This window comes from Bradysia coprophila, unplaced genomic scaffold, assembly GCF_014529535.1.
Source record: "Bradysia coprophila strain Holo2 unplaced genomic scaffold, BU_Bcop_v1 contig_176, whole genome shotgun sequence".
Lineage (NCBI taxonomy): Eukaryota > Metazoa > Arthropoda > Insecta > Diptera > Sciaridae > Bradysia > Bradysia coprophila.
The window spans coordinates 82,399-154,487 of record NW_023503442.1 but is presented as its reverse complement, the minus strand read 5'-3'; the positions used below and the strand labels follow the sequence as shown (position 1 = coordinate 154,487).

General features: G+C 37.4%; 3 protein-coding genes and 2 long non-coding RNA genes across 7 annotated transcripts in view; 2 read left to right on the top strand and 3 right to left on the bottom strand.

Annotated features, from left to right (window-relative positions):
• LOC119075075 (probable cytochrome P450 6d5) overlaps nucleotides 1-323 on the bottom strand; it is a 1,793-nt gene extending 1,470 nt beyond the window's left edge. Inside the window, exons 1-2 of one of the 2 annotated variants that reach the window (XM_037181468.1) lie at nucleotides 210-323; nucleotides 1-56 (exon numbers count right to left, since the gene is read on the bottom strand). The exon at nucleotides 1-56 is cut by the window's left edge and continues 919 nt beyond it. Coding sequence is in view for 1 of the 2 variants with exons in the window: in XM_037181467.1 (XP_037037362.1) it covers nucleotides 1-198 (198 nt within the window). In the remaining variant the exon portion in view is untranslated. The other variant, XM_037181467.1, reaches the window with a different exon arrangement.
• A 6,281-nt stretch (nucleotides 324-6,604) lies between these two features.
• On the top strand, nucleotides 6,605-7,012 carry LOC119075081. The gene is made up of 2 exons (XR_005087300.1): nucleotides 6,605-6,756; nucleotides 6,826-7,012. It is a non-coding gene; the product is annotated as an uncharacterized LOC119075081 (long non-coding RNA).
• A 23,752-nt stretch (nucleotides 7,013-30,764) lies between these two features.
• On the bottom strand, nucleotides 30,765-36,047 carry LOC119075084. Its single transcript, XM_037181475.1, has one exon. The coding sequence runs from the start codon at nucleotides 36,045-36,047 to the stop codon at nucleotides 30,765-30,767; it is 5,283 nt and encodes a 1,760-aa protein (XP_037037370.1).
• Nucleotides 36,048-37,666: 1,619 nt separating this feature from the next.
• Nucleotides 37,667-38,538, bottom strand: LOC119075080 (farnesol dehydrogenase-like). The gene has a single exon (XM_037181473.1). The coding sequence runs from the start codon at nucleotides 38,471-38,473 to the stop codon at nucleotides 37,721-37,723; it is 753 nt and encodes a 250-aa protein (XP_037037368.1). The 5' UTR covers nucleotides 38,474-38,538; the 3' UTR covers nucleotides 37,667-37,720.
• A 1,029-nt stretch (nucleotides 38,539-39,567) lies between these two features.
• LOC119075082 lies at nucleotides 39,568-44,174 on the top strand. 2 transcript variants are annotated; one of them, XR_005087302.1, is made up of 6 exons: nucleotides 39,568-40,188; nucleotides 40,249-40,446; nucleotides 41,141-41,314; nucleotides 41,371-41,421; nucleotides 41,490-43,808; nucleotides 43,902-44,174. It is a non-coding gene; the product is annotated as an uncharacterized LOC119075082 (long non-coding RNA). The 2 variants fall into 2 exon arrangements; XR_005087301.1 differs by having other exon boundaries at nucleotides 40,526-41,314.
• The last annotated feature ends 27,915 nt before the right edge of the window (nucleotides 44,175-72,089 follow it).

The following is a 72,089-nucleotide window of genomic DNA, read 5'->3' as shown; positions in this document are numbered from 1 at the left end:
GCCTCGATATATTTTGTGAAGTTGCTCCGTAAGATGAATTTTTAATCGAGTGCTTTCTGCGTAGTTTCCGAACGGAAACGATGGTTTTAATTGAGGCACACCACGACGTTGCCAGTATGAAAACGCATATTTTACATAGTAATGAGCCAATGCAAATGAACAGACTAATAACGAAACTAATGTGGAATAACCGAACATCGTATTGTTACACAATTTTAACGTTTGAGATGTTTAGTACGTATACATTTTGAGCTATTTGTTAAAACGATAAGACCTACGATTTTAATATTGAACAATGTATTTAGTTCGTCGTCGTTATATTTACTCACGAATTGAAAGACGTAGAAACCAGATAATTATACCAACAAAACACGTGCGACACGGTGGGGCTGAACAACTTTCGTGAACATGGGATTTTTCAACGGAAAATCATTTTTAGGGACAAAAAAAAAGTGATAAAAAACTGAGCTACTTAGAGGCATACCGTATTAGTATTTTACATGACTAGGGATAAAAAGACTAAAAGTAGAGTTTTCGTGTGAATTTTGTAGATCCGAGGCGTAGCCAAGGTCAATAAGCACACGAAAACGAGTCTTTTCATTTTTATCCCGAGTTATGTTACGGATTTACTATGGGCGTCGAAAGTAGTGCTTGAAACATGAAAAGTATGCCTTTCGACGCATGTAGCATGTACATCAATTTTTTGCAACACTTTTGCGTCACTCTCAGGCACACTATGAAAACGTTTTTATCACTTTTCTCAAACAGATTCACGAAAAAGTTTTTGTACCAGAACAAAAAAGTTTTATTTTGGCCCAAAAAACGAGTTTCCGTTGAGAAATCGCATGTTCACGAACTTCGCAAAATAAAGTTGTTCTGCCCCACCGTGACGAGTGTTGTACAAGAACGAACAAACGAACGGACATGTGAGTGTTTGGTTCTAATATAGAAACACCGAAAAATTTCGATATTGTTGGTTCGGTTTTCCAAAAGTTCTATAACGGAAAACATAGGCAACATAGGAAAACATATGTCTCGAAAGCATAGGCGCTTTTCGTTCTTCGTTCGTTTTCGTTCTTGCACAACACTCGTACGTTTTTTTTTTCGTTGGTATGTACCAGCTTTGTGGTAGCTTGACCACATGTGACTGCATGGCTAGTGATGAAGCGGAAGGAAAGTTTACATTCATTTTGCTTATGATTCGCTAGACTTGTACTTGCAACAGGGTGTGACTAGCCACTTGTGGTAAGTTGTTTCCTTGCCACTGTCACCATGGCCTTATGAGATGTTGATAAAAATGAATTGTTTACAACTTTTGAGGAATCTTGAAATTGTATTGTACTTGTTCGAAATATTTTGACGAGTGATTACTAGGCCTGTTCATTTTTGAGAAATAGTCTCAAATTCATCTGGCATGGTGTCTATCTGGTCCGGAAGGCTAAAATATTGGACCCGTATTTTTTTTTAGAATTTTAAAAAATAGTTTAGATCTGGGGAGCGAAGCATTTGTTCAAATGTTCAACGCATTCGTACATATGAACAAATGCTTCGCTCCCCAGATCTAAACTATTTTTTAAAATTCTAAAAAAATACGGGTCCAATATTTTAGCCTTCCGGACCAGATAGACACCATGCCAGATGAATTTGAGACTATTTCTCTAAAATGAACAGGCCTAGTGATTACACTGTACAGAAATCAAACATCAAAGAACTCTATTGAAATGAATCTAGAAACCCTTGAAATAGGGTATAAATACAGTAAAACTTGGAAGAAATAATTCAGAATAAACTTGAACGCTGAACGGACAACAGCCCTAAATAAATGTTTAGGGACCGTTCATAAATGACGTCCGCAATCTGGGGTTCCCCCTTCCCTTTAAGAAAACGTGACGGCTCTAATAAAATTGGGTCAAACCTGTCCATTGTGTGACGATTGACCAAAAACCGACCAAAAGCAGTTGATAGGCTGTGGTTTCTGGCACTGCTAGTGCGGGGAGAATATCCCTTCCAGTCACCAATGCCTACTAGTAGCAGTACAGCCAACCGGCAGTCAAAAAGAGACGCTGTAAAATTCTCAACAGTACTGTAGGGAACGGGTGGGCTCAGTGGTAAAGTACTAGCTACTACCAAGAATCCAGTAGAGGGCAAATTCTGTATAGGATTTTTCTTTAAAATTTAGCATGAAAGTAACGTTCCTAAGCGTACCCAAGCTTCAAAATTTGAGCAGTTGGGGTGTTTCGTGCCCTCCAGGAGCTGTACACAGAAGAATGACATGTATGACATGGATTCACCCATACACGATGAATTATGTGTACAAGTATCTGAGTCTAATTTAAGGCGGAGATACAATTAGCACCAGATAAAAATCCTATAAGACTTGGTAACTTGTAGGCGTGGTTGGGAATTCACTTAAAGCATGTGGTCCACACTCACCAACCCGCACTTGCCCGCATTGTGTTTCATGGCTAAATACCCATTAACGGTAGGCCTACATTCAGAAATGGATAGTAAAAGGCTACAATAGTATTTTTCGTACCAAGACAGGAAATGACGATAATTAGGACGTGTGCTGAAAAAATCCATTTCCTGTCGAGGTACGAACAACGTTTTGTGCATCGGACAACTGAAATAGACAAAACACATCAATTTACTTGAAAACATACACACTTCACATTCACCATATTAAATTTAATCCCTCGTATAGTCATAGAAAAATTCATGTAATTCTTTTCCCGCACTATAAATCGTAGAAATGAAGATATTTAGTTCGGGAAAAACTGACATTTCTTAATGAAAAATCATGGCAAAATAGGTCGTATTTCAGTTGTCGGTGTCGGATGCACAAAGTCTACTTTATGTATCTGTTTTTCGCGCTAGCAGATAAAATATTTTTTGTCAGTGTAGCCGGATATGAGCTCACTCCAAGGGACCTAGCTCACGCTCCGGTCAACCAAATTTCATAAACTTTTCCCTGATTGGTACGTTCAATACCTATCTAATAAAGCAAAAGTAGTCGAAATCCGTTCAAATTTGGCCGACCTGCAAGCAAAAACTGCTTCCAGCCCTATACCTGGTTCACATCATGGGCTCTAACTCATGAGTCGGTCATCCAATTTCCATAAACTTTTTTTGTCGATCGGCATTGTTAATACCTTTCATCTGTCGTATCACGTATAAGTGTGGCGTTTAAATGTTTAAATTGGAGAACGTTTCATCAATGCGGATTGAGATACTTTGCAGTTTCAATTGAATATTCACTTCTTAACCGGAAGTGATGTCACTAGCAAGTTCGGGTCGAAATGTGCAGCAATGACTGGTGATGATGCAATAAAACATCTGTTAGGTTTCGGTCCCACACTTGAACACAATGAAAGCACCATTCAGCGGGCTGAAATTTTTTGTGTCAATCTAATCCGTAAAAAATCGAACTGTACCACAATGAACTAGCTTCGACGTTCCATTTACAAGACATCGGGTTCAACCAGAGAACACAATTTGCGCCCTCAATACATTTCGTTTTTTTTTCAATGAATTGTCTGGCGTGTAAAAACATCGAAATAAACGTGAATGCATATCTTCATATGTCTTCATCGTACCGAAAACAGGAGTTATGCTGTGTCCTCCTGAAGAAGAATTGGTCCCGGATTGCACTGACAAAAAAGTTTCGAAAAACTAACCTGTAGCAGGTACTTTTGTCTCCAGGTAATCTACATTATCTGCCGCAGCTGTATTTTTTGTATGGGGTAGCTGTGGCAGCTATTGTAGATTACCTGGAGACAAAGTTATCTGCAACAGCTGGGTTTTTCGAAACTTTTTTGTCAGTGTAGCAGTGATGGAAAATACTCATGAAAATCGTGTAAATGTGCATCAGCCGGTATAGGTTGTTGCATTTATTACAAGTGCCATAGTGGTGGTACCATCGTTATGTGCTTGAATCCGCACTTAAAACCTGGTCTAGCTCCTAAAAATTAGTGTTTCGTTATTTACAATCATAAACGAAATATACCCATGTGTTCTCGAAATAGTAACTGCTACACCTTTTTTTAGTCCGCCCTATATATAGTCCGATTTTTTTTTAAATAATAAAAAAAAAATATCTTTAAGGTTACCATTTCGGGAGGGTGCTCGCATTATCGTGACCAAATCGGATGGAGCAACTCTTTGTGAAGTACGTAACTTGAGAGCTGCTGAATTAAACCCAGACGATTGGACCCATATCGTACGTTTGGTTGATACATCAACCGTTATGTTCGTCATGAAAATGGACACGGTGTACCGGTTCGGAATGACCTTCTTCGTACTGACGAGGATTACACCAGAAATACATTACTTATCTGGATACGTGAAGTTGAATAACACCGGAGGCGAATACGTTAATCATTTTGGAAATAAATTTACAAAATTCCGTATACATTTCAGATTTTTTGTGTATTATATGGGCAATTGGCTGGATACTTTTTGAAAAGCATATTCGGTTACGTTATGAAAACTGAGAGTTTCTCATTAGAATTATTGATTTACGCGCTGGGTGCGAATAGTTTTTCGTTTGATACCTCATAGTAGACAAATCAAACAGAGCCCTTCAAAATGGTTTGTATGTTGGTGGTAGCTCACAGTGGTATAATAATACCTTGTCCCACACGTTTTCTACATTGCGTTTTATTGCAATTGTTATTGCGCTTTCAAGTTGCCATTTAGTGCAATGTGACCGAGGGGTAACCGACTCGGGAAATTGACTACACACCCTCAATAGAATTGTCGGAGTATCCGGTGAATAATTGGAGTTGATGGAATTGATCGGAATTGGCAGGAATTGATAGGAATTGACTGGAAATATGTGGAATTTTAAGGAATTGAAAGTAAATGCTGATAAGTGTGATTATCGGAAAGAAGGACCAGCGAATGCAAAACCCGAGAATGTGACAAGTTAGATTTAAAGCACTGTGGCTTTGTTCCTGGAGGGGTAGATGACGTTTATCAGAATCGGTGCGACAGGATTTCTTAATTTTATATGGGATATTGGAGAGTAATTCATACATTGTTGTGTTCATTAGAAGCTTATAATAAATTACCTTAGCAATGCGATACATAGGACCTATGTATATACCTGTCGCTCTTAAAAGTTATCCTGAACATGTTAAAAACTTCACACGACACTTTATGATCGTATATTCTACGCACCAGAGTGTTCATAAGGAACAAGAAGAATGTACTACTTTATGTAGTGGTTCAATAATCTAACTAGACATATGTTATCGACAACGACACCAAAAAATCAATGAAAGTATAAAGCAGGTATGGTCGAATGTCAAACTTTGTATGGAGTGGAGGACATAGCGATTTCATATAAACAAACTCACCTCAAAACGCAATTTTTGAGGTTAGGATGCCCATAACCCGAGAATGACCAAAAATCAAGCGTATCATCCAAACTATTCTTTATCAGATACCTATTAGCCATCGATTCCAGCAATAACATGTTGTCGACCTACACGTTCACACACGCCTTGTTCCACAGCGAGTGTACTAAATGTCAAAGAAATTATTTTCTTCAACTGAAACTCAACAGGTCTCGAAAGTCGAAAAAACATTGTTTAGCCCCGTACGAAGTACAAAGAAGCTCATAGGATTACGATGCAGAATGTAATTGATGGAATTCGAAGCAGGCGGTAAGGGCAAAGTGTTTACCTATGTTCATAGATGACGAATGTGCAATAAATATTTTGTCTCTCTGTCTGTCTGTCACGTCCATATCTTGAGTAAATCAAATCCGCTTTCAAAAATTTTCTTCCATGGAAACAAAATTTGTTGTACTGTGGATGTAGGTAGTTCCGCATAATCGTTTGCCACATTGAAGTGACAAAAATAACCATTTTTTAGGTCATGCCAATTAAATTTTCATAACATTATTTTTCCGCGAGTGTATTCACCTGCTGTAAATTTCCATTTTTTTATTATTGTTTTCAATTGTTAATTTTCGTCACATACAATGTTGATACAGATGTTTCTAGCAACAACCAATAGGATCGGAAAACAAGAACAGTCAAATGTCATTGGCTTCCGTTCACAAATCAAATTCGACTTTCGTTTGTCTAAGGCCGCTGAACTAAGTAGAGGACAATGTTTAATAAAAACAAACACCAAGTTGAAGTTGTATCCTACGAAAACAATCAACAAATATTTAGTTTCAAGTCCAGTACATTCAACGTTCCTCTGATTTTCTTACACTTAAAGAAGTTAGAAGTCATCCATTTAAATATATGGGAAGCCAGACATGTTGGAATAATGACAGCGCCACCTCTTGAGTGTAACTCTGTGGCCAAGGAACGCAACCTGGACTTTTTGACAATAGATAAATGCAGACAGCTGTGCTCCTTGCTTGAACATAAAATAATTCGGAGGCTGATGTAGTCTAACTTGTTTTCGTCGTATACAATATAAACAATCTCGCTTCACAGAAGCTTCCAAATTAGACGTTTGGCAAAATGGTGTTCGTGCTAGTAGCACAGCTTTGATGTGTACGATTCTTAATATGATAATGTAATTTATGAATCGTACCATGCAAAACAAAATGATGTTTGCGTCATTCCGCAAGGCCCACAGCTGCTATTTATACTGCAAGACGAGATACATGTCTCCATCAGTGTGAATTCATCATGCGTACGTTCAACGTTCTCGTCATATTTACTGTGCTAATCGTAGCTTTAAATTTTGCTACTGCTACTGCTGTAAGCTCGCCAGATGCTTTTTACGGAGGTAACGTTTGACAAAAGAATTTAGCAAAACAATCAAATTTTTAATCGTTTAAAATGTCCAATCCGATAGAGAGACCATGTTACATAAACGAATGTAACGTATACTGTTGTCGCACCGGATACAGATATGGACGTTGTCTAGCGCCTACCGTTTGTCGGTGTTTTTATGTGTAATGTTCAAATGATAAAGGAAATCTTGGTGTCGTATTATGTACAAAAGATTCTGAAAATAAAACTTTCAAGTGGAAAAGGTGAAATTATTGTCTTTATGTGGAGGAGTCATCCCCTACAGGTGATTCACATCGAATATCGATGTTAGATTCGGCAGCATTTTGAAATAACCATGTTTGAAGACAGTTTTTAAATTGTAGAAACTTGGTTATTACAAAATGGTGTCAAATTTTGATTTATTTTCACACTGCCAAATACTGGCTGAATACATTACAATTTCCTCACAAAAAATGACAAAATTAATAAAATTCTCAGACCTTTATTAAACATATATTAAAATTAATTCTAAATTTGTATCTGTACATGACACAAATTCCACCCATGTAGTGGCTACTATTATTAACAAAAATTACCATACTCTATTTACCCAGAACCATGGAAACTGGCCTGATTCAGGAGAATCAGAGGAAAACATTGACTATCGCTTTCTATTCTCATTCGAAAGAAGATAATAAACCTCGTCCTGGGTTGACGGCAATTGACGTTGAATGTCTATGGATAGTCTCTGCCGAAGGAAAAGCGTAGCTCTCTTCTCGTTAGTGACATTCGAGATTCTCTTGCCTAATTCGGAAACAAATTGCTTTGCCTGAGGACCCCATGGACCTAGCGTTTCAAAACCTAAAGGAACAAATTAAAGAATTATATAGTGTGACCTTTTTATCCTCTGCCGTTTTTTCCACCCAACCAACATGTCTTGAACTGTTCATCAAATACGATTTTGCAACTGTGTCTCGGCAAGTTGCGTCCCATAGCAAACATTTTCCAGCATACCATGGTATCAAGATGAGTCCATCAGGATGTTTTCCATCTTCACGTGCGACTCCAGGTGGTTCCAAAATTGCTGGAACTCCTGCAGAAACTGTACATCTTCTAAGTGTTTCGTTCAAAGAATGATGTCTCGGATGTCAGCCTGATGATTTTATACAGCTCAATCCATGATAGCCATAAGAATCAACGTCTTTGTCTCAGATGCATTTATGGTGATGACAAATTTTTGCTCCAATTCGTAAAGCATCCGAAATTCTTAAGGTGTCGTTATCGAGGCATAGACCAAGTGATGTTGAAGGTAAAGCGTTCAACCATAGACACGCATCATTTTCAAAAGAAAGAAGCAGGTTGGCAAATTTCCTTTCCATAATTTGAATAGACCAAGATTTCCGAATGCTCGATTTTTCAGATGGTATTTCAGCAGCTGATTCAATTTTCCAAAACTCAATTGCTCAATCGAAGAGTTCATCGTTCGATGGCATTATTTGAAGTCGCAACTGTTCCGTCGCATTCATCGAAGATATAAATGCTGATGAAGCTATATCCGCGTTGATATTAGTCCAAGACCACCTTTCTTGATCGGTAGTGAACATTGCATCCATGTCATCAAAACTGACATTTGTTCTAATTTCGGCTGAAAATTTAATCATATTGTCAAATAAATCCAAATTTTCTTTGAAAAGCCAACAGGCGTAGATCTTAAAAGATGCATCATTCTGAATAGCAAGACAGTTCTTTAAAAGGAATAACTCTTGGTGTGAGTTTAAGCCTTTTAGCGTAGAGAAATCTTTTTTAACTTTTCATTGATCGCTAATGGGATACCATCTAAATGTAATGGAGCAACCAATAGGGAAAAATTATCTGTCGACGCGACGGTACACTTATTCCAGGGATCACTTCATTCAGCTTTTGCATCTCTAAGTCAGTAAGCGGTTTAATGCGCAGGACTTCGCACTTTGTTGGAATCAACTTCAAACCAACACTTTCACTTAAGGAAATAATTTTCTTTAAGTCCTCAACTAACAAATCGATGTGTCCACCAATGCCTCCATCATGCAAATTCCGCTGGTTCAGCTTAGACTGTATACTCTCAATGATCGGTTGAATAACAAGGCAAAAAAGCGGACCCAATTGATCGCCCTGCTGTACTCCTTCTTCAGAGAGAATAATATCACTTCTATAACACAAATAACTCTTCGTGTTATAACATTGCCATACAAAACGATACATTGAAGGAAACTTCTCTTTTACAACCTGTATCAGAAGATACCGAAGTGAAAGCGTTAGAGTAATCCGATTTAACCAGAATTGAATTTTCCTCGCCGGGTGATGAAAGAAAATTCCTGGCTGCATGTACTATTGCCTCTGCACCTTCAGGTACAGCAAAACCCATTTGCCGAGGAATATTATATTTTGCTGCTTCATCTTTAATACGGTTGCATGACACTTTGACAACCTTCTAATCGTATTACCAACCGCGATCGGTCGGATGCCTCCATCTTTCTTTAATAACGCTGTTACATTTGCACCGAATAAAATGTTAAGTATTTTAGGAGGAACTTCACCGAAAAGGATAATGTCTGCTAGATGGCACATCGCATCAGTCAATGATGTTGCGGACGTAAGCCATCAATTCCTCCAGCTGATCCATTGTCAAAAGATCAGATTTCTTCAATAATTTCTGCTCTACTTACTGGAGTCGCTTCACACCTTGCATAATCGTCATCTCTTTCATCGTCTAAGCTATTATTATCAGAACGTTTAGGATGCTTTTTTATTAGAGCTTCTAGAGTTGCAATGCTGTACGGTGCAATCACTTCCTCAGAAGACAAAACTCTTACAAAACCTTGAAATGGGCGAAATTCTGAAATTTTGCTAAACCCCAAATGTCAGCCCTTCCAAGTGAATGCGTCACCGTCTGATAGCTTGTTCATCGCAGTCTTAATTATCTGATCCCTGGACTGACAATATTTCTTCTTTGAAAACTTACTGGTAGCAGAAAGATTCGGATGCAATATAATTATTTCTAATAGTCGTCGCCAGCGAACATTTCCTTTTCTCATCTTTAGGTGGCAAAATTAATAATAAAATTTAAAAATCCAAACGAATTCACGAGCAACAAAGTTCTTTGGCTAAAGTTCACCTTTAACTACTAAGTCAAATACTTTAGAACTAACGGTGACCTTGAACGATATAAAGCTTAGCATGTCCACATCAGGTGAAACCAACATTTTGCACGACGCATCCAGAGGCGCCTCTAGCATACTGAACGCCCTGAACCACTACAATCTAGCGCCTCGTTTTTGATTGTTTTTATTTTGTAAATATGTTTATAGGTCAAAATTTATTTGTAAGATTAGAGTAAAAAATTTAGACATGCGTCTTCGACTACAAGCAAATTTTTACCAAACATTGCCCTTGCTCATATCTGATTCAGTCTTTCAGCATTGAACAAATACCACAGGAAAATTTTTGTTAATAACTTTTCATCAGAATATTTTTAGGTACATGTCGCTGGCACCCCCAACATTTAGGGCTGTGTCGAGTTAGGGCTCATATTAAAGGGCTCGTTTAGTGCTGACGAATGGAACCGGTCCGGAGTTTAGGGCTGTCGATTTACGTTAGTTATAGCGTTCTGAATTTTTCAAGTATGTCACTTCAGTGTTTTGTCACAAACTGCATAGGTTTTTGACTTTCCACTTAATCTATGATTTGGGGCTAGTTTAGGGCTGACGATTGAAACCGGTCCCGAGTTTTTTCTCAAAAAAACATGTCATATTGGCAGTTTTGGAGGTTATTCATAGTGTTACTAGTTGAAAGTATATATTAACGTTTGGGGCTAGTTTAGGGCTGACAATTGAAGCCAATCCAGAGTTTAGGGCTGCTATCCCGCCAGAGATATTCAGCTTTTTCTAAACACTAACATGTCATATTAGCTGTTTCAACGATATTCAAAAAGCTTCTGACTGAAATTATAGTCTATCGTTTAGGGCTGATTTAGGGCTGATGATTGAAACCGGTCCTGAGTTTGGAGCCGCTCAGTGACCAAAGTTATTCAATGTTTAATCGAATCCGACATCAAGTCTAGGGATCTTGAACGAGCAAAGTTATTCGAGTTATCACCCATCAACTGTTCTATTGGAAATTTTCAAGGCATCTGATGATCAGATTTCAAGTCTATGACGTGAATCCATCGTTGTCCCTGAGTTATTTTTCAACATTATTTCAAGAGCCGCTACGGTAATAATTTTATTTGAACAGTTTCTCCTCTCGAAAACTAAGACCAAAGGCAGTGCTATTCTCTAGTCCTGAGTGCATTTTACCATTGTTAGAACAATCATACTCAATAAGAGATCAAATAACTTTATCTGATTTTTAGCGATAAACAAGCCTCTACCACGTTTAATGCAACATTTTTATGGATCTTTTAATATTTGAGTATTACTCTCAGAGTAAACTATTAACGGATTTCAGGTTCGATGAATCAAGGAAAAGATTCAAGACAATAAATTAACAGTTCTTTATTGCTCAGCCAATCTCCACAAAATGAAGAAGAAAATTATATCGAGAAAAGCGGTTGCTTTTGCTATAAACAAATTACATAATTTCATTGGATAGTAGATCTCCAACATAGACAAGAAAATCTTCAGATGCTTTTGCAGAGTTTTCACTCTGCGCCGAGTCTAAAGGTTTCATTACGACATGCAAACATTTTGAAAAAAGTTAAAAAATGTTGTAATGTTGTTTTGGTGTGGCACCAAGTTTCACCGAAGTCCATTTTTCATGAACTGAAAAAGTCACCCCCAGAATTCTGGGTAAATTTTATTCAGACTATTTTTGCGATACCTCATTTTTAGGTATTGCAATAGTGCATCCAATGAAAGAATAGTTTCGAGAGTTTAATTTAAATAATTTGAGGCTTAGCGGTCAGAAGGCCCAAGAATGGGGCATTTTTTCGAGTATGGAGAAAATTTACATTTTGAAAACAGCTGAGAAATGAAAAATTTTGACAGAAATTCAAAGATTATTCATGAATAACACAGGTAAAAGCCGAAAATAGTACAATTTACTTTTTTGAGAGAAGCCAAATATTTATATTTTTGAACAATAGAGGTGGTTTATGTTGGAGATCTACCATGCAATGAAATTATGTAATTTGTTTATAGCAAAAGCAACCGCTTTTCTCGATATAATTTTCTTCTTCATTTCGTGGAGATTGGCTGAGCAATAAAGAACTGTTAATTTATTGTCTTGAATCTTTTCCTTGATTCATCGAACCTGAAATCCGTTAATAGTTTACTCTGAGAGTAATACTCAAATATTAAAAGATCCATAAAAATGTTGCATTAAACGTGGTAGAGGCTTGTTTATCGCTAAAAATCAGATAAAGTTATTTGATCTCTTATTGAGTATGATTGTTCTAACAATGGTAAAATGCACTCAGGACTAGAGAATAGCACTGCCTTTGGTCTTAGTTTTCGAGAGGAGAAACTGTTCAAATAAAATTATTACCGTAGCGGCTCTTGAAATAATGTTGAAAAATAACTCAGGGACAACGATTGCACGGTGGGCTTCAACGATGGCTAATTAAAAATGTAATGTAACTCAAATTTTATTGTAGATAAATGTTAGTCGATGTCCACTGATCATAAATCAGGGCAAGTGGTCGGAAAGTGGACGGCAACTTTTTGAAATATTTTTGAAAAACTATTTTTTAACGGGTACAGCGTCTCTCCTGCACAACAGTGTCAACATTAAGGTCCTACCATACAGTTTAAATTAAAGGCTATTCAATTACCTTTCGAACGATACCACACTTTCTATATTTGTGTATAAAAGCGTGAAGTTTGAAGAATATTTTCATATGAGTAGGTACTTTAGTGCATTTATTCAATATTGAGAGCTAAGATGGATATAAGCCGAGACTCTTTGATGTTAATTTCGTATTCTAGGAACTATTCTTGACTAAAACTGACCAAATATCTCGAATATAATTTAGTTTGTTCGATTGATTCAATGTTTTTCAATAAATTGCTTACCGCCGCGAATACTTTTGAGCATCTAGGCAACCACATGGCGCTTAGAATGGTCTTATTTTGTATCAGTTGAATTGTCCTGGATCCCAGCTTCACGACGATACCAGATTTGCTATATGTAGTGTGCCACAGCTGTGCTGTACAACTCATTTTATAGGCGAAAGTCAGTCTACTCGAAAGTACAGAGATCGTAAGATTTCGAAGATTTTTTAATCAGTCTACATGGCAAAATTATTGAACGTTTTAGCTTATAATCGTAAATAGAAACCAAAATGAAACTAAACATTGGCAATGAAAAGAGTTTTGAGTTCAGTCCAAAATCTTACGATCTCTGTACTTTCGAGTAGACTGACTTTCGCCTATAAAATGAGTTGTACAGCACAGCTGTGGCACACTACATATAGCAAATCTGGTATCGTCGTGAAGCTGGGATCCAGGACAATTCAACTGATACAAAATAAGACCATTCTAAGCGCCATGTGGTTGCCTAGATGCTCAAAAGTATTCGCGGCGGTAAGCAATTTATTGAAAAACATTGAATCAATCGAACAAACTAAATTATATTCGAGATATTTGGTCAGTTTTAGTCAAGAATAGTTCCTAGAATACGAAATTAACATCAAAGAGTCTCGGCTTATATCCATCTTAGCTCTCAATATTGAATAAATGCACTAAAGTACCTACTCATATGAAAATATTCTTCAAACTTCACGCTTTTATACACAAATATAGAAAGTGTGGTATCGTTCGAAAGGTAATTGAATAGCCTTTAATTTAAACTGTATGGTAGGACCTTAATGTTGACACTGTTGTGCAGGAGAGACGCTGTACCCGTTAAAAAATAGTTTTTCAAAAATATTTCAAAAAGTTGCCGTCCACTTTCCGACCACTTGCCCTGATTTATGATCAGTGGACATCGACTAACATTTATCTACAATAAAATTTGAGTTACATTACATTTTTAATTAGCCATCGTTGAAGCCCACCGTGATGGATTCACGTCATAGACTTGAAATCTGATCATCAGATGCCTTGAAAATTTCCAATAGAACAGTTGATGGGTGATAACTCGAATAACTTTGCTCGTTTAAGATCCTTAGACTTGAGGTCGGATTCGATTGTCAGCCCTAAACGTTAAGCTATGCTTTAAGTAAGAAACACGTTGTATATCAACAAAACGCGCAAAATGACATGTTTTTTTTCTTAAACATTGAATAACTTTGGTCACTGAGCGGCTCCAAACTCAGGACCGGTTTCAATCATCAGCCCTAAATCAGCCCTAAAAGATAGACTATAATTTCAGTCAGAAGCTTTTTGAATATCGTTGAAACAGCTAATATGACATGTTAGTGTTTAGAAAAAGCTGAATATCTCTGGCGGGATAGCAGCCCTAAACTCAGTATTGGCTTCAATTATCAGCCCTAAACTAGCCCCAAACGTTAATATATACTTTCAACTAGTAACACTATGAATAACCTCCAAAACTGCCAATATGACATGTTTTTTTGAGAAAAAATGGAATAACTTTGGTATTTGAGCAGCCCTAAACTCGGGACCGGTTTCAATCGTCAGCCCTAAACTAGCCCCAAATCATAGATTAAGTGGAAAGTCAAAAACCTATGCAGTTTGTGACAAAACTCTGAAGTGACATACTTGAAAAATTCAGAACGCTATAACTAACGTAAATCGACAGCCCTAAACTCCGGACCGGTTCCATTCGTCAGCCCTAAACGAGCCCTTTAATATGAGCCCTAACTCGACACAGCCCTAAATGTTGGGGGTGCCAGCGACATGTACCTAATATTTTTTGAAAAGTGTACGACCGCAATAACGACCAAGAATGTGTTAGCTTTAAATAAAACTTAGTTTTGGTTGTATTCGTTTGACCACCTCTGAGAAAAGTCAGCAGTTAAATTTAACGATATTTTCATAAACTGTTCAGTTTTCTCAGAGCTGGTCAAACTGCTACAACCAAATGTATTTTGTGTTGAAAGCTAACACACTCGTGATCGTTATTGCGGTTCTACATTTTTGAAAAAGGATTCTGGTGGAAAGATACCAGAAAATAAAATCCAGTGTTTAAAAACGCCCAAATGGATGCTTCGTGTCCTGCCGCAAGACATGTAGGACATTTACATGAAAAAAAGCAGGAATTCCAATTAAGGTTCAAAAACTAATTTTTTTATAGGGACGATTTCTGGTTTTCCAAATCGTCGATTTTCGTCTTTGTTTCACTTATTCGCTGAATTGCAGCTATTAGAACTTAGAACTGCCTGTCCCTTTTAGTCGACTCAGTTAAGTTTAATCTCGAAAATAAAAAAAATCGGTTAAATGGATCCAGAGACGAAGGAAAAAACCACTGGCCAAAAAGGTGGCAAATCAATTTCTAATTCCTTTCTAAAATTACCTGATTAATTCCGTTTGGCGGATTTGCACTTTAATTCCTATTATTTCCTATAATTCCTATTAGTTTCTAATAATTTCACGATATTTTTTGTTACTATCCAATTCATTGTCTACTTTTTAGAAACAATTTTCTAAAATTTTTCTTTACTTTTCTGTATTTCAATAATTTTCTAATATTTCCTTCAAATTTAAAGAAAACGAACGAAAGCCTCGAAATGACTGCAGTTTCATAGCTGCCGAAGTATCAGGTAATTAATAAGGAAATACGAGAAATTGAAGGAATTGCAAGGAATTGAAGGAATTAATACGACGCGATGACGATAAAGAAAAGACTCGAGCTGTCTGCGTAATTTCCTCATATATAGTCGAGGGGTGGATAAACGTAAATTTTGTTCGAACCTTGTTTTTTTTTAACCAATGTTTTCTTGTTTTTTATGTTTTTTCTTGTTTTTTTTTCTGTTGTTAAACAAAAATTAAACAAAAAAAACATTCATTTTCTTTGGTTTTATTTCGGGTTTTTTGTTTATTTTTTAGTTTTATTGTTTTCTTAATTTTTTTTTTGGTTTTAAACCAAAACGAGCCGTCAGAACTGTCGGAGCGTTTGCTGCGACTGAGCCCCGTACGAACCCGTACATCTATTGCGCACGTGACCCTAGTTCGTCCATCGCCCTACTCTTAACGTAAGTCTACTGCGCCCGTAAACGTCGGTAAAGTAAAATTCTTATGAAATTTGCACGTCTTAAAAATTGCGCATAGCGCAATTACGAAGCCCCGTACGATGTTCCTTCCAAACGTAACACAAATTTAAAATTGACCTAAAATTTCCTCAGTCCTATATTAACCTATATTTACCTATAAATAAACAATTTACTGATAAATATGCTAGTATATAGCTCAAAATAACTATCTATACCGTTATATAGCTCAATATAGCTGTCGAATATTTTCCTAATCTTTTCCTTCTAGGGAAATACTTCTAGTCTAAGTTTAAATGAATACTCGTAGACTGTTCGTTATTGAATGATTTATTTTTCCCAAATGCTCTGGTATTTAACAGACTGGCTAAGGGTTCTGAGACCCTTTTCAATTCAATAGCCTTCTTAACTTAATGATTTTAATAAGAATTTTACAAGTGTTTTTCCTGGCGAGTGAGTGATTTTCTCATTCATACAATTTTTCACACACTCCCACCTTGACCTAATGAATAATGATGAAGATCAACACTCAAAAATTCAACCGTTGTGGTATCTTAATCAGTCGACCACTTCTAGTATATTTCTTTACTTCTGCTTCTGTCTGCTTCTTCTTTGTTACCACGTCCGGGACCATTCTTGAAACCTTCGGTAATTCCTCTGCAGTGGCTTCCATTACCTTCGGCAATTCTTCTGCAGTGGCTTCCATCGGATAAAGTCGTTGTACAGGTCGGATCAGTTCTCCGACGCTTGTCTTCAGTCGAACACTACGGCTGACACCATCTGCACTAGGTAGTATCTCTATGATCTTTCCCATTGGCCAATATAATCTCTTCGTGTTAGCTCCCTCAATAAAAACTATGTCTCCGACTTTCACATTTGTTTCATCAATTTTTCGGATATTTCGGTGAACTAAATTTGACAAATATTCACTTCGAAATCTAGTTCTGAGGTCTTCCCGTATTTGTTGTCTGTATTTGAATCTTTTTCGCAACCCTTCCGCTTCAATGAGATCCAAATCGGCAACACCATGACTTCGTAGATCGTTTAAGAACATCATGGGTGTCAATGCCAATAAGTCGTTCGTATCCTCAGTTAGATAAGTTAGTGGTCGGGAATTGATGACTTGTTCGCAATCACAAAGTATGGTATTCAACTCTTCGTAATTCAAAACCGATCGTCCCAATATACGTCGAACCAACTGCTTAACCATCGCAACCAAACGTTCCCACCATCCTCCCCACCATGGAGCTGCCGGAGGATTGAATATCCATTTGATACGGGGTGTGGAATTCGCAATCTTGTTCCAATCGAGCTTTTTCATTAAATTGTGCGTTCCCACAAAATTTAAACCATTGTCTGCATACACAATTGACGGCCTACCTCTTCGAGCTATGAATCGTCTAAGAGCTTGGATAAATGCTTCCGTGGATAATGAAGTCAACAATTCCAAATGCATCGGTCGGTAGACTGCACAAGTGAATAGAGCGAACCAAGCCTTGGTGTTGTCATCCAAAATCAGTGGACCACCCAAATCCACTCCAGAAATTTCAAATGTCGCCGCATCTCGAACTCGGTTTGATGGTAAGGCTGCTTCAACCACTTGTATCGGTTTTGCCATGAAACGTTCACAGCGAGAACATGTACGCACAATTTTTCTGACTGCGATTCTGTTATGTATGATCCAGTAATTTTCTCGCAATGAGCCCATCATGACCTGGACGCCAGTATGTTTCAACCGTCCATGTTCTTGACGTATTAATCGTTCCACCATCATGTTGTCTTTCGGTAGAAGAATCGGTGTGAGGAATTCTTGGGAGTCTTCTCGATTTATGATTCTTGTTTTAACCTTCCACAGTCCAGACTCATCTCTCCATGCTTTCAACTGTTTTATTATTTTGTCGGCCGGATGAAAATTCTCTACTTGAATTATCCGCCACAAACATTTTTCCGCCTCTTCTTCTTCTTCTTTAGAGAGTTCGACGGCTCTCTTTTGTCCACGTTTGTAACTTTTCCATCGTCTTATCCAAGCTATCATTCTAACCTGCTTCCGGAATTGGCTGAAGTATCGGAATAATCGAGACGTCTCTGCTTCTTGTACAACTTGGGATACGACCACTCGCTTGGCTTCTGTCATAATGGTGTCCTCATTATAATTTACAACCGATTTTGGCCACTTGTCTTCTGTGTGTTTTAGCCAACTTGGTCCTTCCCACCATCTGCTTTCACACAATTGTTTCGGAGTACATCCTCTGGATGGAAGATCTGCGGGATTGTCATGTCCAGGGATATGTCGCCATTGATTGGGTTCGGTAAACGTTCTGAATTTTTGTACCCGGTTATACACAAAAACTAACCAATTCTCGTTTCTTTGTATCCATGCAAGTGCATCACTTGAGTCGGTCCATAAATGTATCTCAACTTCGGTAAGATCCATCGTTTTCTTTATAATGTTCAACATGTTTGCTCCACATTCACAACCGATGAGCTCTAGCTTTGGTATAGTAATGGGTCTGACCGTTGTAACTCGTGATTTCGCCAAGACCAATTGCACAGTGACTCCATCCTCATTTTCACTTCGAAGAAAGGCCACAGCAGCATAAGCAAGTAAGGACGCGTCCGTGAAAATGTGTAACGACTTGTTATAGGCATTTGAACTGGAAACACAGCGTGGAATACTTAAGGATGACATCTCTTCAACACTATTCAACCAATGTTTGAATTTTTTCGCTATATCAACTGTAACCGGGTCATCCCAATTTAATTTCTTTCGAAATGCTTCCTTCATCATAATCTTCGGTACGATAGTGACTGGAGCTGCAAAGCCAATGGGGTCGAAAATACCATGAGTAGCTGCCAAAATCTTTCTCTTTGTCGTAACATCGCAATTTTTGTTGATTAACTTTTGTAAATCGAATGATAGTGTATCGTCCTCTGGATTCCACAATAAGCCCAAAACTTGAACTCGATTAGATTTGTTTGATAATACAGTGTTGCCTGTGCCCAATCCGCATTCCGGTGAACCGACTCTGGCCACATCCCCAGCAACTGTATCACTACTCCAAATCCAACCTCTTAGTTCAAATTTGGCTGTTTTACAAATTTGAGTGGCTTCTGTAATGAACTTTTCCACCTCGAGTTTACTGTCGACTGATGCTACACAATTATCCACGTACATTGTGTCTTTCACTAAATTTGCCGTTGTCTGAAAGTCCTTGTCGACCTTTTCCAAATGATGGTTTAACACTGCCGCCAACAAGAAAGGACTTGAAGACACACCGAATACCACTCTGCAATGACGATATTCCACCAATTCCCCATTTTCGTACCATAGAAATCTGAGGAAATCTCTGTCGTTAATGCTGACGCCAATCTGCAAGAATGCTTTTGTGATATCTGCAATGATTCCAAATTTCTTTAAACGAAAGCGCAGTAATATGCTCACGATCAATTCCAACAAATTTGGCCCCGTTTCAAGACAATCGTTTAACGAGGGAAATCCTTTTTGTTTTGCAGACGCATCAAAGACTGGACGAATCGGTGTTGTTTTACTCTTCGGGTTAAACACTGGAAAGTGCGGTAAATAACTTACCTGTTCCCTTTTTAAATCTGACATTGGAACTCTTTCAATGATACCCAAATTCAACCATTCATTCAGTATCATTTGGTAATCATTCACTTTGTTCAAATCCCTTAATTTCCTCATAGCCGATCTCAAACGATTTTCCGATAAATGCCGATTATTTGGAACCTTAAGATGACCTTGTATCCATGGTAATGAAACCTCATATCGACCATCTTCGTCTCGGGAAACCGTTTTCTTGAAGTGCTGCATCGCTGACTCACTTAATTCGTTCTTGCTTTTTGTATCGGCGGAATCATGAATTCCGATGACATCTAATCTCCACAATTCTTGAATCGTTAAATCGCTCACAACCAACGAATGTACCAATGGCTCCTCTGATAACCGTTCTGAATTTACTAAATCGTCACATGATAATAACGATGTTACCATGACGGTATTCGTTCCATCAGATGTTTCTTGATTAGTTTGACCCATTAATGACCAACCGAAAATAGTTTCAAATGCAACCGGACCTGTTTGTGTACGGTATATACGACCAGTATATATTTTGCTAGCAACGTCGGCCCCAATGAGTATATGTATCTCCTTCATCTCTTGAGTATTGTCTGATAATTCGATGTTGACCTTTTTTAACTCTTCCAACCACATACCATCTGGAACTGTTGGTATGTCCCCACAAATTTTTTCAGTGTCTAATGCCACGAACTTGTAGGTTGCATGATTATTCGTATTTTTAACTTCCAAAAGAAATTGACCGTGATGTTTTTGCTTTGTTATCAAACCCCCGAACAATGAATGGGCGATAGATACATGCCCTGACCGCGTAAAACCAAAGTCCTTGACCGCTTGTTTGGTGATATAAGATCGCTGTGAACCCGAATCAATCAATACCCGAATGGTACGTTCCATCTTGCTTCCGATTAAATTGACGATTAGCGTCTGCAATACCACATTACGAAAACCTTGATTGGTATATACGAAAGCGTTCGACTTGTTTACAGACCCAACAGAACACATAATAGGATAATGTTTGCCTCCACAAGAATTACATTGAATCTTGGCCTTACAGTCGCTCTGATAGTGACCCTTATCCAAGCATACCCAACAACGTTCTTTGTTTCGAACCATTCGATATTTTTCCACTTTGGATAGCTTCTTGGCCACATAACATTTTTGACTTGCATGTGATTTTCCACAGAATAAACAATTTTGAACAGAAGAAGCCGGTTCTCCACCATTGAACAATTCCGAAGCCGTAGCTACCTCAAATGTCTTCTTCGCTGGTTTAAGCGATGCATCAGTGAGTCCTGCCTTCGCTAGTTTCAGGCGCATTTCACTATCAACTTCTGTTCGTAGAAACTTCATTAATGGCTCCAAGTAGTTTGCTCCAATGTCAGGCTCCAACAGATTGTCTGCTTGATTGCGAATTCTTTCCCAAGTCTTAAGAATCTCTTCAGGCAAGGCGGATTCTACAAGCGGATATAACATGGAGGCATACTTATCACTTGTGACTCCCAAAGTTTCCAACCCACGTAGCTGTGTTTCTAAACTATCATAAAGAGCCGATAAAGTTAAACGTTGATAGTCTCCAGTATTTTTCAGGACCAACTTTAGCAGATCTCTCACATAGACTTCTACTAAAACTTTGTCTTGCCCAAATCGTGACGTGAGATGTTTAATCGCTAATGGGTAATTGGCTGCTGTCGGCGGGAAACTCATGACAATCGATTCGGCTGCAGATTTCTTCTCCACCGATTGTATCAGATACTGGAATTTATCTTCGACTGATAGTATCCGGTCCTCGTGAATCCCCTTGAACTGGCACCAGAAGTCTAACCATTTTCTCGGATCTCCACCAAATTTTCGTAATTCCAACTTCGGCAACTTGTATCTGGATTTGATGTTATCCCCATGGCTGTTTGAGGAAGTAATCGATCCGTCATGTCGACCATGATTTTCAATACACGTCGCATGTGATGCTGTGTCGAAGTCTTGAACCTTGTATCTGTTTTGAACCAGTAAAAATATGTCGCTGAATTTATCTCTGTAGTCCATGACTACATCAAATTCAGCATCCATTTCTCCTTGCGTCGCATCGTTCTGAATCATCTCTTGACTTATTTCCTCGTCGGCTTTACACAGCAAATCATAACGATTTTCAAGACGTTTTCCCAACGATTTGATCGCAATATCACTGGCTTCTTCTACTTTCTCAAGTTCCTGTTTCAACTCGTTGTATGTTTTTGTAAAAGAAGTTCTTATCGACCCTCTCGCAATTTTTGACGACATAATTACGAGGAACTCGTGTACGGCACGAAATTTATCGGTTTCTTCTTTACCACTCGTACCACCTGTCTAAATTCTTTCGCCTCTTGTTTAACCAACCGGTGAAAGTTTTGCATACAATATTTTAACGGTCTAGAAGCGTACTGAGATTCTACTTCGAAGTTCAGCCGTTCTCTACCAATTTTACTGAGAGGTTTAGACTTTACAACTGCAGGATTAACGTGAATTGGAATAACTTGTGTCTTCGCTACAGCGGTTTCGGAGACACACTGTTCGGGTACACCCTGTTCTGGTATGGGTATATTTCTCGTGGTATAGTGCGAAATCCTAATCTTTGGTTTAGCCATCAACAACTAAATTCGTATGACGAGCGTAAAACCAAGCAAATAGGTGTGTGTATATGCCAACCGAACAGATATATGACCAACCAACGTGTATGACCAACCAACGTGTAGGACCAACCAACGTGTATGACCAACCAACGTGTATTACCAACCAATGTGTATGACCAACCAACGTGTATGACCAACCAACGTATATGACCAAACGAAATGTATGACCAACCAATTGTACGCCAAACCAAACGAAATGTATGACCAACCAATTGTACGCCAAACCAAACGAAATGTATGACCAAACGAAATGCCCAAAAGGATTTCTAAAAAAATCCTACCAACTGCGCCACTTGTCGAATATTTTCCTAATCTTTTCCTTCTAGGGAAATACTTCTAGTCTAAGTTTAAATGAATACTGAATACTAAATGAAGACTGTTCGTTATTGAATGATTTATTTTTCCCAAATGCTCTGGTATTTAACAGACTGGCTAAGGGTTCTGAGACCCTTTTCAATTCAATAGCCTTCTTAACTTAATGATTTTAATAAGAATTTTACAAGTGTTTTTCCTGGCGAGTGAGTGATTTTCTCATTCATACAATTTTTCACAATAGCTATATATATTTATATATAGATATCCATATTTGGGATCCTTGAAACACCACACACACATAACCAATCACTTCCCACTGATCAGTAACTTTGTAAGTATCATTTTCACCGATTTATATTGTTTTTACAAAAATCCAAAATGGCGGTCGACGGCCATTTTATTAGGAGACCTGAAATACAGTGAGTAAATCTCTAAAATGTTTGATTTCAGTATATTTAGCTAATCCTTCTGTCACATCTTTTGACAGCTTATAACGTTTTAGTACGTTTTCTCTCCCAGTAGCAAAAACCCAATCCCAGCAAAAAAAGAAACTATATCGAATGCCGCAAATGCATTTAAAAACGAACATTCGGTGAAATAACGTTTTTATCACACCAAATGTTTATCATTTTATACAAATATGTTCATCTTTATAATAACATCGGTGAAAAAAAAAACCTAATTTTGTCATGCAAAAATGTAGATAAAAATTGACAAAATTGCCGACCACAAAAATATGTCGTCGATTCTCATGCATAGCAAAAGAAGACAGGATCAAGCAACGTAATATTTTGTCTCACATAAAAGTTCAACTTTCTTGTAAGACAAATATTACGTTGCTTGTTCCTGTCTTCTTTTGCTATGCATAAAAAATGCATATAAATCGACAACATATTTTTGAGGTTGATAAATTTGTCAATTTTACTTTTGTTTTCGAGATCTCAAAATTGTTTCTTCCCCCGAAGTAATCCATGAATCGTCTGTATTCAATTCTGTTTGCATTCAATGCAACTTTTTCTAAATGCAAAAAGAATTGAATACAGACGATTCATGGATTACTTCGGGGAAGAAACAATTTTGAGATCTCGAAAACAAAAGTAAAATTGACAAATTTATCAACCTCAAAAATATGTTGTCGATTTATATGCATTTTTTATGCATAGAAAAAGAAGACAGGAACAAGCAACGTAATATTTGTCTTACAAGAAAGTTGAATTTTTATGTGAGACAAAATATTACGTTGCTTGATCCTGTCTTCTTTTGCTATGCATAAAAAATGCATGAGAATCGACGACATATTTTTGTGGTCGGCAATTTTGTCAATTTTTATCTATATTTTTGCATGACAAAATTAGGTTTTTTTTTCACCGATGTTATTATAAAGATAAACATATTTGTATAAAATGATAAACATTTGGTGTGATAAAAAAGTATTTCACCGAATGTTCGTTTTTAAATGCATTTGCGGCATTCGATATAGTTTCTTTTTTTGCTGGGATAGGGTTTTTGCTGCTGGGAGAGAAAACGTACTAAAACGTAAAAAGCTGTCAAAAGATGTGACAGAAGGATTAGCTAAATATACTGAAATCAAACATTTTAGAGATTTACTCACTGTAGTACTGACGATTCACATTTATTAATACCTTTCAAACAAAAAAAATTCATGAAATTCGGTCAAATTTTACTCGAGATATTAACAAAAAACACCACCTTCACTGTACGGCCGAGTAGCCTCATATAAGATCACTCCAAGAGACCTAGCTCACGCTCCGGTGAACCAAATTTCACCTATCTATTGAAGCAAAATCCATCTAAATACGTTCAAATTTGGCCAACCTACAAGCAAAAAACGGCTTGCCGCCCTGCACCTAGTTCACACCAAGGGGTCTAACAAACGAGTCGGTCATCCAATTTCCATAAACTTTTTTTTTGTCGATAGGTATTGTAAATACCTTTCATTTGATGTATCACTTACCAGTGTAGCCTTTAAATGGCCAGAGAAATCTTTGGAAAACGTTAAAGCACTTATGGGGCCCCAACTCGGGAGGGGTCGACCCAAAATCGCCCATCTTCGAACTTAGCCTCACAATTTCAACTACCTTTCAGGGAAAAAAAAATTTAGTACACGAAAGATGTCAGTGTTATTATAGGAAGGCCGCACAGCAATTTTTTTTTTGTTTTGAAGCAACATCCCATGAATTTTCATTCAAAGTATGAAATTTCTGTTCGCATATTCCAGCGCCCCATCTTCCCAGCGCCCTGGACCATTGTCCAATTGGCCTCTATGAAGAAGCGCCACTGGACGCATCTTCAGTCGACTTTATTACGCAGTAAGTGATTTATGACATCTTCTTCAATAACGGATACATAAACAGCCCTTAGTGTAGCGGACGGCGACGAAATATTACGTTGTGACCGAATTGAACTATTTCCCGGTTGAATCGTTGAGTTTTTGGATATTGTTTCAGAAACGGAACTAAACTTAGCGGCCGGAGTTTTTATCTCCGACGATGCCTTTAGAGTTTCTTTATAATCTGTGCAATTGTATTGCGGCCTGGATTCAGTGACATCAGGCTGAGTGATTTCTGTGGTGGTCAGCGGATTCGATCCATTTGCACCAGGAGGTTTGACAAAACCATTGGACGTAAGATGGCGATGAGGCTGGAATAACCACGGTCGAATTGAATGTGTTCAAAAGCGGAGATGAAACGTGTTTGAATGATGCAGCCATCACCATCATGAATGACGTTGAATTGAGATGATTTCGACGACAATGCGATTCAAGCAGCACACCTAGACCCAATTTATAGAGGAGTAATTAAATGTATGTTTTTCAATGATTTCAGACAGCAAATGATTCGAAAGCGATAACGTTCCATTGTAAACACTTTAATCGAAATTTAAAAGCGATAAAATCTTCCATATACGATCGCAAAACAGTCGACACAAAACAAAACTTGAGCGCAACGAAAACGTGTGTCAACGACAGGTCGCCATCTTCTCCGCGACGTTGTCCAGCGCCTACCGTTTGTCGGTGTTTTTACATGTAATGTTCACATGATAAAAGAAATCTTGGTTAGGTGTCGTAATATGTAAAAAAGATTCTAAAAATAAAACTTTCAAGTGGAAAAGGTGAGATTATTGTCTTTTTGTGGAGGAGGAGTCCCTATCGGCATTGCGCATCGACGGCAATCAGTTCACGAAAATCGATGCTTCGGATATAAAAAATATTTTACCCAATCTGACCACCATTGACCTTAGAAAGAAATTTGAGAATTAAAAGAAACCTTTGAACAAAGGGGAAATCTATCGGCAAGCCTCGATGTTCCCCTTAAATGGAAGTTATATATAATAACTTCCTAGTGGGACAAGACGCTAGTGTAGATATAATGAAGAGAAATAAATTACACAAATATAAACTTAAGCAATTCTACTGTATTCTCCGGTGTCAAAAAATAAAATAATTTCAAAAATCAAAATGGAATACCTCCGTCGAATTAAAAAGTATTTCCTATAAAGCCGAAGTCAATTTTAAAGCTAAACGACGACTGTAGACGAGGTTTTCTGCCATTTGAATCGATCTGAGTTATCGAAAATCTGTTCAATACGAAACTTTCGTATCTACGATGTCGGACGGAGGGTTTATGTTCGGAAAAATGGAAAGGCTCTTCAAGTAACCAATGAAAACGAGAAGAAAATCTCTTGGTCGCTAAGACTCTCACAAGAAGAAGAAATGCAGGCACTTCAACATGTGAAGCAATTCTTGTCAACTTTACCGGAGCGGTATCCGGAATTGAGTTCCCTGAAATTCGAGTATGAACTGAACTACCCAAATGCATTCTGTTCGTACTTCCGGTGTTACCGAAACTGACAAAACTAGAAGTGGCTGGAAAAGTCCAACTCAGCGATTGTTTACGAACATGGAATGTGTAAGTTTATCGAAACGAATTCAGTTTTCGATTTATCAAAGCACTCTTTTAAGTGTTAAAGTGTTAAATGTGTTTGTCAAACTGCCATTTTCAGATAACAATCTGAAAACGTGAAATTGGCTGTTTTCGTTTCTTGTGTTTTTCTTTACTAATTGGCTAAATGTCGATTCATTTAGAAATAAGAGAAAACGCCAGTTGAGTAACAAGCGGTCGAGGGTAAAAATTACTTGATCCTTCTGACTACAGATTCAAATGTTAATTTCAATAGATCGTACATTTTTGCTTGTCTTTCTTTCTTTCTCTCTTTCTTTATTACAGTCATTAATTTACAAAATCAATGTAATACAGCATCAGCATAGCTCCAGTACCAGTGGTCCCACTAAAATTTTAGTGTCCTACCGCAGGACATGTAGGACATTTTTTTGAGATTTATTAAAGCAAATAACAGACATTCCAACTATGATTCAAAGTATTTATTTATGCCACTACAAACTTTAGATGCCTCTGGGGCATAAAATGTTATATTTGACTCAATGCAAAGTACTTTATTATGCTCACGATGTGTATTATGACAAACGGCCTATTTTAAATTCTAAAATATCAACTAGATAGGCCCTTTAATAAAGTCATCATCATTTATTATTAACAATATTGTAATGTACAGAATATAATAATATAATTTATAATAATTTAAGAGTTGAACCTATCGTGGTTTTACAGCTTTGTTTCTTGTTTGTGTTGTAATGTCATTTATATAATTCAAATTATGTTTAAACGTGGTTGTAAGGAAAATTCTTTTGAAACAAAAACCTTATCTAGTCTTTTTTCTCTTATAAAACTCTTCGAGTAACTATCAGGCTAAACACTAGAATTTAGAAGATTTCCGAAATTGTTGATTCTTTTCTTTGTTCGTTTGACTTTAGCATCGGTTGCTTTTTATTTATATTTGCTCTAATCGTCTTTGATTGAGATTTTTGGCTTTTCATTTTTTACTAAATTGCTAATGTTTTATTAGCGCATTTCAATCGTCTTGATTGATTTACCTTTGTTCCTTCAATTTCTTTTCTTTCTTTTTTTTTCTTTTTTTGATTGTCTTAATCAAGTAAACTTGTTATAAGAGGGTTGTCGGATTGATTGCATTAAGTTAAAAATGTTTTTTGCTGTTTGAAGAAACTTCATATTGAGTTTCGAATGTAATTTAGTGGTTTTGTAATAGTATGGTTTGTTTAAGATTAACTTCAAAATTTTATTTTGTGTGGTTTGAAGTTTTTGTATATGTGTTTTTGCACAAGTGCCCCAAACTGGTGAAGCATACAACATGACAGGGTGAAAAACATTTTTGTAAAGTAAAAGCTTGTTTTTGAAACTCAGTTTTGATTTCCTATTGATAAAAGGATACAGAATTTTAATATATTTAAGAGCTTTTAATCTGGTATTATTAACATGCTCTGAAAAAGTGAGCGTTTTATCGAGTTCCATTCCTAAATATTTGACGGATTTGGACCATGTAACTATGTGGTTATTAATCTGAAGTTGACGATGGGGTAGGAAGCGTTTAGCGCGTCTTCTGGTAAAAAGTATAGCTTTTGATTTACTCTCATTGATCTTGATTTTCCACTTGAAGTAATATTGACATATCTTGTCAAAGGAATTTTCCAAAATATTAATAATCGGCGTAGCGCGTGTGTGTGAAACCATTATGTTAGTGTCGTCAGCGAACTGAGCGAGAGTCGTGTTTTTTGGTGTTTTCAAATCTGATGTGAAAAAGTTATAGAGACTAGGGCTCATTGTGCTTCCTTGTGGAAGTCCAGCCGGTATTAAGAATTTTTCTGAACTTTCACCAAAAATTTGGACAAAATAGTAGCGGTCTGAAAGAAACGATTTGACAATTTTGATTATCGGAAGTGGAAATCGGGATTTCAACATTTTGTGTATTAGTCCATCATGCCACGTAGTGTCATACGCTTTTTCTATATCGATGGTAATCATTCCAGTCGACTTTAGCCTTCGAAAATCGTTTCTGATTAGTTTTGTCACTCTATAGAGTTGATGTGTCGTAGAATGACATCGTCTAAATCCAAATTGGTAATCCGGGATAAGCTTATGGTTGTCAATATGCATGTTGATCCTTTTTAACAATACTCTCTCAAGCAGTTTACCAAGAAAACTTAGTAAACTTATAGGTCTGTAACTAGTTGGATTTATTGGATCTTTTCCTTGTTTTTGAATTGCAATAATTTTTGCGATTTTCCAATCAGTAGGAAAATAGGACCGCAGAAGGCAAGCATTTATTATCCTTACAACCACCACTATAGCTCTGTGCGGGAGTCGTTTAAGAACAAAATTCTGAACACGATCCTCACCAGGTGCTTTTCTGTTTTTAAGTTTCTTGATCAACGTTCTCACTTCTGAAGGAGTGGTAAGGAGCGGTGTTACACTTTCAATAGTAGGGCTAGCACTGTTAACTCTCGCGTTAGATCGATTCACTCGAGTCGTTGTGGGCTGATGATTGAACTGTTGCGTTAATATGTGAGATTTGTAAATCGTCCGGGCAATCAGTTGAGCTTTTTCACTGTTCGTGTAAATGAGCTCGTTCGAACCGGATTTAAGGGGAGGAAGGTTCGTTTTCTTGTTTTTTATTAACTTGGTGAATTTCCAAAATTGTTTGGAAGCGAAATCAAAATATTGCAATTTTGAATTGAACGCTCTGTTTCTAAGAAGTTTTACTTGAAAGTTCACTTGTCTCGTTAACGCCCTGTGGTTGGAAAGTGCGTTCGCATTTCGAGTACGCTGGTACTGTCTTCTGACATCACTTTTACGTTTAATCAAAGCTTTTGTCAGCGGGGTAAGCTTGAGGTACTGGCTTTTATAAGTCCGCTTACTTTGCACCTCGATTGCATAAAAAATAACTATTTTTCTTTGATTTTCGTCTTCGTTCGCTGGATTGCAGCTGTAAGGAATTTACACACGGCAGAGTAAAGTAAAGTAGGCAGGAGCGCTTGATTTGACTAGGGACCCGAATAATCTAGTAGTTTTATGTCAGTGTTCATTTGAGTTCATTTTTAAGCGTGTATTAGGTCCCTTATTTGCTTGCTTATTTGACGTTTTAAAAATGAACCTCGATCAACAATTTTTCTGACACATTTAACGTTGCCAATTCCTGACCAATCGATCTATCGATTTTCCTTATATTGTCTTCCTTCGCTTTTTAGACCCGTACGAAGTACTTGTATATGATAACAAGGCAAAGAGTGGATAATGTAAGTGATTTTAAAGGACGAATAGCTTTTCAGTAGAGAAGAGTATGAAGTAAGAGAAATAAAGAGTTTCACACTAAAGGCTTTTGATACGAATAGGTATTTCGTACGGGTCGGCGTTAGCTATGTTTTGTCCTTATGTTCACGATCAGGTCTTTTCAGCTTAGAATTTTTGAAGATCTAAATAAACCTGATAGTTTGATACAAAGTGACAGCAGACGACCAGTTATGGGAATATTTATAACACCCTTATATCAGTACCATCCTTGACTGGCTGTTGTTCCTTGTATCGACTCTTTATTTTGCAGAAGGTTTGTGCTGAATTCAGCATTTGTGTTATAACTGTAGATTTAAGTTGAAACCGTACAATTTCTTACTGGTGGCCTCTCCTTCAGGTTACGATTTTCTACTATGAGTAATGACTATGCTGAGCCAAGTACTCCTACTTCCCAATCGTGTCTTTTGATTTTGTTGAATCAAGAAGACTAAATAATACTCTAGAGATGTTGCTCAGTCGAGTGATATTTTATTATGAAAGACCCTTCAAGAAAACAATCTTATTTATACCCTAAACGAAAGAAAATCTAGGGCTACTTAACAATAATAAATTCAATTGAAAAAATCAAAGTTTCTTAGATCAGAACAAAAGTAAAAGTGAAATTCACAGTGATTATTACATTCTCCCACCATTTCAGTTTTTCTTCTTCTTGTTTCGTTTCATTGGTACAATATCTTCCTCCAACTGCCGTACCATTCCATTTGTTCGTATAGGTGAGATGCACTTTACTGGCTTCATATAAGAAAGGATTGATTCCACAACTGGTGAAAGTGACATAACCGTTTCGACTTGTTTCTCGTTTTCCATTAATTTTGTTGCAAAACGACACGGTGGATCACATTTCCTTTGCGCAGCAGCACCGTATTTCGTATGGTAGTAACATTTTTCCTCTTGTCCTTGATGGTTAATCAATTGATCGATTTTCCTTTCCAAACGTTTCGCCCAAGGTGGGGTTTTTGCGTCCGCCATCGTAAAGTGTTATTTTGAAACTGACAAAAAATTTTGATTATTCATTCCAAAAGATCTTATGGCTACTTAGACGAAGTCCAAAATTTAATTGAAACGAAACCGTAGAGGTACTTTGACCTTTCTGCCTGATTTCGTGATAATTTCCTTTTCATCCCTGATGATAGCCGATTTTTTGAATTTTATTGGCCTCGACGTGTCCTGTTTCTGCAGTTTAGCTCTTTTTATAGCCTCTGGCTTATCGAAAAATTGGGTCTCGCTTGATTTTACTTCTAATGGTACCAATCGTTGAAATGACCGTGTAAGTTCTCCGTTAGCTGTTTGTATACGTGCCACTCGTGAGTTTTGGTCCTTTCCAGGAAATACTTCAAGTATTTTAGCCAGGCTCCACTCTAATCTCTTCCTTTTATCATCTACCACGAAAACCATGTCACCGACATCCAATTGAATGTTATCCACTGGTTTCGATCTTTGAACCAGTTGTCCTAAATATTCCGAACGAAAACGTGATCGTAACTCCTCCTTTAGTGTAACCAGGTCCTTGTACTTTTGTCGGAACTCATGATCTTTTAACACCTTGAATTCCGGAAACTCAGTCTGACTGATATCTTGGATGAACGCAGCTGGTGTGAGTGGTGTCAAGTCATCTTGGTCTTCACTCACATATGTTAAGGGTCGGTTGTTCAGTAGCGATTCTACAAATGCCAAGGTTGTATCGAGTTGTACTTTGTTAAGTTTGCTTTGACCCAGAATTTTTCGTAAATATTCCTTCAGCGATCGAATTAACCTTTCCCAGAATCCTCCCCACCAAGGAGACGCTGGAGGAATAAATATCCATTGTATTCGATGAACATGAAATGTGGCTTGAATTTTGTTCCAGTCCAGTTTGCCAAATAATCTTGCTGCTTTTACGAAATTTGTGCCGTTGTCTGTATAAATGACAGCCACTCGTCCTCTTCTGGATATAAATCGAGACACTGCCAATATGAATTCCTCGGTATTGATGCTGTCGACAGTCTCCATGTGAGCTGCTCTGTAGACTCCACATGTGAAAATTACGATCCATACTTTAGATCCGTTTTTTAAGAACAACGGCCCCGCCAAATCGATACCAGATACTTCAAATGCTTTTGCGTCTTTCACACGATTCTCCGGTAATGGAGATATTGGCACTGTAGCAGGTTGCTGATTAAATCGTTTGCAGACGACGCACTTACTAGTAATTCGTTTTACAGCCAACCTGGTTTTAACTATCCAGAATTTTTCTCTCAATTTTGCTACCAAGAACTGAACCCCAGCGTGTCCATACCGTTTGTGTTCTTCTTCGATAATTTTGTCTACTACTGGATGTGAGTGTGGCAACAACAATGGTTGTTTGAAACGTCCAGTATCTTGTCGGTTCATTATCTTCGTCAAAACGAAGTATAAGTTGTTCTCCTTATTCTTATCAACACGCAGCCCATCAATGAAGTTTGAATCCTTAGGAAAAGTCTCTCGTTGAATCAGACCAATCATTAACAATTCGCTGTTGAACACTTCTTTCATTGATAAAGTACCAGATCGACGTGGTTTATTTTTCTTCTTAGCCAGACAATTTTCTTTGAAACGCTGGATCCAAGCCAATATTCGTAAATTTTGAATATACGATTGTCGTTTTGCATACCACGGATCGCCAGTGATCTGAATACTCATGCTTGAAACGGGATTTTTAACAGAACTCTTTTTCTTCTCTGCATTTACCTTTTCTTCGTCTACTGTGAACTCGACATTCGGCCATTGCTGTTGATGAAGACGCAACCAATCTGGTCCCTCCCACCATCGGGATTTTAACAATTCTTTCGGCGAACAACCTCGAGATGGTAGATCCGCAGGATTGTCTTTACCAGGTACATGAAACCAATTGCATACTTCAGTTTCATTGATGATTTCTTTGACTCTGTTTCCAACAAAAGTTCCCCATTCATCATTACGTTTTATCCAAGCTAATGCTGTGGTTGAATCTGACCAATAAAATCGTGTTACTGTCGTTTCAAATGATTCTAAGATTGGTTTTGCCAGACGAACGCCAATCAAACATCCCATTAACTCTAGTCTCGTCATTGTCATCTTTTGAATGGGAGTTATCCTTGCCTTAGCCTGAACCAATTGTACGTTGACTTCGTCATTTGTCTGAATTCTAACGAAAATTGCAGTTGCGTAGGCTAGTTGACTAGCATCGTTAAAAATGTGTAGTTGAACCTCTGACGTCTGCTTACAGTACTGTGCCCCATACATGTGTCGCGGAATTTTTATTTCTTGAAGATAATTGAGTTCCTTGCACCACTTTTGATATTGTATGAACATTTCCTTCGGAAGTTCTTCGTCCCAATCGATTCCTTTATCCCAAGTTGATTGTAAAACCAATTTAGGTGATACCATTGCAGGTGATAGAAAACCCAATGGATCGAAGACTTTGTTAATTGCTGCAAGAAGTGTTCGTTTCGTTAATTTGTCTGGGATTGATGGTAATGAAGAGCATGACAAAGTATCTTCTTTTCTGTTCCACTTTAAACCAAGTACTGACGAGCATAGTTCGGTATCACCATTATCGATTTCAGTGTGTTCCCACTGGCGTAATTCCATTTTCGCATCAGCCAAAATCCGAGTGCAATCAGCCTTGAACTTTTCGTATTCTTTCCATGAGTTTACAGACGTTACACTGTTGTCAACGTAAAGCGATTTTTTCAGTTTCTGAGCCATTTGCTTATCCGTTGTGTTCACGTTGTCCAGATGATGATTTAAAACGGCAGCCAAAATAAATGGACTGCAGTTGATTCCAAAAACCACTCGTTTATGTACAAATGCCTTTAAATTGGTGCATGACTCATCCTCCCACCACAAGAACATCAAATACTTCTGATCAGTTTCTTGTATTTCAATCATTAAAAATGCCTTCCTTATATCCGAGATTACTCCAATTTTCCCTTGTCGAAAATTGAACACTGCCTTAGGAATCATTTCGATCAAGTTTGGGCCTTTCATGAGACATTCGTTTAATGATGGGAATCGATTTGTTTTGCATGATGCGTCAAATACTGGACGAACCGGAGTTGTCTTGCTTTCTGGTTTGAAAACGGCATGATGTGGTATGAAATGTCCAACTGCTGACGCGAGCTCTCCTGAAATTTTTACTTCTTCAATGATTCCTTCATCTTGCCATTGCTTAAAGATTTTATCGTAGTCCTCGAACTTGCTGTCTTTGTTCAGTTTTCTTGTGCTATTGATCAGTCGTTTTCGTGCTATTTCGAAATTGTTAGGAATCTGTTGATGGCCATCTACCCAAGGAAGAGCGATTATATATCTGCCGTCCTTATTACGATGTAAAGTTTCGTTGAAAAACATTTGGACTTCTGCATTCTTTTCTTCTTGAGTTTTTAACATAGCCGGATCGCGAATCCCCATAAGCTCCAAATCCCATAAGCCTTGGATACTCATTTCATTAATCTGATTCGAAACTAAAGTAAGCGAATGTGAGATGACCAAACTTGTTTGTGCTTGTATTGGTCCCATTATAGTCCAGCCAAATACCGTTTTGACGGCTCTTAAGCCACATTGAAGAGTTATGCTTTCATCAAGAATCAAATGTGTAGCTAAATCTGCTCCAATTAACACGTCGATATCTTCTCCAGATGATTCCATATCGTTGATGAAAATGCCTTTTAACTTCAATTCATCCATCCATGGACCAGGAGGTAATTTTGGTATTTCCCCAGTTATTTTCTGTTTGTCTGGAATTTCCATTGTATGCTTGACATTACCGCTTAGTGATTCCATTTTTACTTGGTAAATCCTTCTTTCTTCAATGCCAGTTTTGATACCACCAAACAAAGTATTTCTTTCGAAATAACTTCCTTTCTCCGCACAATTTGCAATGATGGCAATTGAAGTCTTGATGTAGCTCTGCTGACTACCATCATCGAATAATAACCGAAGCTTGAGGTAACCATTCTTTGATTTTATCCTTACCATAATTGTTTTGAGCAGAACTTGTTTGTCCTTGGAGAATTTTGAACTTTCCACAACAGCATTGCAGTTGTTCGATGTTGACGGAGTTTGTTCGTTACTCCTGTTTTTTGGTGAATCAGGACACAGCAAGTGAAAATGTGGTTTGAAACAGCCTGAACACTTAACAAACGTCTTACAACCAAAACCGCGATGAATCTTCAGGCATTTGTAACAAGCCTTCTTCTGTCCAAGAAGCTCTTTCTTTTCCTTTAACGACATTGCCATTGCCTTCATACATTCCTGCGAGAGATGGGGTTTATCACAGAAAATGCACTTCACTGCATTTTCACCAATAAACAAATTTGCTGCCGTTGCCACTTTGGATTGAACTTTCTTGACCGATCGGTTATCTTCTTGTTTTTGGTATATTGGTGAAAATCCTGTTCGGGCAAGACTTCTTTGCTCTTCGCTTTCGACTTCTTGTTGGAGAAATTGCATCAGGAAATCCAATTCTGATTTTGGTGGATCCAAAGTACTTCTGCCGAAATTTGGACTTCTTTGCCATGCAATGAGAATGTCTTCTGGTAATATCGATTCGACCATAGGAAATAAGAATTCTGAAGTTTGTTCACCAGTAACTCCTAACGATTCCAATGCTCGAAGATGTGACTCTAAACTGTCGAATAATTTTGACAATCCCACTCTATCCTTGTTACGGATGTTGTTGGCAATCATCTTAATGAGTTCTCGTACATACACCTGTTTAAGGATTTTTGGTTTTCCAAAACGGTCTGTTAAAGCTGCTATTACCTTTGGATAATTGTCAGACGTCTGAGGATAGCTGTCGACTAATTCTTTTGCTCGTGAACCTTCAACCATCGCCTGTGCTAAGTATTGGAATTTGTCTGAATCGTGTAGATCTTTGTCTTGATGGATTTTTTCAAATTGAGACCAAAAACTCAGCCACTCCAATATTTCACCGTTGAACTTCTTTATTTCAATTTTTGGTAGTTTGTACGTTCGTTTTGGTTTTTCTGCACTTTCACGAACGGTGGTATATACTGAACGATGTTCTGAATGATCATCGGTCATTGCCTTTGTGTATTCTCCAACCATGACTAAAATGAAAGTAACACGACTGCGGTAAGCTTCACACTCCTCTGCTTCTCTGTCTTGTTCCTCTTCGGTCGCATTACTGTTAAACAGGCTGTCTAATATTTTTTGATCTTGAGCTGCAATTGTATCTACAAATCTGATTAAGTCTTCTCGTAAAGCCAAAATTTGAAATCGGTTTGGTTCATCTTTCTTTAATTCAGTTTCAATTTTGTTACAAGTTTTTGTGATATTTGATCTTGATACTCTTCTAGCCTTCGTTACTTGCTCCATAGTGATTTTCGTTCCTTAATTTGTGTCGATGTATTTCGAAATTCTTCGGCACCTTTCCTTATAGCGAATTCAACCAATTTCGATTCTTCACGTTTCGGAATTGCAGCGTAACTGGCTTCTGCTTTCAATGGCACCAATTGCTTAGGTGTGCGGCTTATGGTCTCGCTTTGTTTACGAGTTTTTTCCACCTTACCACACGGACCCTTCGTTTTCTTTTGGACTACCACTGGCTTCGTTCGTAATGCTTCCACCTTTCTCTTTAAGTTGTGAAGCACCTGAGTGTTGATTTCCGTACAGCGTGATATTCGAGTCTTACTCATTCCACACTTACTGTTTGATATGTTTAATCTCACAAATTAAATTAAATTTGCTGCCACCACCCAATCCGCACTTTCGGTAAAGCCGACTCCGGGTGATTCCCCAGCTTAATTTAATTGCTCAAAAAAACTACCAACACACGATTACACTGTCCCCAGAAGTTCACACAAACCAAACGTTACTAGTCACCCAGGTTGTTTTATTAAACGTTAACACCACCCAGGCCGTTTGTTAAATTTTTCTCGTCACCCAAAATCGATTCGTCCACCCGGGGGCGCCAAATGTTATAACTGTAGATTTAAGTTGAAACCGTACAATTTCTTACTGGTGGCCTCTCCTTCAGGTTACGATTTTCTACTATGAGTAATGACTATGCTGAGCCAAGTACTCCTACTTCCCAATCGTGTCTTTTGATTTTGTTGAATCAAGAAGACTAAATAATACTCTAGAGATGTTGCTCAGTCGAGTGATATTTTATTATGAAAGACCCTTCAAGAAAACAATCTTATTTATACCCTAAACGAAAGAAAATCTAGGGCTACTTAACAATAATAAATTCAATTGAAAAAATCAAAGTTTCTTAGATCAGAACAAAAGTAAAAGTGAAATTCACAGTGATTATTACAATTTGCGTGGCTCAAACAAAAACACGCTTTTGCCAGTCACGAAATAACTGGATATTAAAAATGTCCAAGAATATCTTTCATCTCTGATAATCTAAGCCAATAATCATATGGAGTTAGGTCGAAAATTATTTTAATTTACTTTTAGAGTAATCACGTTGTTTAAAAAAATCAATTTTTCGCACCAAAAAAGCAACAAAACCAAATTGTTGTTCACCGCTAGGGTTGTAAGGCTTGATTTCAACGTAATAAAAAAATACGCCGTTGTTTTCTTGACAGCTCGCTCTCTCGAGGCTTTCACACGGAGCACATTTTGCTGTTAAAGACGACCATAGTCATTCGTTGGATAATTATGTTAACGCAGCTCGAGATCATAATGTTCGAAAACTGCGAACCTCAGATCGCTCTGTTGCATAAAACGTTGTACGAATCTCGGTGCGAAGTACCTGATTGGGCTCACGATGTGTATTATAACACACGGTCTGCGGCTTAGTGACCAATAGAATGTTTTGAAAGTACAAAATTTCACTTGCTTCGCTCGCGATCGTTCACTTCCTATTTTGTGTCAACAGCACAGGACGCTGGAAGTGTTAAACCGTCCCTTCCTTAGATTTCATGCATGTACCCCAAGAGAGTTGTAATAGAGAAGTGATATTTACATTGTTGCATTTTTGCATTTGCTGTGATATTTAATCATTTATTTAAATCCATTCAATATTCACAAATTTTCTATCAGAATCTCTCACCAACCGGTTTTATTGTAATTTGAGAAATATTAACGTTGTAGGGCGTGCTCAATAAGTACAAGACAGCATTAGATACTTCTTCTGGTTGCAAATAAGGCATCAATTCGTAACGTCCATCTGGATTTTTATGACCTCCAGCACGTCCAATGTTCGTTTTTATTAAGCCAGGGCTCAAATTCGAAACTCTTATCTTATCATTGCCATTTAAAACCAATTCTTGTCTGATAATTTCCGAAAATGCACGAACGGCATGCTTAGCTGCTGGATAAATGCTTGATGGATTAGGAAATGGTACGATTGAATCCAATATTGAAGCGACATTGACAATAATGCCGTAATCTTTCATATACTTGAACGCTTCACGTGTACAATGAACCAAACCAGTAAAATTGGTGTCAATAACATTGTTAATTCGCCTAGTCATTTCATCACTTGGATCAAGAATATTTTCATACGTTGACACACCGGCATTATTGATTAAAATGTGAATCTCGGAGAATTGTTCGCCAATCCAGTTGAAAGTTTCCTTTAATGAATTCATATCGGAAATATCACACTGTCTTGCGTATACCTTTCCATCGGCATTTTTCAAATTTTCAGAAATTTCTTCAACCATTTCATGTCTTCTAGCCAATCCTATCACATTCACACCCATATTTGCGAGGTCTTTAACAACCGCCGCACCAATACCTGATGATGCTCCAGTAACGACAGCTACTTTACCCTTCCACTTATCCATTAAAGTATCGTCTAAGGTGCAAACAACGGAAATAACAAGTTCGAACTGAATTGTTATAAGACTGAAGCCACTGGAAATTCAAGAGACTTCTCATTATCAGTCAGAGATAAGAACAGTATTGCTGGTTTTATTTTTACACTTTATGGCAAAATATCTAATCAACATTTTCTGTATAATCAATAATCGAACATCCAAAAAAAATGCCAAAGTGTGTTGTTGGTGCAAATAGTATTTTTAATTACATATGAGACGAGAGCTGCTAGAAACATGACAAATTCTGCAAATACTTTCGTGGACCATAATGAAGTTAGTGAGTCAGTCAGTTATTAGTATTTATTACCAAATATTTCGACTACGGTTCGTAGTCATTATCAATGGCAATCGCCTGGAATCAACAAAAAATACTCAGTTTACAAATGTTATCCCAAATTACATTGTCATAGTCATTTATCGTATGTACTATCTCATTAATCCTCTCATACATGTGTCCAATTTTCATTCTTTAATATTATGGCGTAAAGTTAAATCTGTTTAGAGGGATTCTTTTGAAAAACGACCTGCCGAAATCGGACGCATTTTCCAGCGGACTTTTTTATATGTGCCCAGATAGGTATTGGTCCCTAGAAGCATTTTAATGCAAGTCCCCTCCGGAAAACTAACATTACATGTATGCCCCCATCGGAAATCGTTTATTTCCTATGGACATATTTTGTGTCCGATCGAGAAAATTTTTAAAAGAGCTGACTGTTGACTGTTTGCCGACGATCTTAAGGTTTACCACGTCGTCAATGGTCTATCCGACGCTGTTGACCTTCAGAGTGACATTGATGCTTTTGCGAATTGGTGCCTTAGCAATCTTAGAACTATTAATGTTTCCAAGTGTAAGGTTATGTCATTTTATCGGATTGCGAACCCAGTGGCTTTTGACTACTCAGTTGGTAATGTTGTTCTGACGATATTCGATATTTTTCGTTTACTTTTGTGAATTCAGCTGCAAATTGTTTACATCTGACTCGGGAATTTGTGTAACATCAGTGGATTGTCGAGTTCAGTCAATTTGTAGTTTATTATTCGTGCAATTCCGATCTGATTAATTGTTTGTTTAGGTTTTGTGACAACGTAATTAATTACGCGAGTGTAACGTTCCGTAGTGTGCACGGTAGTGACACTGCATACGAAAATGAATGGTTGCGTATCAGCGCCAGAGGTTTCTTGTTTTGAATGTCCGTACTATATTTGTTCTGACATATCACAAGCTGATTTCTGCCATATTTTTTGTTTTGTTTAGTTTTGTTTTTTTTTTTTAAATAAATATCTTTAAATGTTTAAAATCGGTGTAATGACAATAGCTACAGCAGTTACTACAAGTATAGAATTGTTTTGGCCACCAATCAGCAAGAACAAGTGTATTACTCACACACACGGCATATCTAATGTCTTCTACGTTTTACAAGAGCTCCAAATTATTACTCAGCAGAGATCACCTTCTTCTCCCAAAAAAATATCTTGATGAATTGTCCGTTTTACAAAGTTCCCGCTATTCCCAGCTGGTTATCTTAAAGTTCATTTAGTTCATTTAAGATGGGTAAAATTGACAACAAGTTTCACTAGTTATCACAAAGCGGAACAGCTGATACAAGGCATTTTTAGTTGATAACATTTTGCGGTTCGTTGTCCAAATAATTATTACTGATCGTGAAGTGAATATTATAAGAGTAAGTTCAACACGAAATATCTGGCTAGGGCATTCATAAATTCATTTCATTGAGTAACAGCTGTTCGTTCCGATCGATTAACAATGGATCAGACTGATATGCAGTGTATGGAAGAAGATGATTTTTTTTCCCAAATTATTGAATATGATGATCATGACGACGGTTCGGACGGACAAAGCGAAAAGGAAAATGTTCCAATTAAGCTCAAGAAACGAAGGCCAACCAAAGAGCAGTTTAAAAAAATAAAAGATTTCTTCGGTAAGGTTAACATTAAAACAAGCAAAATTTATAGATTGTCGTTCATGTTGTTCTCTGTAATTGATTTTGTATTCTCAAGGACATGATAACCGTACCGTAAATGTTCCCGAATTGATTTCGATGATGAAAGATGATGAAGAAGGCTTCGGGAGAGAAGAAGTCTTTAGATTACTTGCTTCAGAAGGTTTCCATATCAATACAGAGACGCAATGCGGCTTGTATATTAGGAACTTTTGAAAAGAGAGTTGATGATTTTTATTTGCTCTAGCTATAATTTCTTTTTGTTTTGTCTGGAAATATACTAATCATTTTGTTTTCTTTTTCATGTTTTTCGGTAATTAACTCGAGCACAAGATATTAAATTCAATGAAGAACTTTTATTCAATCAATACTCGTTACTTTTACTTAGTTTTTTTTTTCTAGATTTATTTTAATTATTTAAATGAAATGTTTTGTAATGAAACTTAATTGTAATATTTAATTATATTTTTTTCGGAGTTTTAGTGCGGGAGAGGACGCTTTCTCCGACAATAAAAAAAAAAGTTTAAATAAGAAAAAAAAAATTTCGCTATAACAAATTCGTCCACACCGTTCAGCATTTGATTGTTTTGCACTTGTAACAGAATTGTGTGTTTTTAAATTGATCGGTATCCTCAGAACATTAACATTATCTTCAATAATCGGTGCTTTTCAGACCAAGGAGATTACACCGACGTTGGTTATGAGGCCATGACCGAAATATGGACACAATTGGCAGTGAAACTAAACGAAATTGGTCCTCCGGTACATACACAATCAGAATGGCGAAGAAAGTAGTCCTTGCATAAATATAGAACGAAGAAAATGTCCGATCAGAAGAAGTGCCAAAGTATTTTCCTAAATTCTGTTCATACCAGTTTTGAACTAATCACAACAATTTGTTAGGTGCAGCTGCACAATCAAAGGACACTGCTGACGAGCGAATCGGCGATTCAAGTATGTACAATCTACAGCTAAATCGTATCAATTTCATGAATTTTCTTCTAACTGTACGAATTGGTTAGGCGTACCGGCACCTGAAGACACTGGTTTTTTTCACCGAAGCGTTCTGATCAAGCTAGACCAAATGATAACAAACCAAGACGTGATGATTGCAAATCAGGGGAAAATTTTGGATGGACTGGAATCGTCGAACTGTCGGATCTGTCAACCCGTTCAGTGCAATCGTTACGATCAGGAACAACGGAGAGAAATGGTATTCAAATCGGTGACTGAAGGTTTTCAACAACGGGAAATTGATCAAATAAAACCAGATCAGCCAGAAGGAATGTTACCAACAGCTCCAGCTTCACGTACGCCAATCATCATCATTCCGGGAACAGATTCTAGTCTCATCACAATGTTCTGGAAAATATGAGATTTGTGACAACGGAAGAGAAGAAGGCGCAAGGCTGTCCCAGAGAAAATGAAGTGCTGCTGCATCGTACTGACGAAGAAAACTGCCCTGTCGAATACAGAGTAATGGATAATCCAGCCAAATTGACGTCGCAAGAATGGAGCCGTGTTGTGGCAGTTTTCGTTTCGGGATCAGTTTCACAATTCAAAGGATGGCCATGGTATGGCAATCCGATCGAAATATGTTGGAAAAGTAAATATTCAGATTGTCGGAATAGCTCAATCAAAAGACAAATTTTTTAGTTTTTGCCAATATATTTCGTCCTCAATTCGAGAACATCATCAGGGCTGTAACAAAAACATTCCATTGATAACAACACAAATCATAGCTGTATAAAGAGACACAGCGTACCTATGTTATAACTACATTCATACAAAATAGCAAAAACTGCCCATAACAAAAGTTCTGTGTATGTTCCGTCTGTATAAATTATAAAAACAAATTGTAAGAAAATGCTACTGGCACTACATTAGCAAAATCAACTTACAGAAACAAACACTTCGTCAAAAACATTAACAAAACCAGAAAAAAACACTTTCTACAACAACCGGCAAAATGACATCAGTAATTTGAAAGCATAAAGAACCACTTCCTAGAAAAGCTTTGCCATCCGTCTCACAAAAGTACGACTAACAAAATTTTTAATGGCATTCTCATTCGGCGCGACAATTCATATGATGTTATTGTATGCAGTCGATAGAAAAACTGATTCTTTCTGCTTGTTGATGCAATTTGCGTTCTTCCTTATGTGGATCATTTCCAAAACACAACGTTTCTTCTTGTTGTATTCAAATTCGAGGATTTCTACATCATCCCACTTCGGTTCATGATTTAATGTAACAGCATGTTCGGTGATGGCACTATGATCAATGTTCTTGATCTTGGCGTTGTATTTATGCAGGTACATTCTTCTTTTCAATTTCTGTTTCGTTTGTCCAATGTAAATGGCATCACAAGAGCATGTGACTTTGTAAACAACATTAGATTGTTCCAACTTGACTGTCTTATCTTTCAGCCTACTGAAACAATATTTTTTAACATTGTTGTCACCTCTACCAACTGTGGTAAAATGTTCTTTGCAAATTGATTTTAGACTTTCAAACAAGCCTCTGAGCTGGTAGTTGATCGTGGATTGAAGGGCTGTCTTTTCCTGCAATCTTCAACTTCGTTTTACTAATGATGTCTTCCGTCAATTTGCTAGGATATCCATTAGTCTGCAACGTGGTTCTTAGTAATTGGAAATTTTGTTCGTGAAAATCTGGATCGAAGTGGGATGATGTAGAAATCCTCGAATTTGAATACAACAAGAAGAAACGTTGTGTTTTGGAAATGATCCACATAAGGAAGAACGCAAATTGCATCAACAAGCAGAAAGAATCAGTTTTTCTATCGACTGCATACAATAACATCATATGAATTGTCGCGCCGAATGAGAATGCCATTAAAAATTTTGTTAGTCGTACTTTTGTGAGACGGATGGCAAAGCTTTTCTAGGAAGTGGTTCTTTATGCTTTCAAATTACTGATGTCATTTTGCCGGTTGTTGTAGAAAGTGTTTTTTTCTGGTTTTGTTAATGTTTTTGACGAAGTGTTTGTTTCTGTAAGTTGATTTTGCTAATGTAGTGCCAGTATCATTTTCTTACAATTTGTTTTTATAATTTATACAGACGGAACATACACAGAACTTTTGTTATGGGCAGTTTTTGCTATTTTGTATGAATGTAGTTATAACATAGGTACGCTGTGTCTCTTTATACAGCTATGATTTGTGTTGTTATCAATGGAATGTTTTTGTTACAGCCCTGATGATGTTCTCGAATTGAGGACGAAATATATTGGCAAAAACTAAAAAATTTGTCTTTTGATTGAGCTATTCCGACAATCTGAATATTCATTGATCAGCTCATAAACAATTTGAAGTTGGAAAAGTAAGTACGCACAATGGAACATAACGTCCATGACGATGGAACAAGTACCGAAGGCTTTGTGATTGAAAATTTTCATTTTCTTTGCTTCTCCAGTTGGTGCATTTCACTTGCGATACAGTGAAATGAAATTGGATTCGAACGTTGCACATTGGCCGGTAACCGTATTGAGTTTGTCCCTGAATGAACGACATTTAGATCGGGCAGTGTTAATGACGTTTTGGGAAAGCCTGGACAAACACATTGCGAGAAACAAACCCAAACTTCGACTCTGATTCTATCAAAACATTGAATTTACATTATGCGTTCGGTTCGAGATCGTTTGTTTTGTATTATTTCAGTGAAAGAAAATACAATTAGAGCATTGTAACTGCACCAACAGTGTTTCTAATTACGAATTGCTCAGGGCCTATTTTTCAAAAACGTGTAAAATTTCTAGGATTTCTTAAAGTTTCTTGAAAAAAGTTTTCTAGAAACTTTAAGTTTCAGAAATTTTTTAGAAACACGTTTTTGAAAAATAGGCCCTGGAATTGCTACTGCCTGGACATCAGTTCATAGCTTTTAGTCTCACGATTTTTCAACTAGGAGTAGAATTCGACCGCAGTTGATAATTGCTAGATCTGAATATTCCCATAAGTCCCATGGTTCATGTTTTTCGACCAGCAATTTTGTCTTGTAAACGTTTATTAATATGTCCCTTTGACCGACCTCACAACAAAATTCTATTTCGGTTGTAGAAAATAGTGCTTAACTTTACACAGAGGAGACAGAATGAGGATCACTTGTAGCACTAGGATCACATGCCAAAGGAAATACTAAAAATAGTTACGGTAGTAAATCACGAACAAACAACACCAATTTTCGACTTTTGGTGGAAGTTCACTAACCAACAAAAGAATATTAAAATTAAACGACTGCGGTTTTAGACTGTTGGGGCCAAGGACTATCTGGGCATGTAAACAAAGCGGCGCTGAAAAATAGCTCCGACCGACGGAGCCTGGCCCACTTATAAAAAAAATCCCTCTGTGCAACACAGCCCCGAAATTTACACCAAATTATTACTAACCAGAATGTTGGAATTTTCTCTATTGGAAGTGTTTTTGAGAAAATTCTAGAACTCAAGAAAACCTTTTAGGTTATAAATTCGTATCAAATAGTTTTCGCAGACTTGTAATACTTGACCAAAAACCCGATAATTTTTCGACAAAAAGAACAAAAAATGTGAAAGTAAATTACTACAAAAATTTTACCTGAATTTGTGTGCTCCGTCAAGAAATTTTGTCTTGTAAACTATTATAAATACTTCCGTAGACCGACCGGACCGACCTCAGAAGAAAATTTTATTTCGGTAGAGGCCATTGAATTGAAGAAAACATTACTTAACTTTACACAAACCTATTTTTTATCAAGGTTGATCGAGTTTGATCCACACTTTACTCTTAGTTGTAGCAAATATTAGTTTACTTTTGAGTGTAAAGCATTTGAATCTTTTTTAACAGATCTGATCATGGGCTATCGTCTTTCATTGATGAGACAGATGAGCCGTCTAGTACATCTACGATGTGACCACACTACAGTGTGGATCAAACTCGATCAACCTTGATAAAAAATAGGTTTGTGTAAAGTTAAGTAATGTTTTCTTCAATTCAATGGCCTCTACCGAAATAAAATTTTCTTCTGAGGTCGGTCCGGTCGGTCTACGGAAGTATTTATAATAGTTTACAAGACAAAATTTCTTGACACACAAATTCAGGTAAAATTTTTGTAGTAATTTACTTTCACATTTTTTGTTCTTTTTGTCGAAAAATTATCGGGTTTTTGGTCAAGTATTACAAGTCTGCGAAAACTATTTGATACGAATTTATAACCTAAAAGGTTTTCTTGAGTTCTAGAATTTTCTCAAAAACACTTCCAATAGAGAAAATTCCAACATTCTGGTTAGTAATAATTTGGTGTAAATTTCGGGGCTGTGTTGCACAGAGGGTTTTTTTTATAAGTGGACCAGGCTCCGTCGGTCGGAGCTATTTTTTAGCGACGCTTTGTTTACATGCCCAGATAGTCCTTGGCCCAATAGTCTAAAACCGCAGTCGTTTAATTTTAATATTCTTTTGTGAACTTCCACCAAAAGTCGAAAATTGGTGTTGTTTGTCCGTGATTTACTACCGTAACTATTTTTAATAATTAATATTAACAATTGATCCTCATTCTGTCTCCTCTGTGTAAAGTTGCGTATTATTGTCTACAACCTAAAGTGAATTTGCTTTATTTATTTATATTGATGCGACAAAAAAGACTGCTCACAATAGTGGCGCAGCCAGTAAAAAATCGATCTTTTCATATAAAAAAAAATTACAATAAATAAAAATCATCAATTTTCTTCTTCCCTAATGTTCCCAAAATGCAAGCGGCATTTCCACGTTGTATCGCGATTGATAATCTTTGTAAAAGATAATCTTTCGATTTAGCTTCACCAGTTGCTTTTTTCATTAAAGAACCCAATTTGTCTATGAATTTCTTTGTTTCTGGGCCCATACAACCTAGCGTCTCGAAAGCGAGTGGTGTTAGTAAATAATTTTGTTTTAGAGAAATATAATGGTTATGCTTATGTCTCTCAGCTTTGTCTGCTATTGTGCGAGCTTTCTTTGAAGAATCATTAATATAAGAAGCAGCCATAGTATCCCTCACAGTCACATCCCACAAGAGTGATTTACCATGACTCCACGGTATCAACGTCATGCCGTCTGGTCTTTTACCATCATCTCTTGACACACCTGGGGGCTGTATAATATTTGGGACACCTGCACTAGAGAAAGCATGAGCGAAGATGTTATTCATAGTATCATGTCTTGCAAATTTTCCTTCTGCGCATTTAGCGCAAGATAGACCATGTAAACCATCTCTTTCTACCATTTTACCGCAAATACATTTGTGTTCCTCACATAATTTTGAACCTACTCTAAGTCCAACAGCAATTCTGGCAGAGTTGTTATCCAATAACAATCCCAATTGACTCGATGGGATCACTTGCAGCCACTTTGAAGATTCTTTAGTTGATGACGCAAGTAATCGTGCACGAGTCCTAAGATCACCATTTTCAAACAACTCATCGAATTGATGTTTGATCTTCGGAAGATCCCAATTCCTTTGTTCTTTTTTAAGCGTATCGGTTTCTGGAACAAAATTGTGTGGAATTTCATCGATTAATTGTAAAATCTGATCATTAATTATTTTTAAGTTAAACTTTTGGAGTATGACATCACACAATTCTGACGATGAATAAACAGATGATAAATAGGCCGGTATTGCCAAATCCTCAACTCTCCTAATACCTATACCACCATAAGACAAAGGAAGAGATGCCTGATCCCATGACAAACCTTCTAATCTCACATTCGTAATAGCCTCCAATGTCGACCGAAACATCTCATCAACAGATCTAAGATGATCGGGTAACAAGTAGGCTCTAGAAGTACGCATCAAGTAATTAAATCTACAACCACTCAACGACTTCCTGAAAACACACAAAGCAGGATGGACATCCATCAGTTTAAGTCGGTCACACATCAACTTAACTGATTCGGTCTTAGAAGAAAACATCCTCTTTAAACCTGTCTCAAAGATTGGCGTACCTAACAACTCTAAAGAAGATTCATCAACCTTCTTAATACCTCCTGGTAACAAAGCTGATATTTCAGCGTACATATGCGCTTCTTCATCAGGGGTCGCATTTATAAAGAAAACCTCACATTTCTTCGTATTCAGGCGTAGTCCTGAAACGTCATAAAACGATAATACTTTCTGAATATCAACTAAAACAGTTGATAATTCATCACCTATAGTACCATCGTCCAAATACCAGCCATTAAATCGCGACAAAAGGGAATGCGTCATTCGCATTATACCTATACAGAAACCTGTAGAACCTAATGGGTCTCCCTGCTGATAGCCTCTTTGAGACAACAAAGGATTATCGGCGAAATACAGATTTGAAACAAGTCTATATGCTTGCTGTAGCAAGAGAAACAACTCTGGGCAAACATCTTTTACCTCTCCTAACATAAACTTCCTAAAAAGCATATTAAATGCATTCTCAAAGTCAAACTTAACAAGAGCCATCGGCTTATCATGCCTAGTCTTACAAAATTCACGCACAGCGTGAACTAAAGCTTCAGCTCCCCCTTTAATTCCGAATCCAAACTGAAAAGGTTTCAGTTTCCTCACCAACTGTTCCCTAATCTTATAATTTGAAATCTTCCCTGCAACACGTCTCCAAACTAAACCTACAGCAATTGGTCTTACATCGTTCTCTACTTTATTAAGAGCAGTTAACGATGCACCAAAGAAAACCTTCAAAACATCCTTTTGCACTAGACCTGATCTAATAATATCTATCAAGGAAGACACAGCTTTAAGCAATTCATTAGCTGAATCACCACAAGTGAAAGATGTCAAATCTTTCAAGTGTCTCGGTCTTAAACCCCCTATCCCTCCTGACGAACTTAAAGGGAAGCTCCTAATAGCCTTAACTACATCTCCTACCTCAGTCGGTGATATCTCGAAGTCTAATTTCACCTCTTCGAAAGTACCCCCTTCATCTACTGGGTGTTTAGTCTGAAGCTTAGCAGCAGTCTCAACAGTGAATTTTGTTTTGAGGCCGGTCAAATGGAAATATTAATAAACGTTTACAAGAAAAAATTGCTGGTCAAAAAACATAAACTCAGCTCAATCAGGTAAAAAAAATTTATTCGTCGGGTTTTGAGCGTTTTGAGACAGATTTTGAGCAGTCGATAAGAAAGTATCGTTTTTGACCTTTAATCACATATTTTCTCTACTTGCGCGTAAGTAGATCATTTTCAACGATCTCAGAAAACAATTAAAATTTTTATTACTGAAACAATGAAAAATTAAAATTACGTTTACTAAGCTTTTGTATGGCTTTGTTCCGACCATACAAAGCCATACAAAAGTAATTTAATATTACGAGACCAGCAATACAACAATTTTAGATTAATTACGATGCTTGGTTATAATTCCGAACACCCTTTCGTCGTGCATTGGAAGCTTTGTCATAAATATCACTGTGATTCTCGATATGAGTTACAAAAACGTACGTAAATTACACAATCGCTTATCAGGTATTTCATTTCCATATTTTTAACATAATTGTTCCCTCAAATGTGGAATGACTAGAATTCGAAGACCAATAAAATGTGGATTACGACTTTCACTTATCATTTCAGTTGTTGTAAAACGTGTATAAAATGTGTAAAACGGAGAGAAATTTGGTTTGTAGTTCCTTAGAGCCTTTGGAAGTAGTTGCATTGCAAGTAGCTGCCCCATTTTTTACGATTTCGAAAGTTTTCTCTAAAATGTTTTTGAAGCAAAGATGAGAGTGTAAAAACGTAGTTTTTCGTGGATCTAAACTTTATTTATACTCAATTGCTATTGTTTCACTCATTTCGGTTTTTTCTTCACCCTCTTTTTCTTCACCGTCTTTTTCTTTACCCTCTTTCTCTTTGCCCTCCTCTGTGTCACCTTCTTCGTCTTCTTCGTCCGCATCTTCTTCCCATTCGCATGAACGATCGAGGCCATTATCCCACGCTTCGGAGTCCGAGTCGCTGATGTATATAGCTCCAACGATTAGGGTCCCATCATCTCGCTGAAACGACAAAAGAAACATAGTATGGAATTTCTTTAAGTACACCAGCTGTATCTTTAGCTAACTTCTCGCTATATAGCACTAACCATGTTTAAATGCAAAAAAATTGGTTTTTGCATATAACATCCGATATATAGCTAGAGCTTAGCATGTTACAGCTTATATTCGAATACGGTCTAATATAGCTCAATGTAGTTGTATATAGCTTTATGGGAAATTCCAACGTTAGTTGCATTACATGCTTTAGATGGTAAGCGCTTGAGACCCTCGTATACTTCATAAAGTTACTAATGTAGCAGTAGTCATTGTCTTAGCTTATCTGCTGAATTATGAATAAATCCTGGGGATCCATTTTATTATTACCTTGTATACAAACGATCGATTTGATTACACAGATTACAAATCGTTTAAAAAATTGAAATGACAAAACTAGCTTCATTGACTATCTAATCGCTAAGAACAATTTATTCTAAAATTGAGAGTATGTAGATAGGGTAGATAGAGAATATACATCGCATAGAATAAATTTTCCATGATATGACTTTATGAACGGAGTTAGAGTTATACCATCAGATCCTTTAAAAACGGTGGTTATAATAATATATATTTGGCAATACGACGAAGTAAAATTCTGACCTCATACATTCTTCTACAGCTTGCTCGTCCATCCATTTAACATAATTCGTCCATAGACTAGTTCTAGTAAAACTTAGAGTTGACTGGTTTTTTGGGGAGGTACGCATGAAATGAAAGTGACTCTCTTAGCGGCAGGAAACAATGCACTGATTTTAACGGCGGTAGGAGTGACCTAACCGATGTTACTGTTGGTGCTCCACAGGGAGGAGAGCTATTTTCTTTGTTATTCATTATTTAACGATTTCTTTAGCCTGTCGATAAAGTCCTCCCCATTTAGCTGATGTCATCTGAGATCTTTCTGACGATCTTAAAATGGTCTTATAATGATTTGTCTACATTCATGGAACGACTATCTAAATTATCTTCTCGGGTACGATTTTTTTCTAAATCAGTGTGCCTAGAAAATTTAAACTTCGTAAATCTATTTCGAACGATCAAAACGATAGGAACGTTGAGTTATACTAAAATGGAATCTGCATCAAAAACCCACTCCATAAAGGGATGCTCGATTTGCCTGCGACCGGCACAACGGCTGGAATTAACGGACTGCGGCCACATTGTTTTGTCAACCGTGTTTGTGGCCGAACATTCTCAAGAGGGGCAAGTGTTTTTGTGGACGACCGCAAACAATTGGAAGGCTGCAATGGGTGTACATATACGGTGATTGCCCCATTACACCTTGATAAAAAAATAGCTTTGTGTAAAGTTACGTAATGTTTGCTTCAATTCAATCATTTTACCTGATAGATTGTGTAAGTTTTAGTAACAGATAAGGTCGGTCGGATGGAAGCATTAATTAAAAAAAACTTACAAGAAAGAACGGGGGAAGACATCAACTTAGCTGAATCAGGTAAAATTGTTGTGAAGTGATATCTGTTTTGTAATTTCTGATTTCAAAATTTTTAGCCCCGTACGAAGTACAAAGGGGCTTATAGGATTACGATGCCGTGTGTAATTGATGGAATTCGAAGCAGACGGTAAGGGCAAAGTGTTTGCCTATGTTCATAGATGACGAATCCGCAATAAAAATTTTGTCTGTCCGTCTGTCCGTCTGTCTGTCCGTCACGTCGATATCTTGAGTAAATCAAATCCGATTTCAAAAATTTTTTTTCCCTGAAAGATAGTTGAAATAGTGAGGCTAAGTACGACGATGGGCATATTCGGGTCGGCCCTTCGTGAGTTAGGGCCACCTAAGTGATTTAAGGTCTTTTGGTGATATTTATGGCAAAATAAACGATGGAAATGTAACTGACACGGCAAATGATATGTATCCAATCCAGGAAAAAAAAGTTTTTTAAAATCGGGTGAGTGGACCGTGAGTTAGGGCCTTAGAAGTGAAAAGCTACTAGGGCCCTATGTGTATTTTACATAGAACTCGAGTAAATATCATTCTTTTTTCGTAATTTTTGTGTCATTTGGAAGGTAATCAAAGGCCGAATACAATGTTGTTGAAAAAAAAAAATTTGGGTCCTTGGACTAAGGCCACTACTAGGGCCCTATGTGTATTTTACATAGAATTCGAGTAAATTTCATCCGTTTTTCGTAATTTTTGTTTCATTTGAAAGATAATCGAACACCGAATAGAATGTTGTTGAAAAAAAATTAAATTTGGGTCCTTGGACTAAGGTCGCTACTAGGGCCCTATGTGTATTTTACATATAACTCGAGCAAATTTCATCCGTTTTTCGTAATTTTTGTTCCATTTGGAAGGTAATCAAAGGCCGAATAGAATGTAGTTGAAAAAGAAAAAAAATTGGATCCTCGGACTGAGGCCGGTACTAGGCCCTATGTGTATTTATACTCAATAAATTAAAATTTTAGGGCTATTTGCAATTTTTGTTTTATTTGAAAGGAACGTCGTACGGGGCTTCGTAATTGCGCTATGCGCAATTTCTAAGATGTACACATTACATAATAATTTTACTTTAACTACATTAACCGGCGCAATAGACTTACGGTCAAAGTAGGGTGACAGACGCACTAGGGTCACGTACGCAATAGATATACGGGTTTGTACGGGGCTCAGTCGCAGCAAACGCTCCGACTGTTCTGATGGCTCGTTTTTTAATCATATTAAAATATAAATTGGGAAAAAATGGCGAATTTCTCGAAAATTTTCTCTAAAGCAAATTTTTCAACATTCTCAGAAAATTATTTTGGAAATAGTCCGTCATTGATTTGTTTAAATTTCACCGTATCTCATTTTCAAATCCGATTTTTAAAGAACGACAATACAAAATAGTCACTGGTTTTCTTCCCGGTAACCAAGTCAACCAACTTCCCGGTGGCGTCAATATGATTTCTCTGGCCTTTTCGTAATTTCGATTATAATTTTGAATTCGCATCCTTTTTGAAAAAAGTTGCCTCAAAATTTGTCAATAAGTTCTTCCCGAATGCGAATGTTGCACACTGGCCTGTAACCGTATTGAGTTTGTCACGGACTAAACGACATTTGGATCAAGCAGTGTTAGTTACATTTTGGCAAAGCCTGGACATTGCAAACAATAAAGCCGGACTTCGGTTCTGATTTTATCAATACATTACATAAATTCAATCGTCCTATTTTAGATAGCTTAGCTTGTTTAGATAGTTGAAGTGATTATAATTAGAGAACTATATTTGTACAGTCTTTTTCATTAAGAATTACTACTACTAGGTCATCGGTTAAAATCATAGTTTTCAATCTCTAGGTTTTCCAATTAGGAGTAAAAATGTAATTTAGCCATTACAGCTGTTCCGTATTAGGTCAAGTGGTCTTACTTTGGTTCTGGTTATTCATTCGATATGAATACCTCTTCTATGAGTGAATTCAGCGATTGAAGTGGAGATATAATAACGATAACGAAATAATTCAGAGGACGAGTAAGTGTACAGGAACGAAAGCCAAAATTTACATGACTGCACTGCGTCCATACATATTTATATTCAACACGAAATGGAATTGCCATTGCGGCATCATCACTTACAGCTACTAAAGACAGTCCGCTAATGGATTGTCGTGAATACTGATCTTAGTATGGACTAGGACAAGCGTATGAGATTCTGAAAATACGTTACTAGAGTTTTGTTACTACAAAATGGCACAACAGTTTCGACAGTACGACAGTCCAATGAAACACCGCTACAAATTTATAAACTACCGCTTGATACATTTAAATTACCATTGGACTTCCAAAGTTATCACTGAACAATTATAATCTACGGCTCGTTTTAAAAAATTTGAGTTTTTCCGATCTCGATTTTTAGACCCGTACGAAGTACGAGGGTCTTATGCGTTTACTATCAAGTTTGTAATTCGTCGAATCGGAGTCCCTGAGTAAGGCAAAACCTTCAGTGGTTGCCTAGAGATGACGAATCAACAATAAAACTCATTGACGTCCGTCTGTCCGCCGGCACTCTAACTCGAGTAAAACGCAACCAAATTCAAAAATTCTTTTTTTCCCGTTTTGTATTGGCAATAGGAAGGTTAAGTTCGACAATGGGCGATTTTGGGTCGACCCATCCCGAGCTGGGGCTCAACAAGTGCTTAAGGGTTTTTTAACGATATTTCCGGACAATTAAACGTTACAGTTGTAAATGATACGTCAAATGATAGGTATTTACAATACCGATCGACAAAAAAAAAGTTTATGGAAATCGGATAACCGACTCGTGAGTTAGACCCCTTGGTGTGAAACAGGCACAGGGCGGCAAGCAGTTTTTGCTTGTAGGTCGGCCAAATTTGAACATATTTCGTCCGTTTTAGCTTTATTAGATAGGTATTGACCGTACCAATTAGGAAAAAAAAATTCATGAAATTATGTTCTCCGGAGCGTGAGCTAGGTCTCTTGGAGTGAGCTCTTATCTGGCTACTCGGAAGTACAGTGAACGTGGTGTATTTTGACAATATCTCGAGTAAATTTTGACCGAATTTCATGAATTTTTTTTTGTTTGAAAGGTATTAACGAATGTAAAGCGTCAGTACTATTTCCGGTCTCCTAACAAAATGGCTGCCGGCGGCCATATTGGATTTTATTAAAAGTGATATATCTTGGGAAAAATGGTACAGAGAGTTTCTGTTAACATGGAAATAATTTGTTATGTGTGTGGGGTTTCAGGTATTCCATATATGGACATTTATATATACATATATACAGCTATATTGAGCTATATACAGGCATATAGAGCTATATAATTGCATATTTATCTGTGAAATGTTTATTTATAGTGAAATATAGTTAAATATAGCGGTATATAGCTGTTTAAATAGGAATTTTTGAAATTTGACTTCGTACGGGGCTGTCTATATTGCCTCCGGCAATTTAGTTGTATATGATAACAAGGCAAAGAGTGGATAATGTAAGTGATTTTAAAGGGAGAATAGTTTTTCAGCAGAGAAGAAAATGAAGTAAGAGAAATGATGAATTCACATTAAAATCTTTTGATACGAATAGGTGTTTCGTACGGGTGGTGTTGGTATGTTTTTTTGTGCAGATGCTTTATTGAGATTTTCTCCCGCCTCTACATTCTTAAGAAGAAGTTCCTTCTCGACTTTTAGTTGTTCGAGAAAAGTAAGGTACTTTTGGCGTGCATTGGAGCACATCTGGAACATCTGATTTCACTAAATCTATGTTCAGGATTTTACAAATAACAGAAACTCTGCGGCGCAGAGTCTGCGTAGCCGCACACCAATAAAATGACGACTCGCGCTACTTTCTCTGCTTATGAACTTTAGGACAGATAGGGTCTTATTGGCAGGCGATACCCCTCCCGACTGGCAATCGGTGAGCGCGGTAATCAAACAAGAAGCAACCGACACCTTAGGTTATCAGAGGCCTAACGATTTCAAGACCTGGTTTGATGCGGAATGTGCTGATGCGACGGAACAAAAAAATGCTGCACGCATAGAGAAGGAAACTGCGAGAACAAGAGAGCAAAAAGCGGCGGCGGGTGAGCGCTACAAGGAACTTAGGAGGATTGAAAAACGTCTGCACCGGCGTAAGAAAAAGGAGCTTGAAGAAAGGACGCTTCTTCACCTCGAACAACTTCGTAGCGCGAACGAGTCCCGAAAGTTCTACAAACAGATCAACCACCAGCGTAAGGGCTTCAATTCCCGAATGACCATTTGCAGATCAGCGACCGGCACGTTGCTGACAGCCAAACATGATGTCCTGGAGCGATTCAAGGATCATTTCAATGTGCTATATAACGGGGATGTAGAAGACGACACTACCATGGATGATTCTTTTCTCAACGACGACGGTCGTAGCGTGGATGCACCAACGTTGGAGGAAGTAACAGCAGCAATATCCTCACTCAAGAACAACAAAGCTTCCGGTCCGGACAATATACCAGCGGAACTGCTGAAAATGGGTGGTGAGGAATTGTGTAACGTGATATACGATTTAGTCTTGCGAATATGGAACAACGAATCGCTGCCTGACCAGTGGCTAGAGGGTGCCATTATACCTCTGCACAAGAAAGGAGACAAAACGATTTGCGAAAACTACCGTGGAATTGCTTTGCTTAACACGGCGTACAAGGTTTTTGCACGAGTGCTACTCGGTAGATTAAATCCACGAGCTGAGAATGTCATAGGAGAGTACCAGGGCGGATTCAGACGAGATCGTTCAACAACCGACCAAATTTTCAACCTTCGTCTGATTCTGCAAAAAGGCAGAGAATTTCGAGTCCGGACGTACCATCTTTTCATCGACTTCAAGCAAGCCTACGATAGGACCAAGCGTAGAGAGCTGTATATGGCGATGAAAGAGCTGGGCTTCGAAACAAAATTGATTCGACTTGTGAAAGCGACATTGGAAGGCACCAGATGTCGTGTCAAGGTGCAAAATGACTTGTCCGATGTTTTTGCTGTTATGGAAGGGCTAAAGCAGGGCGACGCACTGTCATGCCTGCTCTTCAATTTGGCTTTGGAAATTGCCATGAGGCGTGCTGGTATCCAAACCAACAAAACACTGGCGAATGGAACAGTCCAAATCCTGGGCTTTGCAGATGACTTGGACATCGCCAGCCGCACACATGCAGCAGCAGTGGACACTTTCACAAATCTGAAAATCCAAGCGGAGAGAATGGGTTTGATGATAAACGAATCAAAAACAAAGTACATGAAGGCCGAGCCCGATTCGGTAGCCAATCAACAAGGAGACGTGATGAGCATTGATGAGTTGAACCTCGAGGTAGTCGACGAATTCGTCTATCTTGGTGCGCTGATTCGATCTGATGGCGACAACACGCCGGAGATACAAAGGCGAATCATGGCGGCAAGCAGGTGCTATTACGGGCTAATGAAACATTTACGATCAAAGTTGCTATCAAAGAAAACGAAGTGCCAAGTTTACAAAACGCTTATTCGCCCGGTTCTAATCAACGGATGCGAGTCTTGGACGGTGAAGAAAAGCGATGAACAGTTGCTTCTAACGTTCGAGCGTAAAGTCCTCCGTACCATTTTTGGAGCAATGCGCGAAGGTGAAAGGTGGCGGCGACGGTACAACTTTGAACTGAAACGTGATTTTGGTGAACCGGATATTGTGGCAGTGGTGAAAGTCCAACGGTTGAGGTGGGCAGGGCATCTAGCACGCATGGATATGAACAGAGCCCCCTCGATGTTATTCCGAAACGATCCAGAAGGGCGACGAGGAAAAGGTCGTCCAAAGATGAGATGGATAGATGGCGTCGAATCAGATCTACGGACGCTGGGAATAAGAAGTTGGCGGAGTGTAGCAGGGGACAGGGTACGCTGGAACCGGATTCTCGATCAGGCCAAGGCACATAAGTGGCTGTAGCGCCGGAGAAGAAGAAGAAGAAGGGTCTTATTGGCTTTAAAATTCATCCGCACTTCTAATGGTTCTCCTACATCTGAAATGCATCAAAAACGTTTCCATCGTAGCTTGCTTGGAAATTCAAATGTTAAAATACGTTACATAAGATTTAACAATAACACCCGTGATCATTATTATCCACGAATGGAGCCAAATAAAGATTTATCTTGCAGTGGAACTAGCAAGTGTTCGTTTGTCAATTGTTTAACGCTGGATGTAGAACGTTTGGAACTAACGCTGTGCGGGCATATTTTTTGTCAACAATGCATATGGCCGTACATTTTGCACCATCGGAAGTGCCTCTGTGGTCGCGCACACTCGATTTGCCAACTGAACTGGATGTACGGGACGAATTGCTGTCCAATTTGCTTAGAAAGCTGTGACGATCCAGTGTCGACTTTGTGCGGTCATGTGTTTTGCCGTCTATGCCTGTTGTCTTGCCTAAGAGGAACAAGCATGTGCCCGGTGTGCAGACAAGCACTTGATAACCGACATTGTATGTCAATACAGACAATTTAATAAATTGTTTTTTAAGAGTTTCACTCTACTCGGTATTGTGTTTTTCTTTGTTATTTACAAAACAACCTCTACCTTCACGTTTTGCACTCTCAAGAGAATAAGTTCGGTGAGATGGTGTCCACGTGTGGAAATTATGTTTTCTTCCTGGTAGCCGAGCCAAAGTTTCCCGGTAACCAAAAACGTAAAAGTGACTTCCCGGTACATACATTTCCCGATGGGTTTGTTAGGCAGTGCTTCGATTTCCCGGTATCCGAATTTTTTTACAAAAAATTTCCCGGTATCTGGGATACCGCGGATACCCATAATTTCCATACGCGATGGTGTCACAGTGTCGCCTTGTTTTACACATGGTCCGTAGTCTTCGAATTTCAAGACTATTACAATCTGCTATAAGCTGAATTTCTCAATCAAAGTTCTTATCACTAGTAAGTGGCGGTTTGTTCTGAATTGAAGTGCAACCTGATGAAGTGGTTGCTTTACTAGAAGTCCACATTTTTCGTTTCGTGTTCCTTTTTGCGATGTTTCTAATGAATAGCTTGTAGATTATTGATAAAACGCTTATAGGGCAATAATATTCCACCTTTGTTATATTTCCATCGTTGTGTAGTCATCATTGAGGTTCCCATCACTAAGCTTCCGTTAACCCTTAATGATTCGACCGGTATACAATTTCCACACACCGGGAGACTTTTGCTTTATAATTCAACTATAGAAGCCTCTGTTGTATCTTATATTTGTTATTACTGTTCTGTCCTGATGGATTTTTCTGGTTGTCGTCTAGCCTCTTTTAGTGGTAATGCTCAGAAAAATCTTCGTAAAACTCTTTAGTGATATTCTGTCAGATTGAACCGTTCCAGTTTTATCTTGTAATCTGGACATTCCTTTCTTTCCATATTGGCACTTACAGCAAATTTATTTTTAGTAAGCTGGGTTTTTGTAGTTCTAGTATTGTCTGAATTGGTGTGTGAGATCTATATGATTAGTTCAATTAACTTTATTAGCTGCATAACTAGACGAATTCCATAGTCTTTATTCAGCGTATTTTGCCTCCTTAAGTTCCATGAATTTGTACCTGAGGTAAACAAAATATATGCAAAGTTTAGTTCTCTGAAATTGAAAATGATTTTTTTATTTATCCGGTTTTACTGTGATAGATGGTTCTAAGATGCTATATGTCCGGATGCACGAATAAAGGAAAATTCAAATTTCATAAATTCCCAAGAAGTTTGGAAATTTGCAAAAAATGGCAATATATATCGAGAACACGAAATGTTGATTCGAAACAAATTCCCAATTCTCATTATCGGCTATGTTCTAAACACTTCAAGAAGGAAGATTATATAACTACCTTCGGTCTTATTCCACGGTTAAAGAGAGATGTTTTACCAAGCCTCTATATACCTAAAGAAAATCCTGTGCTAGAAGAGCACAGTGACAGTAAACTCAATATTTCTCAAGAGGTAGTAGAGCACTTACGTTCAACGTTCTTATAATATTCACGGAAATGGTTGATTAGTTTAAGGAACAAGAAAATCAATCTAGAAACTGTGAAAAGGTACCGGATAATTTGATGCCATCTGATTCCGACTATTCAACAAACGTCGATAGTGAACAAGGATTGTCATCTAAGGTCAAACAAAATGAGGTACTAATTCTCTTTATGATACCGTGGGGTGTGTGCACATATCCCTCCTTCTAGAAAACTTATGTTACACTTGCTACGAATAGAATTTGTTATAGTTGCCACGAGTTTTATATCTACGTACGCTTTAGAATATCTACACACTTTCCTTCCATCTGTTACATCCTCATGATCCATATCCAATATGTACTTTTTCTTATAGGACGGCAACATCAGACGTAAGCTTCGTTACAACCATACCAGAATTCAGTTTCTTCAGAAGAAACTGAAAGACTCAAAAAATCTTACCAATGATAAAGTTATTCGTTATTTATCGACGAAATTCACCAAAGAACAAATGACTTTTTTTACAATGCAACTCCGGAACTCTGGTCGTAAGAATCATGGTCAGAGTTACACAAAGGAAGAAAAATGTATGCTGTTGCTTGTTGTTATATAAACATGGTGCGAGATGTTACAGGTTTTTGTCTCGTTTGTTCGCCCTACCCAGCAAAAGAACACTGAATCGACATTCAGCGCTTCTGCAATTTAAAGCTGGTATAGATCCTAAACTGTTCCAATTTCTAAAATCCAAATCTGAACAAATGGACAATTTGGACAAATATTGCACCATAAGTTGGGACGAAATGGCATTAACCACACATTTAAATTTTTGCGAAGCAAATGATGCATTTGACGGCTTTGAAGATTTTGGAGATGTAACAGTTCCAGAATTCGCTACACACGCTCTGGTTTTTATGATAAGAGGAGTCAACAAGGCGTATAAACAGCCGGTAGCATATTTCTTTACGAACGACCTGGACTCCTATCAATTAACTGCATTGATAAAACTGGTTATTACAGAAGTTTTGAACTCTGGTAAATTTTAACTCGCAAGCACTTACAATATGATTTTTAATGTGACACAAAACGGTTTTAGGAATGACAATAATTGGTTCTGTGTGTGATCAGACACAAACGAATGCTGGAGCTGTTAATTTTCTCGTCAATCCAAATTTAGAGCGAGGTATTTTAACAATTCTCGTTGAAAATACGTTAGAAACTCTCTCTCATTTAATAAAATCCACAATCCCAATGTAAAGAGCTATAGTTAGAGGGGTGCACCCGCCGATTTTACGCCGGCGCGCCGCCGATTTTTAGCTCAATTTATAAAATTGGTAAACGCCGCCGCCGCCGATTCCATTTTCGTCACGCCAATTTCTTTACATTTAAATCAATTTTTTCCAAAATTCAACCATTTTGACATTGTGTTACCAGACATAAAATTCCTCTTGCAACCTTAGATGTTATAGGTGGCATGAGATATCAACCTAGAGATATTAAACTTTTGAAATTATTTGTTCAATGAACAGTGTTCATATAATAGTTTAATTTTTCGCTTTTCGATGTCGAAATGTTGAACCTTCCTGGTTAAAAAACACATCCAGAAAGCATATTAAAAATGTTCAAGTTTCTATTCAAAAAAATGCAACTGAATCTAAGACAATTGCTGCAAAAAAAAATAGATGATTAAATTTTTAAAGCTAGACTTTATCGATCAGCAAGCAATCAAGCAGAACAATCTCTCACTGGACAGAAAATCTTTTTCCTCATTGATTCAATAAAACCGTCGCACACCTCTAGCTATAGTCACATTATGTCAGACAATGCTAAGGAGACAGTATAAAGATAAGAAGTTTCTAACGTTTTTTCTGTATATATAAAACAATTTTCGAGATTAATTAATTAAAATATACAATAGGAATACCGGTGAAGCAAGAAGGACAGCTTTTCGAATATGAAGTGCAAGGAAATCATATAATTCATTGTTTCGACCCGCCTCACATCATAAAAGTTATTCGTAATAACTTATACACAAAAAATTTAAAACACTCGGTATCGAATGTGTGAGACTATTACTCCATTAACAACAATCAAGCCGAAAGTAAGGTTCAAACTGCCAGCTGGGATGACGTCAGAGATTTCTACCAATTTAACATTGGCAGCGCAACACGTCTTATTCGAAAAATAAAACCAGAAAATGAAAGTGCAGCTCAAATTTTCAGTAACACAGTTGGAAATACTATGCTCTTTTGCTCTGAACACAAGCAACTAAAAAGAGATTTCTCTGGAACCGGAAATATTCTTCTATTTTTTAACAACGTTTTCGATAGCTTGAATGGAGGAGACATACGAACGAAAATCCATCCGTTGCGCAGTCCGATTATTTCAAAAAATAAAGATAAGATTTTTGGGTATTGGGAATACGCGATCTCAATGCTTGAAAAAATGAATTTCGTTGACAAGACAACAGGTAAAATGAACAACAACAGTTCTGTTTTGAAAAAGACGATTTCCACGATTAAAGGATTCTTGAAACTAACAAAACTATGCTTATCACTAGGTAAAGTCACTTAGATTAAATCAGATTCATATTCAAAGAACTACAATGCAATTGCAATATTCTTATCAGGAATTCAGTCAGTGTCGTTGAGACGAATGAACCAAGATGGATTGGAAAACTTCTTTGGAAACATAAGATCCAACTGTCAAATTAAGAAACAGCCAATGCCTTTTCAGTTTCGATCTGCCTATACCAATCTCATTGTAAGCAATCTCACGGCCAAGCACTCAATCGGATCAAATTGCCAAGATGATAAAGGTTTTGCGCTTTTACAAGATGTTGTCGATATCTACGATTTTGATTCGGAGAGAAGCACAGACGAAATTGACGATGATGAGGACATAATACAGCTCGATATCACAGATACAGATGATACAGATGATATATCGCAAAATTTAAACGACGAAGTTTCTGTCCTTGATTCGGCAAGTGTGTGCGCCAAGGTTCTACTAGCGACTAAATGTAGTGATTGCAGAAACACCTTGGAGGCATACTGTCCCTTGGCTCAACACGGTATTTTAAAAAAATGCGAGACTACTTCAAACGATCAGAATCGAATGTTTACTTATCCGACCATATTATTCACAACTAACTTCAAAATTTTGTTCAAAAAAGTAAAAATTTTATTACCATTTATATGCCATGAACGGTTCCTCACAAAAAAACTGATCTCATCTCTTGATAGCATAGTACTTGATGGGCTTGGTTGTTGTGATCATGCTTCAGACATTTCCAAAAAAATTAAAGCTTCCATTGTTACTCTCAACGTTGATATGTTTAGAAAAGATGTTAACAATATTTTACAGAAACAAATTCTCAACAGTTTTGAGGGTCAGCATGATATTTATGCTAAGGCTTTCAAAGCACAACGAAAAGATGTTCGGAAATATGGTGGAATACCATGACAACATGAAATAAGTTTAATTTTATGGTAGAATAATTGTTTCCGTTATCATTAATAAAAACTGTATATATACATGCAGATATTACTTTTTTTAAGTTAATAAATACGGTGGAATTTACGAAAGGTGTCATTTTTCATACATCCTAATTTTTTAAAGAAAATTTCAGAAAATTCGAGAAAAACGGCAAAAAAAAAATTTTTTCGCTGAAACGTAGTAAAGTGTTATGAATTTAGGCATTTCAGACAATATCTTCCGAACCAATGGTATCACGATGAGTAAAAGTACCTCGGGCTGACGCACTCGGATTCTTTTACTCATCTGGATACGAGGTAATCAAATTCCTTCACTGGTATAGTAATGTACTACTGTTCTTAAATTCAATCATTCTAAAATTCATATAAAACCAAGCAATCTTTTTGCAACAATTTGCAAAAAATCGCCTTTTCACTTTTCGTATCCGAACACCGCTACACCGCTACAGCAATGGACAACGAAAACAAACCATTCATTTTGAAAATAGTAAGTACAACTTAGCATTTAGAATAAACATAGCTAACGCCGACCCGTACGAAACACCTATTCGTATCAAAAGCCTTTAATGTGAAACTCTTCATTTCTCTTACTTCATTTTCTTCTCTGCTGAAAAGCTATTCGCCCTTTAATATCATTCACCTTATCCCCTCTTTGCCTTGTTATCATCATCAAATAAATTACCGGAGGCAATATACACAGCCCCGTACGAAGACAAATTTCATAAATTCCTATTTAAACAGCTATATACCGCTATATTTAACTATAAATAAACATTTCACAGATGAATATGCTATTATATAGCTCTATATGCCTGTATATAGCTCAATATGGGTGAATATAGATATATATAGATGTCCATATATGGAATGCCTGAAACACCCCACACACATAACAAATTGTTTTCATGTTAACAGAAACTCTCTAAGTACCATTTTTCCCAAGATATATCACTTCTAATAAAATCCAATATGGCCGCCGGCAGCCATTTTGTTAAGAGACCGGAAATAGTACAGACGCTTTACATTCGTTAATACCTTTCAAACAAAAAAAAATTCATGAAATTCGGTCAAAATTTACTCGAGATATTGTCAAAATACACCACGTTCACTGTACTTCCGAGTAACCAGATAAGAGCTCACTTCAAGAGACCTCACGCTCCGGAGAACATAATTTCATGAACTGATTGGTACGGTCAATACCAATCTAATAAAGCTAAAACGGCCGAAATATGTTCAAATTTGGCCGACCTACAAGCAAAAACTGATTGCCGCCCTGTGCCTGTTTCACACCAAGGGGTCTAACTCACGAGTTGGTTATCCGATTTCCATAAACTTTTTTTTTGTCGATCGGAAATACCTTTTATTTGACGTATGACTGACAAGTGTAGTGCTTAAATGTCTGGAGATATCTTCGAAAAACCGTAAAGCACTTATTGGGCCACAGCTTGGGAGGGGTCGATCCAAAATCACTCATCTTCGAGCTTAGCCTGTCTTTTGACATTACCAAACGGGAAAAAAAAAAGAATTTTCAAAATCGGATGCGTTTTACTCAAGTTATCATGCAGACAGACAGACGGACAGACGGATTCACTGATTTGGCATCTCTAGACAACCACTATTGGTTTCCCCTTACTCAGGGAGTCCAATTCGACGTGTTACAAACGTATGCGTAAACCTATAAGACCCCAGTACTTCGTACGGGTCGTACGGGTCTAAAAATTGAATTTGTTAACGTCAGGTTAACGATCGATAGAGTAACTCTAGTATCGTTAGCAGCGGAAATTTTGGAAGTGTAATACGAACGTCTCTTACTTTTTGGTGGTAGGCCACAGAAAAAGGTCTACACCCAGCTACTTTTGAATTAATTAACTCAATCAGACATTGCTCACAAATCCTACTTCTGACCCCAAATTATACCAAAAATTCCTTATTTTCTTCTCATTTATTGCTAAATTCTTTATCTAAATTCTGCGAGATCTGGTTAACGTTTTTAAGATAACTGAAGTCCCAATATTTGACAATTTTTTCAACCAGCAGGATCTTTTTTTAATTGAATAATGTTTTACTATTACAGAACAATGATGGCTCCTTGGTATGGTGCATGGGAATGCTAGTAAGTTATGGATATTTTCATTTCATTTCGTTACATTGAAACGTACATATTTCAGAATGATTCCGACGATTCGGATTCGATTTCGAGGACTTTTTAACCCAAAATGACCAGGAGCAAGAGGAGGAGGAGGATGAAGTAGAAGAGGTTGATGAAGAAGATAATGAAGAGGAAGAGGAAGAAGATGAGGATGAAGAAGAGGAGGAGCACCAAGTGACAAACAGAAGATGCGGCTGAAGTTGACTCATTTTTGTAAAGTAAATGTTTCCAACCATAAAAAGGAAAATATATCATATCAATACCAAACTCGTATTGTTTCAATTAACCCAGCTTATTTGTCCTCCGAATAAGTTATTGTTATTACATCTCCACTTCAATCGCTGAATTCACTCATAGAAGAGGTATTAATTCATATCGAATGAATAACCAGAACCAAAGTAAGACAATTTGACCTAATACGGAAAAGCTGTAATGGCGAAATTACATTTTTTACTCCTAATAGGTGGTAGTAGTAATTCTTAATGAAAAAGACTGTACAAATATAGTTCCCCAATTATATTCACTTCATCTATCTGAACAAGCTATCTAAAATTGGACAATTGAATTTATACAATGTATTGATAAAATCAGAACCGAAGTTCGGGTTTATTGTTTGCAATATTCAGGCTTTGCCAAAATGTAATTAACACTGCTCGATCCAAATGTCGTTTAGTCCGTGACAAACTCAATACGGTTAAGAATGTATGTATAAAAGCTTAATACAAATTACGCTCAGAAGTAAGAAACGCGTAAATTGTGGTTGGTGCCAGTAATTTTATTGGGCTCTTGTATTTTTCAATTTAGAACTACAAAAGCTTCACTCGATTTTTTTACTATCTCATTTCAATAATGAGTATAGTTCGGCTTAGACATTTTTTAAAAGGAACTTGTGATTTGAACTTAAAGTAATCTCGACACACCCGCATTAAGTTTCAAAATTGTCAAGCCAACTTTTTGAATTGCTGATTCAACATTTCGAGTACAACGCTCAAAAAGTTGAATTAGCGAGTCAAAATGTAGGTGTCCCTTTTATTTTCAGTGTGGAGCAATTTCGTGCAAAACCGATACACAAATGACTATTACATAAGGTAGCTATTAAGTCTTACTGTACACCTGCCTAACATCTGTACCACTATAATAAAATTGTTCGGTGAAAAATTTGCGTTTTGCCACCAAGAAATGTGTTTTTGTTACCAGGAAACTTTGCCTCATTTTAGCGGAGACCGGGAAATATCGGGAAAACAAATTTGGATGCCGCCAAGAAAACATAATTTGCATCTACGAGTAGGACCTCATTCGTATTTGATATAATCCGACATTACCGACATTTTTTATCTAATATTGAATAAATCAATTTCCGAATGGATCAAATAGTTGACCCATCATTTATCTTCTAACTGATCAATGTTAAGTAGAGCCTGTCTATTTTTACAAATGTGAAATGAAATAAATTTTTATGGAATGGAATTTATAAATTGTGAAATCAAATAAAAATAAAATCGGCCGTTGAAAAAACCTCTCTACAAAAAATAGTGAAGAAAAACGAAATCTAAATGAAACCAAACGATTGCAATTGGTAAATTCAATTTCTTACCTTTTATCCATTGACAGATTTTCAATTTCGGTCCATCACTTATTACAAAATTACTTTATAACGTATTGCTCACATTAGAGACTAAAAAATAAAATGGCTTGTTACGTAGTTATGCTTCTACAGAAAAGTTCAACATAAATAATTTTGATAAAAATATGAAACTTTTTTCATATTTTTATCAAAATTTATGAAATTTTTTTCATATTTTTATCACAAATTATTTATGTCAAACTTTTTTGTAGAAGCATATTTTTACGTATTTTATTTTTTAGTTTTATCTTTGAGATACATAACTCAATACGTTATAGTGAATTTTGTTATAAGTGATGGGACCGAAATTGAAAATCTTTTAATGGAAAAGGGTAAGAAACTGAATTTCCCAATTACAATCGTTTGGTTTCATTTAGATTTAGATTTTTGCTACCATTTTCTCGTGGAAAGGTTTTTTTTCGTCGATATAAAATATCGATTTCGTTGAATCAATTTCACTGTACTGATTGATACGAACAAGACTCTCAATTTTGTTTTTCTTAAGAATGTGTTGCTTAAGCTTTTGGAATATTTTAACACACTAACCTAAATTCGTCCATTATCCTTTAGGAATAAAATATTTTACTAGAAACCAAATCGTTTAATTGCTTATACTAAAACAAAATAACACGTACATTTAACCGGTAAAATTCTTACGCACATCATTTTATTCCACTTTGGAACTCTGAATTTGAATCCCTTCGTTCAGTCTGTTCAATATTTGGTCCAGTTTTCTCAGAACCTCTTTTTCAAATCCACTGCTGTCACCACTTAACGATTCATTTGCTTCAATGGAATGATTTGAATGCGATGGTCCATAAGCTAGCAGTGTGAAGAATTATAAATTGTGATGCATTTATGTAACTGGATTCACTGAGATGTGTTTACCTGAGATTGTCGTGGAACTGGACTTTTTCAAACGTTGCTTATGGTAGTATTTTCGCAACGCCCACTTTCTTTTCCACTCTTGTACAGACTGTACGGACGGGCCCATATCGTTCAAGCTTGACGCTAAATTGTCCCAAAGCTGATAAGAAATAGCCCCTTCAACTAAGGCTTCACTATGTTCTGCAATTTTTGGAATTTATTGCAACGACTCGTACAATATAATCAAAAACGAAAACGAGTTTTACCCTTATGAAATTGGTCCATTTTCGCGTATTGTTCTTTCGAGACTCTATGCTTGGACATGTCCACCACGTCTTCATTGTTCGCATGATTTTCTTTGTTTGCATCACGTTCGTCGAAATACTCATTATCGTCATACTCGATATAGTCATCAAAAAGTTCATCTCCGATACTATCGGAATCCATGGCTGAAAACGATTTTGTTTAATTCAGTGTATCAGTCATAGAGAGGTTTTTCTTTTGTAGATGATTGAATACGATTCCTAACTATTCCTTTTTGTATCTTACTGAACTACAGTAAGAACCTCAAAAACAGAAAAGTAAGTCTGCTTATTTAAAAATTCAGCTTTACAAAGTTGACGGGATATGAACGCTTTTTAGGTAACTCATTAACACAAAAATCTGGTCAAAGGTGCTGTGGTAATTGAGCGATCAATTTTATTTTTGTACAAAATTGTTTTGTTCAACGGTTCTAACTCATCGAACTAACGATATTTCCACTGACTTCAATTGTCTACACACGATATACACTGCCCGATATGTTGTATAATTTGCTTTATACATTGCATCCATATGTCACCTTGAATCATCTGAGAAGTGATTTGTAAAAATGCTTCGTAACTTAGGTGTTTTTTGTCTTTATCTATTCATATCATCAATTGTTCACTTTATATTTGTATGGTCATGGAAAGGGTTTACAAAATATTTTGCTGTTTTCTGCATTAAAATTTTAAGCTTACCAATTCGACCGGCCTTTCGGATATTTATTCAACCGCGACCGTGGTAGTAGTTGTGCAAGAGTTTGCAGCAGAATGGCTTTAAGCAGAGACTTTTCAAACAAGGGAAATGACATGATTATTTCGAGTACCTTGAAGTTATCGAGAGAAGTAATTAGTTTTTGGTTCAACGAGTAGATAGGGAAAGATACTGCATGGTGTTGAGATATGATAGAGATGCACTACAAATCAGTTAAATTTAATTTTCGTTATTATCTCTTGGTGTTGTTTGATCCCACCCTTTCAGTTTCACTAAAATGTTCCTTTTTTTAAATTTAGGTAAAATAGGAATGTAGGACACAATATGTTTCAAGAATTGTATATGAATTTCGGAATTTTACTTGTAATAGGCCCTAAACATGAAAAGTTGTATACGCATCTGTTGTGGACGGTTTTTTTTAATTCACTTTCACCCTCATTCAGGCTACAACTCGTGAAATTGTCTAAGATATACCGTCAAAAATAGATACGTAAATAACTATAGCGCCTGAGACAGCCTTGTGCCTTCTTCTCTTCCGTTGTCACAAATGCCATGTTTTGCAGATAGTCCTTTGCATTGACAATGTGTTGAGACTAGAACCGGTTCCCAGAATGATGATGATTGGCGTTTCTGAGGCTTGAGCTTTTGCCAACAGTTCTATCGGCCGACCTGGTGGCATCTGAGGAATTTGATGTTGTTGAGAAACTTCAGAAACAGAATTGAATGGAAAAAAAAATTTGATAGAAATCAGCTTGTGATATGTCAGAACAAATATAATACGGACACTCACAACAAGAAACCCATGGCGCTGATACACAGCGATTTGTTTTCGTATGCAGTGTCACTACCGTGGTAGTGTGATTCGCGCTCTGTCACGTCCAGCTGACAATTAGTCCAGTCGTCTTACTGATTAAAGCAATTTAGTCCAGTCGATTTTATTTATTTATTTTTTCTTTCCTTGACAATAAAATTGTGACATTTTCACGATTAGTACAGTCGGTTTGTTCCAGTCGTATAATTGATTGATTTATTATTTCCTTTTTTTTGACTATCCGTGTTCGCAATGAGCGATGTAAAGGTATGTAGCAGGGAAGATTGCCCTCCGTCGAACATCAGGATAGATCACTCAGTGAACTGCGGTAAGTGCAACGCTCTTATTCATTTGATGTGTATAGGCATTTCAAAGGCTGCCAGCGAAGTATTATTTCTAAGAATGTGGTTGTCTTATGTGATGCATGCATTGTGATTGTGACGAACTCGTCGTCTGGGGCTAGGTCAGCCCCGAGATCATCGAAATCCTCGAAGGGTGCAACTAATTTACCGAATTCTTCGTCTGATTCCTTTGTTCAGCGCTCGATTCTCGAATTTACCCGCCCTGAAGATAATGACAAGTCAGCTGAAATACTGTCGTTGCTGAATGATATTAAGTCGTCAGTTTTGGATCACCGCGACGAGACTAAGTCTTACGCTTCTGTTTTAACTGAAATCAAGAATATGTCCATGCAAAATGCCGTAAATGCCTCGGATCGAGTTTCAGTCAATAGGCCGTCGGTTCCATCGCGTAATGCATTGGGCGCCGACTCTGATTTTCCACCTTTGAGTGCTTCAAAGCGTAAGCGAGCTAGAGTTTTTTCCTCTTCTTCTTCGTTTACTCCGAAGCGTTATCGTACCGACCCGAAAATCCTGGCTCAGAAATACTCATTTCTCATTTGTAGGTCGTAAACTGACGTCTGATTTGAATCATGGACTCGGCAGTCCTGTATCTGGCGGTCGTAATATTCGTCGAGATTTTGCCAATGGCTTTGCGAAGTCGCTTTACGTTTCTAAGCTCAGCCCTAGTGTTACTGCGGATTCGATTACAGCCTATCTTAAGAAAAATGTCCCCGACATTGCTGACGATTTGTTTTCTTTGCGTTTGCTTGTCAAAAAGGGCCAGAAGTTGGATAGGCTTAATTTTATCTCGTTTCGTCTGAACTGTGGTGAGGACTTGTTCAGCAGACTATCTGATCCTTCGTTTTGGCCTGAGCACGTGATGATTGGTGAATTCGTGGAGAGAAAGAAGCCTAAATCTAACACTTTTGGAGATTTTTTATCGAAACCTCCAACTTGGATGTCCAAGAAGACGTCGTCAACTGCTGGCGATCTTCCACCGGAAGCTCCGACTCAGTTGTCGCCTCCTCGCCAGATGGATACGGATCCTATTACCTAAGACGATCCGCTTATTCAATTAGATTCGGTCAACTGATTCGCTCTTTCCGTGACCACGAGTCGCAGCCTCTGATATCTGACTACTTTCAGCCGTCTCAGTCAGCTGTATCTTATCCGCAACGTCCCGTTTCTGATTCAATGAACTCCCCTAGATGTAATTTTTCCACTTCAAGAAGTGGTTTTAAGTTGAGTTATCAGAACGTTCGCGGATTAAGGACTAAGACGTTTGACTTCTCGAATAATGTTTTGTCTTGCAACCACGATGCTGTTGCTTTGACAGAGACTTCTCTCAATGATTCTTTTTTCGATGGTGAACTTTTCGATCTTAAACGATTCTCTGTCTACAGAACTGATCGTTCTCATCTGAACAGTGTTCATCAGATGTATGGTGGCGTGTTGATTGCTGTTCGTACCTCTTACCCCAGTGATCGTATCCTAGTTCCTGGCACAGACAATGTCGAAATAGTGTTGGTAAAAGTTCAACTTCAGGATCATTCGCTCTTTATCTGTTGTATCTATATTCCTTCTGGCTCCTCAGTACTGGTCTATAACGAATATCGTGATGCACTGGATAAAGTATTGAACTTTGTCGATTTGGATCTGAATGACGAAATGTGCGTCCTAGGTGATTTCAATCTCAGTCTTGTAGATTGGGTGCCCGAGACCCTCAACAGCCACGCCAACAGTGTTGACGACCTGATGAATGGCGATGACGAGTCTTGTGAGCCTAATTTGTTTCTACCATCCGGGATTGGTGAAGGAACGAAAGCTGATATAATCTATCTCATGTTGAGCAGTGGTCTTCACCAAGTCAACGGCGAGCGCAACTTTTATGGAGATATTCTGGACCTTGTTTTTTTCAGCAACCCCAATGGGGCAAACGTTTCTAGGTGTCTTGAGCCTTTGAGTCGTGTTGACCTGTACGTGTTGACGTAGTCGACGTAGTCGATTGCGTTGAATGTGATGAGTCTTCTACTGAATTTAACTTCAAGAAAGGTAACTTCTCCGGTTTAAACCGTTATTTGGACTCTGTTGATTGGAATCAACTGATGTTGAACGTTTCTGACGTGGATGTCGCTGTTGCTTTGCTTTATGAAACGCTTTTAGCCGGTTTCGAAAGGTTTGTCCCACTCAAGAAAAAAGTGACGATTGATGACCCGCCTTGGTACAACCAGCGTCTAAGGAACCTTAAAAACAGAACGAGCAAAGCTAGTAAGCGTCTTAATTCTGAGACTGACCCCATTGAGAGATCTAGATTAGAGATGGTTTTTTTTTGTCGTTAAGTAAAGAATTTCGCACTGTGTTTGATTTGGCTTTTAGCAGGTATCTGACAAAGACTGAGAAAATGCTGACATCGGATCCGTCAAAGTTTTGGTCGTTTGTGAAGTCGCGCAAGAAAACTGTAGGCTATCCTTCAACGATGCGTAAAAGAGATAAAAAATCTTCCAGTCGAAATTTTTTTTTTGAAATCGGATTTGATTTACTCAAGATATCGACGTGACAGACAGACGGACATATGGACAGACGGACAGACGGCCCAAATTTTTATTTAGGATTTGTCATCTATGAACATAGGCAAACACTTTGCCCTTACCGTCTGCTTCGAATTCCATCAATTACACACGGCATCGTAATCCTATAAGCCCCTTCGTACTTCGTACGGGGCTAAAAATGAATCTATTGAAATCGAATGATTTCGTTTGTTCGGTATGCTCTTTGTTTTCGACAATGTAGATGAAGAATTACTGGAAACATATGCTTATTTTTGCAAAATAAACCGTCATTTTTTCGAGCACTGCACTCATAAAGTTTATCGATACCAAGA

What these genes read in the sequence shown, in the direction of transcription:
- LOC119075080 (XM_037181473.1), bottom strand. Translation starts at nt 38,473, where the DNA reads ATGGATAAGTGGAAGGGTAAAGTAGCTGTCGTTACTGGAGCATCATCA.
- LOC119075084 (XM_037181475.1), bottom strand. Translation starts at nt 36,047, where the DNA reads ATGGAGCAAGTAACGAAGGCTAGAAGAGTATCAAGATCAAATATCACA.